The sequence below is a fragment of the Phodopus roborovskii genome, unplaced genomic scaffold (assembly GCF_943737965.1).
Source record: "Phodopus roborovskii unplaced genomic scaffold, PHOROB, whole genome shotgun sequence".
Classification (NCBI taxonomy): Eukaryota; Metazoa; Chordata; class Mammalia; order Rodentia; family Cricetidae; genus Phodopus; species Phodopus roborovskii.
In genome coordinates this window covers 36,316,513-36,368,017 of record NW_026126480.1, presented here as the reverse complement: position 1 = coordinate 36,368,017, position 51,505 = coordinate 36,316,513, and the positions used below count along the sequence as shown (strand labels likewise).

At 48.5% G+C, this 51,505-nt stretch overlaps 5 protein-coding genes across 8 annotated transcripts; 3 read left to right on the top strand and 2 right to left on the bottom strand.

Moving 5' to 3' along the window:
• Nucleotides 1-3,930: 3,930 nt before the first annotated feature.
• On the bottom strand, nucleotides 3,931-9,264 carry Bckdk (branched chain keto acid dehydrogenase kinase). The gene is made up of 11 exons (XM_051193101.1): nucleotides 9,140-9,264; nucleotides 8,191-8,553; nucleotides 8,000-8,068; nucleotides 7,648-7,758; nucleotides 7,336-7,383; nucleotides 7,143-7,262; nucleotides 6,966-7,064; nucleotides 6,719-6,792; nucleotides 5,029-5,247; nucleotides 4,470-4,628; nucleotides 3,931-4,374 (listed from the first exon to the last, which is right to left on the bottom strand). The coding sequence occupies exons 2-11, from the start codon at nucleotides 8,383-8,385 to the stop codon at nucleotides 4,230-4,232; spliced, it is 1,239 nt and encodes a 412-aa protein (XP_051049058.1). The 5' UTR covers nucleotides 8,386-8,553; nucleotides 9,140-9,264; the 3' UTR covers nucleotides 3,931-4,229.
• A 7,624-nt stretch (nucleotides 9,265-16,888) lies between these two features.
• Vkorc1 (vitamin K epoxide reductase complex subunit 1) lies at nucleotides 16,889-19,338 on the top strand. Its single transcript, XM_051193102.1, has 3 exons — nucleotides 16,889-17,111; nucleotides 18,083-18,192; nucleotides 18,902-19,338. The coding sequence occupies exons 1-3, from the start codon at nucleotides 16,939-16,941 to the stop codon at nucleotides 19,102-19,104; spliced, it is 486 nt and encodes a 161-aa protein (XP_051049059.1). The 5' UTR covers nucleotides 16,889-16,938; the 3' UTR covers nucleotides 19,105-19,338.
• A 2,711-nt stretch (nucleotides 19,339-22,049) lies between these two features.
• On the top strand, nucleotides 22,050-27,116 carry Prss53 (serine protease 53). Its single transcript, XM_051193103.1, has 11 exons — nucleotides 22,050-22,122; nucleotides 23,086-23,106; nucleotides 23,226-23,388; nucleotides 23,921-24,186; nucleotides 24,304-24,458; nucleotides 24,576-24,795; nucleotides 25,485-25,635; nucleotides 25,714-25,955; nucleotides 26,039-26,187; nucleotides 26,370-26,586; nucleotides 26,806-27,116. The coding sequence occupies exons 1-11, from the start codon at nucleotides 22,065-22,067 to the stop codon at nucleotides 26,823-26,825; spliced, it is 1,662 nt and encodes a 553-aa protein (XP_051049060.1). The 5' UTR covers nucleotides 22,050-22,064; the 3' UTR covers nucleotides 26,826-27,116.
• Znf646 (zinc finger protein 646) lies at nucleotides 27,111-36,587 on the bottom strand. 4 transcript variants are annotated; one of them, XM_051193098.1, is made up of 3 exons: nucleotides 36,438-36,587; nucleotides 28,906-34,255; nucleotides 27,111-27,622 (listed from the first exon to the last, which is right to left on the bottom strand). In XM_051193098.1, the coding sequence occupies exons 2-3, from the start codon at nucleotides 34,169-34,171 to the stop codon at nucleotides 27,522-27,524; spliced, it is 5,367 nt and encodes a 1,788-aa protein (XP_051049055.1). In that variant the 5' UTR covers nucleotides 34,172-34,255; nucleotides 36,438-36,587; the 3' UTR covers nucleotides 27,111-27,521. The 4 variants fall into 4 exon arrangements, with proteins under 4 accessions (XP_051049055.1, XP_051049057.1, XP_051049054.1 ...); XM_051193100.1 differs by lacking the exon at nucleotides 36,438-36,587 and adding an exon at nucleotides 35,288-36,151 and having other exon boundaries at nucleotides 28,897-34,255; XM_051193097.1 differs by lacking the exon at nucleotides 36,438-36,587 and adding an exon at nucleotides 35,288-36,151.
• Nucleotides 36,588-43,978: 7,391 nt separating this feature from the next.
• On the top strand, nucleotides 43,979-46,556 carry Znf668 (zinc finger protein 668). Its single transcript, XM_051193095.1, has 2 exons — nucleotides 43,979-44,670; nucleotides 45,198-46,556. Exons 1-2 carry the CDS (start codon nucleotides 44,024-44,026, stop codon nucleotides 46,408-46,410), a joined length of 1,860 nt encoding a protein of 619 aa, XP_051049052.1. The 5' UTR covers nucleotides 43,979-44,023; the 3' UTR covers nucleotides 46,411-46,556.
• The last annotated feature ends 4,949 nt before the right edge of the window (nucleotides 46,557-51,505 follow it).

The window sequence follows — 51,505 nt, the reverse complement described above, 5'->3', positions numbered from 1 at the left end:
AAGATCCACCTGCCTCCGCCGGTATTAAAGGCGTGGCCACCGCCTAGCTTTGTTTTGAGTCATACTTGCTGACCTAGCTCCTCTCACCTTAGGTTCCCAAGGGCTGGGACTAAAGACAGCACCACCTTCCGCTTTTCTTAAGAAAGGTTCTTTTCACTGCCTGGCCTCAAACTCATTGAATTAGTGCCAATTACTTGGGGATTACAGTTTTGTTCCATTATAGGGACTTCGGAGGTCTGAAACCCAGGGGCTTCATGCAAGCCACCCACCCCATATTTGCCTGTCTTGATCAGGGTGGGAGTTAAAAACAGTTGAGACAGGGAAAGAACGGGTGTGTCAAATAAGTACCTTCAGAATAAACTTTTTTCTTCTGTTTTGTTTTTTTGAAAAAAGGTTTTCTCTGTAAAACAGCCCTAGCTGTCCTGGAACTAGCTCTGTAAATCAGACTGGCCTCTAACTCACAGGGATCCGCCTGCCTTTGCCTCCGGAGTGCTGGGATTAAAGGTTTAAACCATTTCCAAGCTTTTCTCTCTCTCTTTTTCTCCGTTTTTAAAAGAATCACTTGGAGCCCCAACAGGGCTCAAATCTATAATGTTGCCAGAGGTGACCTTGAGCTCTCATCACCTCCCAAATGTTGAGGTTAGGATGTGTGTAACCACATCAGGTTCATGCACTACTAGGGATTGTACCTATTGGACAATGCTAGACAAACACCTACCAGTGAACTATAGCTCCAGTCAGAATGGCACCTCTTAAGGGTGGGGTGGGGTGTGAGCAGAGATACAATAAAGATCTATTTGGGCAGTGAAGAGTCGAGTAGTGACCCTTTTCTGTGTAGTGTACCAAATTCACTGGGATTCCATAAAGATTAAACCATATGTCCATATGGTCAAGTCATAAAATTAGATAAACCATATAATTCAAATTAAACTTATTTGGTAGATGAAGTGGAGCAACACATCTAATTTGCTTTGTTGTTTCTCCTCCCCCTCCCGCCATGATCAGGTAAGGTGGGGCGCCTAACAATTTTTTAATAGTCTGCCCGATGCATATTTTAGGAACTGTGCCATAGGCAAACTAGTAGGTGAAAAGAATAACCATTTGTTATGTAAGAACTTACTTCCTGAGCTTTGCAGAACGGAGAAATATGTAGCAATTAGGAATGGGTGTGCACCTGTGAGTTATGTTGTCTTCTTTGTCTACCTAAAACAACTGATTGGTCTGAGAAAGAGCTGAATGGCCAACAGCTAGGCAGGAGAAAGGATAGGCAGGGCTGGCATGCAGAGAGAATAAGAGAAATCTAGGGAAGAGAGGATCAGAAAAAGGAGAGAAGGACACCAGGGGCCACCCACACAGAAGGAAAGAAATAGAGAGTAAAGAAAGGTAAAAAGCTTGGAGGCAAAATGTAGTTAAAGAGAAATGGAATAATTTAATTAGAACAGCTGGCTAGAAATAAGCCAAACTGAGGCAAGGAATTCTTAAGTAAGAATAAGACTCCCTGTATTTATTTGGGATCTGGGTGGCAGGCAGATTAAAACAAACCAAAAAAAAAAAAAAAAAACCCAACTACACAACTCAGGATTGTTCTTGCATTTGTTCAGGCTTCTGTTACCTCACTTCATCTTCCCCTGGCATCTTCAGTTACAGATGATGGCCTTCCTAGTTAAGGAATTAGCCTAGGCATAGTAAATGCATTGATCAGATGTGAGCGAGCACACATACCCGTGTTGCCTTCATGCCAACCATGATTCTAACATGTAAATCCAACTATTCTTCCTAGAACTGTGGGGACTGCACTCAGACCACCCCTGTTATTAATATTATCATGTGTATGAGTATGGGCAGGTCAGAGGATTTTTCAAGATTCAGTTTGTCTTCTGCCCTAAGTTCCAAGGGCACACAACTCAGTGGCGAGTGCTTTTACCTGCTAAGCCATCACACCAGGCCCTTTTTACTGCTGCTACTGAGATCTGTGTCATTTCTCTGTGTGCATCACAGCTATGTACTTTCAAAGACTAGAACATGAGACTCTTCTTTGAAACTGCCTAAGGGATTTGGTGAGACAGGGTTTTGCCTAGCAGTCCAGACAGGCCTTGAACTCACAATCCTCCTGTGTTTAAGTACCCCACGGGCCAGAATCTCAGGTGTATATCACATGTGATTCTGCCTAAAAAAGCTAAAGAGTTTTGTTTTTTGAGACACGGTTTCTCTGTGTAATAGCCCTGGCTGTCCTAGAACTCTTTTTGTAGACAAGGCCAGCCTCAAACTACAAAGATCTGACTGCCTCCTGAGTGCTGGAATTAAAGGTGTGTGCCATCACCTCAAGCTAAGAGTTTTCAGTCTAGGAATTTAAATACTTTCCCATCTCTACATCTCAAAACAGGGACTGTCAAGTGAGGGAATCGTTTACCATGGAGCTTAACTCTCTCACGTCTACTTCTGAGGAAGAGTTTATTAGCTCTGGAGTTCTTACTAAGGTCACTACTCAATTAACCTCTCCTGTTTCCTTTCATGCTTCCCCTACTCACTGTTGGAACCCCCTACTCACTGTTGGAAACACACACAAAATCCAACCTGGGGGGGCTGGAGAGATGGCTCAGATGTTAAGAGCATGAGTTCAATTCCCAGCAACCACAATGAGATCTGGTGCCCTCTTCTGGTCTACAGGCAAACACGCAGACAGAACACTATATACATAATGAAATAAATAAATCTTAAAAAATTAAAAAAAAAAAAAATTCCAACCCAAACAATCCTTTTCTATCTTAAAACCCATCTATGGAGCCCTACTGCCTCAGGGTAAGGCCCATGCTCCAAGCATTGCACACTGGCTACTTACTACCTACCCCTCTGGTAAGTTAGCAGGATTTTCAGTGCAGCAAGACATTGTTATGCTTTCCTACCACCTGCCATTTGGCCCCCAGATACAATTTGCTGTTTCCCCTCAATCCAACAGTTCTTTCCAGGAGAGGCAGGAGACAGTATTGACTCACAACCAGCCCCAGGAAGACAACTGACAGGGTCTATCCCTGCACTCTGGTGACAAAGGCAAGAGAGACTACAGCAAATACAAGGCCAGCCTGGTCTATAAATCAAGTTTCAAGCCAGCTAAGGCTACAGAGAAGCAGTCTGAAAGAAGAAAAGTCTGGGATGTAACTCACTTGGAAGAGTGTCTAGCATGCAAGTAGCTCTCTGGGTTCTGTCCCTAGCACAGCATAAAAATAGGTATGGTATTAGATGACTATATTTCCATAGTGAAGATTAGAAATTCAAGGTCACCCTTGACTGATAGCAAGGGCAAAGCCAGCCTGGGCTATAGGATACCCTGACTCAAAACAACAACAAAAAACCCCAGCAAACAAAAAGACCTGATTATTCTATCCACTCCCACCAGGCAAGCCCTTAGGTCCTAAACAAGGGGGAGAGGCAGTTTCAGCTGAAATTCCATCTGAAGTTCTGTTCTACAGAGTTCTGCTTGTGTGCTTTCTGCCCAAGTCCTTAGTCTTCCCTAAGAGAACTTCTTTGTCTGTGTGAGGTGGTCTCTGCATAACCTTAGGCATTTCTTTTTGCAGCCACAGCGGCCACCGTTGACAGGCAATATTTTTAACCTCACTCAAGCTCAAGAATCAGATGGCTTAAAAGGCTGCCCAGTCTAGTGACCTTCACCTCTAAACTCCGTGACTGCCAGGAAGGGGAGAGTTCCATTTGGGCTTCTAATATCATCTGGGGCCCAGAAAGATTTGTTCAATGAGCAGAAGCTGCCAAAGTCACCCCCCACTCCTGCCAAGTCAAACAGGCATGAGCCTTGGGGCCAGTCCTCCCCCTGCCAGGGTTCCAGGATAGCTAGAGGCTGGGACATGACCAGGTTAACTCCCAGGGCCCAGGGAACCCAAAGGGGGCAGAAACAAAAGTTCATCTGCCCTCCCAACATTTGGGGCCCAAGAGGGCATTCAAAATGCAAACTTTAATAAACAGCAGGTCAAAGGATTCCTCGAGAGTGAGAATAGCAGAGCTGGTTTTAGAGGCCTCAGGGGCTCCTGCTTCCTCCCCTCCAAAACTTGGAGTAGGAAGCAGTGAGCCCTGCTGAGGAGGAGTGGTGCCCAGCTCCATGGAAGTCCACCTGTCTGAGGCGCTAAGCCCCACAAAGCAGCAGTGTGTGGAGCATAGTGGCCCCCACCAGGCCCAGAAGGTTCTAGGAGTGTGGCAGGCTAGCAGGCCAAAGTCCGCAGTCAGATCCTGAAGCTCTCCTCCCGGCCATCGATGTGGCGGAGCCGCAGGTAGACATCTGTGCCGATGCCCTGCAGGGACTGCAGCTGCAGGGAGCCACCGAGATACTCCGCATAGGCCCTGGACGTGGGCAACCCGAAGCCAAAGCTGGGGGCAGTGGACAGGACAGGACAGGATGGGGGCTTCAGAAGCTTGAGTGTCCTGGTCTACCCTCCCCCCATCCTGGCCAGGTGGAGCCTCACCCATGCATAGGTCCTGACTGGCCGCCACTGTGCATATCCAGGTGGCCGAAGAGAGGGCTTATTCGGGGGTCCTGGGTGCTGGCCTCAGCTGTGGTGAAGTGGTAGTCCATGACCCGATCCAGGTCTTTGTGAGCAATTCCTCCACCCCGGTCTGAGATCCTGGCAGGGTGGTAATAACAAGGGCTCAGTCAGGTCTGATGAAGTCTCACCAGGCCCCTAAACAGACAGTGCTGAATCTGACTTCCTGTTCCCTCTAAGGGTAGAATGTGGCTTTATTAACTTTATCACTTCTGCCTGGGCCACAGACTACTTATACTTTCTCAGACGATTTGACATTTGCTCTTACTCTTATCAAACACCATTTACCCAACTCCAGGTCCCTCAGCTGGCCCCAAATCCAGTGTCCAGTTCCTGGCTGAGAGTTCTCAGGATCCATGAATATCTTTTCTACCAGGATCCAAGTCCCAGAGGTGGGCAGTTCTGCTTTGAGCTCCAACAGCAAGTTAGAAACAGTGCCTGGAATCTTCATCCACCCCAGCCCAATTCTATTTGAGCAAACCTTATGATGAGATCAATATCATTGTTGGCGATGGTGATGACCACATCTGGAACGTTGTAGGGAGTGTCTAGGTGACTCTCCATGGTGGCTCTCATGGCATTCTTGAGCAGCTCAGGCAGGATATAGTCCAGTGGCATGGGAATGAAGGGGAAACGGGCAGCCACATGCCCATTGATGCGAACTCGAGGGGCATTGCCGTACTTGTGCTCACACAGGCGTCTGTGGATATAAGGTTCAGTAGGGTCCCTAGAGTTGTAGTTCCCAACAAGACAATTCTTCCCAAGGGCCAGTGCATAGTTTTGCTCATCACATTGAAGGGCATTTCTGGTGTCAAACATAAAGCCAAAGGCTGCACTAAGCAGCCTATGTAAAAGGCAAAAGAGCCCTCCATTAGCTTAAGGTGTCAATGGTGGAGCTGGAGGGATGGTTCATTAGTGGTTTAGAGCACTTGTCCTTGCCGAGGACTCAAATTAAGATCTCAGCACCCAAGCCAGGCACGCCTTTAGTCCCAGCACTTGGAAGGCAGAAGCAGGCAGATCTCTGTGAGTTCAAGACCAGCTTGGTCTATAAGAGCAAGTCCCAGGACAGGGTTCAAAACTACAGAGAGACCCTGTCTCGAAAAATTAAAAAAAAAAAAAAAAAAAAGAAAAAGAAAAAAGAAAGAAAGAAAGAAAAAGATCTCAGCACCCATGTTGGGCAGCTCACAACTGCCCATGACTCTGGTCCCAGGGGCCTCTGTGTGCACCAAGCACGAGCATGGCGCACATACATACATGCAAATAAACGCTCATACACATAGAAAACAAGTAAACCTTTGGAAATGTCAACAGTGCCAGTGCTGGGAGCCCCACCTGAACTGCATGTGTTCATACTCATCTCTGAAACCCAGCACTAAGAAGACAGACAAGCTGGGCACGGTCACACACACACACACCTTTAATATGCAAAGGCAGGCAGATCTCTGCATTTGAGGCCAGCCTTTGTTTATACAAAGAGATCCAGGACAGCTAGAGCTACCTAGTGAGACTTAATCTCCAAAAAAAAAAAAAAAAAGAGAGAGAGAGAAGGTGGTGTTGGGGACTTATGGCTTTAATCCTAGTACTTGGGAGACAGGTGGATCTCTGAGTTCAAGGCCAGCCTGGTCTACAGTGAGTTCTGGGACAGCCAGGACTATTTCACAGAGAAATCCTGTCTTGAAAAACCAAAAAAAAAGTGTGGTGGGGGTTGGAGAGAAGGCTCAGCAGTTAAAAGCACTGGCTGCTCTTGCAGAGGACCCAGGTTCAATTCCCAGCATCCATATGGCAGCTCACAACTCTCTAACTCCTGTTCCAGGTGATCTAACACTCTCTCACAGACATACATGCAGGCAAAACACCAATGCACATGAAGTACAATACAAATTCTGACCAAAATGGCATACACTCATCCAAACAAACACACAGACATTACATTATTAAATGCAATAAAAAAAAATTTAAACCAAAACTGGCTGGAGAGAAGGCTCAGTAGTTAAGAGCACTTGCTACTCTTGCAGAGGAGCGGGTTTGGTTCCCCAGCACCCACATGGTACACAGACACACATACACATTGAATAAAAATACTTCTTTTTAAACAGCTCTAGACCATACAAAGACTCAAACAGACACCTCTGTCCCTGAAACATCTACCCCTTGCACCATTTTATTCTCACCTGGCAAAATCCACCCACTTTTCAATAATCTTCTTTGGTGACAGACGAGTGCAGATGATGCCAACAAAATCAGGCTGTCAGGAAAGAAGGTGGGAACTAGCAAAACCCCACCCACCTCAGCTGCCAATGCCCACAATGTCTGGAATGCCAGAGCAGCCCCAGAGCCTCTCCCCAGCCCGGGGGGGGGGGGGGGGGCTTGTGGCTCCCATGCCTATCCCCAGTTAACAGCCTTGCGGCTTGGCTCCACCTTGTCTTCATGCAGTGCCAGGTGGTGAGTAGCCAGCATTCGGATCCCAAGTCTTGAAGTCAGAGTCTTATCCAGGAAGTACCTGACCAGCTTCTCATCCTAGAACGAGTCAGCCCTGAAACCAGTGCCCCTTCTCAGCCTTCCCACTGTGTCAGGCCCACTCTCTGTTGCTCTAACCTCTATGTGTTTCCGGCTCTCACGGAGACCCTCAGCTAACAGGGTCACCACATCCTTGTGGTCGTCCAGCAGCTGTCGCACCAGCTGGCAATACTGGGCCTCATCGGCCTGGTCCTTGATCTGCAGATCAGAGTCATAAGCACAGTGGTCCAACTCTGACCTTGGCCCCTCACCCTACTCAGCCCAGCCTCACCGGAGGGAAGTCTGTCAGCTTCTGGAAGGCCCGGATGTATAGCTCGTGCTGCATGGAATAAGTATGGTGGGAATTCACAGAGCTTCCACTGACACTTGAGTAGAAAACAGTCACCCATAGGGATCACCACCCAACTCAATTAGTGAGGTTCAAGCCCCATAAACCCTTCCAGTCCCTGTTGGTTATGTAGTCTTGGCCTCTGATGTCCTGAGGCTTAGTCCCATCTTGACTTGACATCTTTCAGCAAGCCCGGTATCCCCCACTTCCCTCTTGGGCATTATGCATACTGATAGAGCATCCCCTCTACCTTACCACATGCAGTATGGTGGGATTGCAACCAATGATGAAAGGAAGGCTACGGAAGCCCTTGATGCGGTGAGCAATCCTCACTGGTAGCTCTTGCTGCAAATAACGGCCACTTTTCTAGAAGAAAAAGAGGGGAGGGCCACCAGGCTTTGGTGGTGCATGCCTTTAGTCCCAGCATTCAGGACGCAGAAGCAGGTGGATTTCTGATTTCGAGGCCAGCCTGGTCTACTAAGCAAGTTCCAGGACAGGCTCCAAAGCAATACAGAGAAACCCTGTCTCAAAAAACAAACGAAAAACAACAAAAGCCTAAGCAGCTGGCTACAATCTCTGGAGCAGAGAGGAAAAGAGAGGGCCTTACCAGAAGGTGGCTGCCATCCTGTGAACGACCAGAATAAAGCATCATGGTGGGAGTGAGGCGGACTGAGGGCTAAAAGGGAAGATGGACTTTGATCACCAGATATCCAAGATCCCACCAACTCCTCATTAGCTCAGTCCTTTCCCTTAAGACTTATTCCAACTTGACTTCTGCCAATCACCCAAATATCATACCTTCTCTGCTGCCACGTCAATGGCTGACTGGTTGTAAAAGGAGGTGACAGTCTTGGAGCGTTCCCTGGCCAGCTCTACATGGTGTGTATCGGTGACTGATGTTGAGCGAACCCGGAGTGACAATGAGGACCCCAAGAGGGGCCGAAGTGAAGGCCCGCTCCGAGGGGCACTGCCCAGCACAAAAGTCAGTATCATTGTCCTGCTTCTTTGTTGAACTAGATTACCACTATAGGGCTGAGGACCCGACAGGCAGCGGTGACCCCAAAGAGGGGCAGAGAGAGTGGGCAGGGCTTTTCTCGGATTTCAGGGATGTGGATCCCTCGAGGATGCTGACAAGCTCAGCGCCGGCACAACAGCTTCCATCTATTGAAGTGGCAGAAGACGGTTGTAAAGACCCGAATCCAGATGGTCTGCACTATTTCTCCAAGTGCACACCAGTATCCTCAGACTTGGACAATCTTGCCCAGCCCTAACAACCACCAACTCCCCAGGCATTCAGGCAGAGGTTGGACAACACTCTCCGGGTGTCCTACTCTACTATGTGAAACACAACCTGTAGGCGTGTGTGCGCGCTCGGGGAAGCGGGTGGAGTAATCTCCAGTTCGTTCTAGACATAAAAACATACCCCAGGTCTCTCAGGTACTGGACAACCTCATTCATGGGGTGTATCTGACCCTTAACCAGCATTATGCGACCCGAGCCCTTGAAGACTGGCCTGTGTCCGTGTGACAAGCATAACGTGCCGGAGAACAGGATGCATGCAGCAAAACTGCGGTCCCAGGTTCCCCATCGGAGCTCCCCCTCCGCTGGGTCGCTTAGTCCGGCCAGGGTCCCCCCATATGGTAGCTGCCAGCCCCCGCCCATGCGCACTTCCGCTCAGAGGTAGAGGCTGAGGACCTGTGCTGCCGAGCGTTCGCCGGAGGGGTTCTGCGTGAGTTACTCCACTTACCGCGAGGCCAGACCCTGGGCCCGGGTCCGAGCGGAACCGCCGAAGCAGTTGACCCGCCCGGCTAGCCGAGCCCGCCTGTGCCCTCCTCCGATGTAACATCGCGCGGTTATGTATGCCCAGTGCCTCCTGGGAGTTGTAGTTTGACCACAACGACTCGCATGGGCTCCTGCGGATTGGGCTATTCCCCACCCCTTCAGAAAAGTAATTTGGCTCCCTCCGGTGGTTCCGAATTATCAGTGGCCTGTCATCGACTCTACCTTTTGTTCTATAAAATGAATTCCCTGGGAGCAAAGTGCTAGAGAGCAGGAAAAACCCTTAGATGTCTACAGAATAGATCCTACCTGTTTCTAAGGTCCCATCCTTCAAGCTCCTAACTCATCCATGGTCTGCCTGGTTCAAACTCCAATTTCCTCCCGAGGAAAGTTAGCTAATTTCTCAATGCTCTAATTTTGGTTTAGGCAAAAGTCCTCATATACCTATAAATTCATATACATAAAGCTGTAGATTATATGAATTTATATATCCAATCTTCCTAGGTGTAGAATTAGCACGAGCGTTGCTATTCTTCCTGCCTGCAAATTAACGTGACTGGGTGACTTTTCTGTCCCATAAGGGAGATAGGGTGTTTAAAATAAATAGCCTCTACTCTGAGGAAGAAAACAGGGTGTGGTAGCTATGCTAGTGACTTCAAAGGAGGTTGTGAGAAAGCTAGGTGCAGGATGAGCGAACATGGCCAGGCAAGGACACTTGGACCGAATAAAGAACAGCCTGGATGATCTGAGGGTATGGCTGGAACATATGGAATCCGGGAGAGAGGGGATTCACGGAGTGGCCAACAGCTCCTGAATGTCAAATCTGTGCGCTGGAGAGTTAGGAACCACCAAATGACTTTTGTTTTTATTGTTTTGATTCGTGTTTTGAGGCCAATCACCAAACACTACTGTAGACAGACTGGCCCAGAACACTATCCTCCAGCCTGAAGCCTGTTTACCGGTAAGTGCCACCACACCTGGGTTCACTAAGGGTTTTAATTATCCCCTCCTCTGGCTGTGGTGATGGGAAGATGGACCAGATGGCAAAAAGAACAGAGAAGACAATTACAGAATCTCTGGGTTTCCTGCTTGATTCCTCCCCTACTCCAACCCTCCCCTTCCCCCCCCCCTCTTTTTTTTTTTTTTTTTCCTTTTTTTTTTTTTTTTTTTTTTTTTTACAACTTCCTGGCAACATCCTGGAGCAAAACCAGGAGGCCTTTCAGCTCCGGCAGGAAGGCATAACTTTAGCACGTGGAAGAAGGCAGAAAGAAGGGTGACAGCCTTCATCACAAGCGAAGAACTCTGAGTGCCTGTTGGGCTCCAGGACTTGTGGCTCACGTGGCTGCAGTGTGGATGGGAGACACCCCAAGCAGCAACAGCTGCAGCCAGTAGGCGGAGACGTCTGGCAACCTCTTCACCTCATTTAACCTGGCTCTAGACTATCGCTTTGTCAAACAGTCTGCAGCTGTCAGCTACCTAGGTCGGGCACACATGGCTTTATCTTTGTAACTATTTTATAAGGGGGGTACTGTTATCATCTTCCTATTACAGATGGAAGAATTGGAACGCAGAAAGATTAGAAGACTCGTCTTCTTCTCTTCCCTATCCTTGCCATCTTGCATTCATTCTATTCCAGTCACACTGGTGACCTCTCGGAGGGTCACCAAACATACTAGGCTCATTCCACCTCTCACTGGCTGTTCTCTCCGCATGGAACGCTGTTACCCTAGAGAACCACATAAAGTGTTTCCCATCTCCTCCTGGGTTTTACTCAGCTGGATGAATCTCACATTGTCCCTCCTAATTTAAATTGGTGTTGCCTCTACCTCCTTCACTCTGCTTTTTCTTGTCTGTACCATTATCACCAATTCCTTTGATTCTGTTTTAGTTTTAGTTTTTCAAGACAGGGTTTCCCTGTGTAACCCTGGCTATCCTGAAACTCACTTTGTAGACCAGGCTGGCCTTGAACTACAGAGCTCCGACTGCCTCTGCCTCCCACGTGCTGGGATTAAAGGCGTGTGCCACCACTGGGCTATCACCCATTTTTTGTCTATACCATTCTCACCAATAAGACACACACACATATACATATACATATATATATATATATATATCACATGTATGCATATATGCACAAGTGGGAAACACAGTAAATCAAACCCAGGATCTTATACATACTAGGCAAGAGTTCTACCATTGATCTCCACCTCCAGCCCCCAAATTAATTGCTAATTCCCTATTTTCAACAATATAAGAAGACAGCCTGTAAAATATTTGTTTGACAGGGCTGGAGAGGTGGCTCAGCAGTTAGGAGACCCTGCTTGGAATCCTAGCACCCACATGGCAATTAACAACCATCTACAACTTCAGTTACAGGGGATCTGACACCTTTTTTTCATCTTGGAGGGTACTGTAACTGTATATGCACAGTGCACAGATAGATATACATACAGACAAAACACCCATACACATAAAGTCAAAACATAACAAAACAACAAAAATATGTGTGTGGGCCTTGTTTTATTTCACACCCCTAATCTAATAATCCAACTCTCTCCCTCTCTCAAACTCTCTCTTACATACATACATACACACACACACACACACACACACACACACACACTAAACCTAGGGCTCTCTGCTTGCTAGACAAACACTAGCATAGCTACAGCCCCCAAACGTCTCCTTCTTTTAAATGATTTTATTTTCTTTTTTCTTTGAGGTGCTAGTGGATTGAACCCAGAGCCTTGCAAGGTCCCTACCCCATTTGGTGGAAGAAAAGAACAGGCTCCTGCAGATTGATCTGTCACCTTCATGTGTGTACCATGGTCTGAACAGTGTGTAAATTTGTACAATACAATAAATATTTAAAACTACATATGCACACACACACACACACAGCAGACTTTCTTGAACAGCAAAAAAAAAAAAAAAAAACCCAAATCATGACATGGAAACTTGTTATTAATTATGAACACTTAGCCTTAACGTTAGGCTTGTTTCTAGGTAGCTTTTTTTTAAACTTATAGTAACCCATTCTATTAATCTATGTGCTGCCCTAAGGCTTATATAAGTACAGTCCATCCTGCTTTCCTGCTTCCTCTGTGTCTCTGACTGTCTGGCCCCTGACTGTCTGTCTGGTTCCCCTTTTCTCTGCCTGCCAGCCCCACCTTGCACTCTTCTGCCTAGCTATTTGCTGTTCAGCCTCTTATTAGACCAATCAGGTGCCTTAGGCAGGCAAGGTAAAACAACAACACATTGCTACATAGTTAAACAAATATTCTATCCACAATATATACATGCACGCGCGCACACACACACACACACACACACACACACACAATCTTGTTCAGACAGGATCATACTATATAACTCAGTACTCATGCTGGCCCCAAGCTTACAATCCTCCTGCCTCAGTCCTCCAAACACTGGGATTACAGCAAATGTGTGCCACCAACATGACCTTTTTCTTTTCTTTTCTTTCTTTCTTTTTTTTTTTTTTTTTTTTTTTTTGAGACAGTTTCTTTGTGTAATAGTTCTGGCTGTCCTGGAACTCACTTTGTAGACCAGGTTGGCCTCACACTCACAAAGATCCACCTGCCTCTAGCTCCCGAGTGCTGGGATTAAAGGTGTGTGCCACCACCACCTGGCCCAACATGACTTCTTACTGTTTTAACTTACTATTGCTTAATTGTTATTGCTATTTTGTGGTTATTTACTAGGTATTGATAGGTCCTCAACCTTAACTGTTGTGTAATCTCTTCCTATGATGAACAGGACTGAACTGACCCAATCGGATAAGACAGGAAAGGTGGTACGAGACATATGAGGCTGAATCATAAAGTAACTGTGGCTTCCATCTTCTTTGTTGTTGTTTTGCTAGCTCTGACTAGCCTGATACTTACTGTGTAGACCAGGCTAGATTCAAATTTGCAGTGATCCTCCTGGCTCTGTTTCCCAAGTGCTGGGATTATAGGCATAAACCATCATTCTCAGCTGTGGCTTCTGTCTTTCTCATACTTGTACCACACTCTTTCTAACTTAGGGGGAGTCAGCAGTGGATATCAAGAGCTGAAAATAGGCCTAAATCCTATTTGTCTATATATTTCCTCAGGCTGTTACAACAAATCACAAGTTTGGTGGTTTGCAACATCACAAATTAATTTTCTTTTAATGTGTAGTGTGTATATGTGAGTACAAGTGTGTGCATGCGTGTGGAGGTCAGAGAACAATTTTGTGGGGTCAGTTCTGTCATTCCACCTGTTAGATTTTGGGGTGCAGAGTAAAGAGACAGAAGGGACAAAGAGACCAGAGTTTGACCTCCATATACAGAACTGTTTAGTTCAAACATCAAAGAACAGTTGCTCTCCCTGGGAAAGGAGGTCTGCAAAAGGAGGTTAATTGGGACCCTTAATGGGGGCAGGTGAGAGGCGTGAGAATGCGGAAGATAATGCATCTTCAGGGGGGCTGCATGCAAAGTTTGCAGTCTCTCCACAAAGTCATTTATCTTTAGAAACTAACTCGCCCTCCCTCCCTGTGGAGTGGGTGGGGAATGAGACAGGAGGGGGGTGGGAGGGGGGCATGGAAGGGAGGGAGGGAGAGGGAACTGGGATCGATATGTAAAATAAGAAAAAATAATAAATTAAAAAAAAGGAAAAAAGAAAAGAGACTACGTTGCCCTGGCTATCAGGATTCGGGTGATAGTGGGTAACTGAGTTAGGCTGCAGTGTCAACATGGGCAGGGGATTTTAGCAAGTCTTAATTCATTGGTCATAGTCTTGCAGAGTTTGTTCAAGGTTTATTCTGACCCCACACCACCTTCACAAGGGTTCTGGGGATTAAACTCAGGTCATCAGGTTTGTGCAGCGGGTAAACCTTGGTCTGTTGAGCAATCTCATCTAGCTAAATATTTCTAATTGTTCTTTAGTTCGGAAGTCTGATAGAGTTGTCACTAGACCAAAATAAAAATATCAATAGCTTTTTGGGTCTAGTGATCCAGCTCTGTGACCCTAGTACTAGAGAATTGGAGGCTAGAAAATTGAGGGGTTGCCTGGCATTGGTGGCGCATACCTTTAGTCCCAGCACTCAGGAAACAGAGGCAGGTGGATCTCTGCGAGTTCAAGACCAGCCTGGTCTACAGAGCTAGTTCCAGGACAGCTCCAAAGCAATACAGAGAAGCCCTGCCTCAAAAAAAAAAAAAAAAAAAAAAAAAAAAAAGCGGGGGTGGGGGTGGGGGGTAGGGAGGGAGTCAAAGTATTGAGACTGGTTTGCACAATACCACACATATGCTGGGCTTGATGTGATAGAGTGCACCTTCTATACAAAAACCTCAAACCTCAGAGAGTATATTATGTACGTATGGCAGAGGGTCAGGAGTTAGCTAGTCTCAGTAGGAGGTGTCTATAGGTGAGCAGTGTCAGGCTAAATATCTGGTAGGTGGAAGCTGCAGTTGCTAGTTTTTGCCCACGTTGGTCAATTGTTCTCAAACACTGATACTTGCATGCACTGTCGGCATGTCCACTTGGACCAGAGGAAGACTTTGCCATCTCTCTGAACCTCACTCAGCACTGAGGAAGCTTCACCAAATTCCAGTGGGTCTGGGGCCTTGGTCCTTGAGATGGACATGACCATGCCAACAATACACATTCACTCAGGATTTCCTTAAGACCTTACACACTCATTCAAGGCTTTCTTGGCTCCCCACAGCACAATTAATTCTGGCCAGATGTGATGACACATGTCTTTAACCCCAGCACTCAGGAGGCTGAGGTGGGAGTAGTGTGAAAAGCTTTATGTCAGCCAGGGCTGCATGGAGATACTGTTCTAGAAACTCAAGGAAATGCCATTTCTGTTTCCTTGCCCTTCTCTGCTTCTCAAAGCTACTAACATTCATTATTAGTTTAGGACTTCTTCTGCTCCCCCTGTGACTCTTTCCTGTGAGCTTTCTTTTTTATTTTTCTTTCTTTTTTTAATGGTAATCCAGGGTAATCTGGCTTATTTATTTATTTAGTTTAGAGATTCATGTAATTTGTTTTGAGGATAACTTTGAATTCTTGATCTCCCTGCCTCCCAGGTTTACCATCATGTCTAGCTTATCCTGTATGTTTGTATTTATTTATTTATTATCTGTAACTGGAAATGAGATCTTGAAAAGGAAAAGAAAACATCTTAGCTGGTATAATGGTGCATCCCTTTAATCTCAGCACTCTGGAGGCAGAGGCAGGCTGATCTCTATGAGTTTGAGGCCAGGCTGATCTGTGTAGAGAGTTCTAGGACAGACAGTGCTACATGGACCCCATCTACAAGAGATCTTAAGTAAGAGAGATGGGAAATAGGGAGGGAAACAGAATGCATATAATAGGAAAACAGAAAGGGGGCTGGCTGGGGGAAGATGGGAACTATCTGGGAGACATGAGAGGGGTGGGGGGAAGCAATGGGGGAATAAACAGAATGAAGTATAAGTATGTATAACAGAGATGCCACAATCAACCCATTGCTCTGTATGCTAATCCTAAAACAGTAATAATAATCTTATGACATGAAAAAATAAAATGAATACTTTTTTTTGTTTGTTTTTTGAGACAGGATTTCTCTGTTTAACAGTCCTGACTGTTCTAGAACTCATTTTGCAGATCAGGCTGGCCTCAACACAAATAAAATGAAACACCAGGGTGCCCGCTTTAATTCTATGCAACATTAATTCCCTTTTGCCTTACAGCCTTATGTAGTCACGAGTTTTAAGCATCGTTGGAAACTGATGCTTGTATACACCACATTCTCTGCAATAAAAGTAGTAGATGTGATAAGGAGCAGCCAAGGAGCGCGGGGGCAGCTGTCAAGGAAGAGATAGGGACTTGAAAGCAGCAATCAATACCACTTGGAGGTCAAACCATAAGACTCTAAATGTAACCACTGGGCTTAACGTCCTGGTCCTACTTACCACTAGGTGTCAGGGTAATGTTCTGGGGCACCTAAATTATTATGTGATAAGGAAGACTGGAAATATAGAAACCTTCCCAAAACATACAGTAGGGGAGAAAGGTAGGGGAGCTAGTGAAGGAACTCCATGCAAATGGGAAGGATGGAGAGGTGGACAATATAGAACATATATATGGGTCCTCGATGTCTGGATATCTGTAAAGGTGAAATAATATCAGAGGGATTATTGAGTTGATTCAGGCTCAGGTTTTGCCAAGAGGGCACCACAACAGTACCAAGGTCTGGGAAACTGCCAGCAGTGTGGCCAAGATAACGGAATTTATTGTTAAAGAGCTCAGCCCACAAGGGGAGCTGGTGAGAGACGAGGGATGGCTGGAGGCTACCTGGAAGCTCAGATTATAACCCAATGGCATCTGAAATAATTTCAGGGAAAATGCTTCCTGAATCGCAATACAGTTTGCGCTGGATTCCATTAGTCCGTTAATCTCTAGACATGCTAAATGCATAGAGAGCGGGCTAAGCACCGCCTCATTAATAGAAGCTTTACAACTCTGGAGACTCCATTTCCCTTGATGTCGTTCAGCCTCTCTCTCTCCGACTACGATTCCCATCATGCCTCGCAGCTGCCAGACCAAGAAATTCCCTCCCCCTCCCCCCCCCACCTCCCGGTCCCTTAATCCAGTTTACCAGCCCAGCATTCCTAGCTGTTGAGGACAACCAATTGGATAGAAGAATGCCCACCGGCGGGGCAGAGGGGCGTGTCCAATCAGGCCCCGCCCCCGCCCCGTGGCGCGTTCTTCCCTCCTGCTCCTGGTCTGGACTGCCGACATGGGCACCACCTGGAGGAGCCCGGGACGCAGGCGCCTGGCCCTCTGCCTCGCTGGTTTAGCGCTCTCGCTGTACGCGCTGCACGTGAAGGCGGCGCGCGCCCGCGACGAGGATTACCGCGCGCTCTGCGACGTGGGCACGGCCATCAGCTGTTCACGCGTCTTCACTTCTCGGTGCGTGCAGAAATGGAAAGCATGGGGTCCTTGAAGGCCAGGTGTACCTGACGGCCAGGTTGCCGGATGATTTTGGAGTCTGGGATCGCAGTGTCCGCAGAACAGACACTTTGAGAGCGAACTGCCCCAGGAGTTTTTGGTGGGTAATCGGACGTGCACAGAGGCTGGACCACTCAGATAACCGGTGTTTGAACGCTTTCTAAAGATGCCACTGAATTGGCGCACGCCTTTAATCCCAGCACTCGGGAGGTAGAGGCAGGCGGATCTCTGTGAGTTCGAGACCAGCCTGGTCTACAAGAGCTAGTTCCAGGACAGCCTCCAGAACCACAGAGAAACCCTGTCTCGAAAAACAAAAAACAAAACAAAAAAAAGATGCCAGTAAATAACTGGAAAACTGGAGGAGTTAGGGCAGACCTCAATGGAGATTGAGGATGATTTGGAATGGCACAAAGCAGCGGGAGGAGGTGGTGAAGCATTGCTGTGCTCAGGGACAAAGGTGACTTGCTCACTCTGGTCGAGCTAGAGGACCGGATGTTAGTGGGTGGTGATGGAACTCTAGCTTTGTAGGTCCAAAACAAATAGATTGTGCTCTAGATGTCCCAGTGTGGTCACACAAAGCACGATCAAGATGAAAAAATTAAAAAACAAAAAAACCCCTACATTTGTTTGTTTGTGGGATGGCATGTACATGCCACTATATATGCTTGTGGAAATCGGAGGTAGTTCCCTCCTACTTTGTGGGTCTTGGGGATTCAACCCAATTGACAGGCTTAGCAGCCAGCACTTTTATTTACTGAGTCATCTCATCAGCTCCTGAAGTTACTGATGGTCTGTGATGACAAGCCGGGATAGAGTCAGTGACATGGCCAGAAGGTCACTGACCTTTGAATTCTTGGTGGGTGGAGAGTCTTGCTAATCCCAAGAGGCACTAGGCTGACCGAACTTACATGGATTCTTTTCGCTCCCGCCAGGTGGGGCAAGGGCTTTGGGCTGGTGGAACATATGCTAGGAACTGACAGCATCCTCAACCAATCCAACAGCATATTTGGTTGCATGTTCTACACCATACAGCTGTTGTTAGGTGAGTGGCTTTGTCCCTTCATGACCTGTCTTCCCCAATCCAGATCAGCCCCACCCCATGTCTTGGTGACCCAACAGTTGACAGCCAGCTACTAATCATTGAGCAACCTGGTCACAAGGAGACAAGAAAGGAGGACACTAGCAGAGATATCCTCGTTAGTTTAGGAAGCCAGAGGCTGAATGGCCCTCCAAAAAATGGTATTTTTTTTCTTTTTATTTGGTTTTGTGTTTTGATTTGCTTTGATTCGGTTTTTCAAGACAGGGTTTCTCTGTAGCTTTGGAGCCTGTCCTGAACTCCATCTGTAGACCAGGCTGGCCTTGAACTCACAGAGATTTGCCTGCCTCTGCCTTCCTGAGTACTGGGACTAACGGTGTACTCCACCACATCCAATTGGTTTTTGTTTTGTTTCTGACAAGGTCTCAATGCATTCCAGGTTGACCTTGAACTCCTGAACCTCCTGCCTCCATCTCCCCAGTGCATCCAGTTTTAAAATGCTTTTTGAAGGGACTCCAAAGGTGACTTGTGTTTCATTGAATATAGAGTTTAGCAGGAGTACTTACTGTTTGGGTCCCAAGGATTATTGAACAGATGAGGCCCATTAGATCCTCTCTTAGAGAACTTTCACCAAATACATGTGCCATCCGTCTGTCACTGGGGAAGTATGGCAGAGTTCTAGATGTACCATTGCTGACCCTCTCTTGTTTTACAGGTTGCTTGAGGGGACGTTGGGCTTCTCTCCTACTGGTACTGAGTTCCCTGGTGGCCTTCGCTGGTTCTGTCTACTTGGCCTGGATCCTGTTCTTTGTGCTCTATGATTTCTGCATTGTTTGCATCACCACCTACGCCATCAATGTGGGCTTGATGTTGCTTAGCTTCCAGGAGGCGCCAGAACACAAGGCCAAAAGGCACTGAGGTCCCTCCACTCCACATGCTAGGCTAATGTAACCTGCTTTGCCTTAGCACATGAGCCTTGCCCAAGAGGGTCGTGTGTCAGTCCCTAGAAGGCCCTATTCCTTTCATTCCAATCCCCCTCCGCAACCACACACAGAACAATGACCAGATGCCCCTACAAGTTCTGTTCCCAAGGGCTGCTTTCTGCTCTTGGCTAAAGAGAATGGTTTTGAATAATAAATTTTTCTAAGTTGATCAAGTCTGAAGCATATGTCTACCAGAGACCCTTTGGGGTGTTGGTCTTTCCCTGTTTTGCCTTCTCTGGTACGGGGATGAGTCAAAATGGAGGGCCTGTCTGGGAGGGGGTGGCTGCATCATCCCCAGCATGTGTAGTCAGCAAAATCTGGCACATCAGCCCCCACATCCAGGAAACAAGCTTGTGCCTGCTGCCTATGGATCAGACCTCCTGTTGTAGGAGGGCCTGTCACACACCTGGAGGGCAAGCTTGCTTGGAACTTACTTAAAATTTATTTTTATTTTATGTGCACTGGTGTTTTGCCTGCCTATATGTCTTTGTGAGGACACCGGCTCCCCTGGGACTGTAGTTCCAGGCAACTGTGAGCTGCTATGTGGATGCTGGGAATTAAACCCAGGTTCTCTGGGAAGAGCAGCCAGTACTCTTAACCACTGAGCCATCTCTCCAGCCCTGCCTGGAACTTCTATAGTTCAACTTGAACCCCTGCAACTACCTTACCTATCATCCCAAGCAGTCTTAACACCTGCACAGGGTCAGGCTAAGATTGTTCTGTTTTTCCTAATGTATACTAAGGACTTGATATCCCAAGCACTAAGAACCTGTGATAGTTAATTTAATCCTCAAGTGTAGGAAATAGTCACTACCATTGTTTGTATATTAGCGAGGCACCTTAGGTCGAGAAGTTCTGTGCTTGGGGCAACATGTCTAGTACTGGGAAAGAGTTGGGGAGGGAAATCTCAGACTAACACACATCCCGAAATTGACATTGCAGGGTTTTGCACATGCTAGCCAAGTGCTCTACTACTGAGCTGTGCTCTAGCCTGTCTCCTATCTGGGCTGCTTGGCTCTATCTGCTCTAAAGTCTGCTTACAGTTGCCTCTGTATTGGAGTCAGGGTTCCTGAATGGTGGAGCTAGCCTAAGTGAGGCGTGGGACGGTCCTAACCTCCATTTGCAAGAAAAGAGAGCAATGCTTTGCTGGCAAGGCTGCAGGCCCAGAGAGAGGTTGGCATGAGACCCACCCACCCCTTAACACACAGCCCTGCCCTGTACATGTTCTCTGAAGCAAACCTATGGAAGTGTATGAATCCTGCCTAGCCTTGGCCTGAGAGAGTCAGGGAAGCTGAAAGGGAGGATCTAAGGAGTCTGCCACTGCTCCACAGGTTATGTTTTCATGCAAGAAGTAACTGGACTAGCAGTCAGAAGTCAACACTTTGAGATTGGTTGGTTCGTCTTGCTCTATAGTCCAGGCTGGCCCAGAATTTGGAAGGTAGATCAGGCTAGCCTTAAACTCAAAATTCTGCTCAGCCTCCAGGTACTAGGATTACAGATGTATACTACTATACTGGGCTTTTAAGAATTAAAAAAAAAAAAAAAAAAAAAAAAAAAAAGCTGGACCTTTAATCCCAGCATTCAGGAAATGGAGACAGGTAGATCTCTGTGAGTTCGAGGCCAGCCTGGTTACAGAGCAAGTTCCAGGACAGGCTCCAAAGCTACACAGAGAAACCTTGTCTCAAAAAACAAAGAATTGAAAAAATGATTTTCTGTGCATGAGTATTTGCCTGCATGTGGGTCTGTGTACCACATATGTGCCTAGCGCATGGAGAACGGAGAAGAGTGTTGGAGCCCCTGGAACTGGAGTTACAGGTGGTTGTCAGCTGCTGTGTGGATTTGGAAATCAAATCTGGATTCTCCAGAAAGAGCAGCCAGTGAAAAAAACCAAAGAGCCAACTCTCCAGGCCCCTAAGCACTTTTTGTTGTTGTTTGTTTTGTTTTATTTTTGTTTTGTCGAGACACGTTTTCTCTGCATTGTTTTGGATGCTTTTCTGGAACTAGCTTTGTAGATCAGGATGGCCTCAAACTCCCAGAGATCCACCTGCTTTTGCCTCCCGAGTGCTGGGACTAAAAGCATGAGCCACTAATGCCCGGCTGCCTCTAAGATTATTATTATTATTATTATTAATAAAGATTATTATTTGTTTAGAGAGAGAGAGATTGTGTGTGGAAGCGTATGTTGAATACCATGATGTGTGTGTGTGTAGAGTTCAGCTTGCAGGAATCCTTTCTCTACCATGTGGGTCCCAGGAGTCAAACTCAGGTCATTAGGCTTGGTGGCAAGTGTCTTTGTGCTGGCCCCCTATTTTGTTTATGGGCCTGGTGAAATGGCTCAGAGATTCACCAGCCTCTGCCTCCCAAGTTCTGGGATTAAAGACCTGCACCACCACCACCTGGCTAAAATTCTTTACTTTTATTCTGTGCCTATGAGTGTTTTACCTGCACATATGTCTGTGCACCACATATGTGCCTGGTGACTTAGGAGGGCAGAAGAGGATGTCAGATCCCCTGGAACTGGAGTTATAGATGGTGTGAACTGCCTTATAGAGTCTGGGAATCCAGCTGTTAACTGTTGAGCTACTTCTTCAGCCCCCACTCCCCAAAGCTCTTGAGTTTTTCAGGCAAGGTGCAAGCAACTTCTTTGTTCAAAGTCACTAGTGCAGTAAATTTGAACTGGGGAGAACTAGGATTTGAACTGGGTGAGTGTGGCTGGTGACAGATGCCCAGAGAGGAGTAAGGACCACACAACCACAGCCCCTGGCTGTTGGTTCCCTTCTAGCCCAGGAAAAGTAACACCTGACTCTTAGATGACTGGGGGCGGAGCGGGGGGCGGAGCCAGGGAGACCCAGGTAGCCTCTCTGAGAACAAGAACACTGAGTAGCCTGAAGCAGCATGAGGCAGAGCTGGGGACCAGGGCTGCTTATTGTGGGAGCTGTAGTCCTAACAGAGGGTAAGTCACTCAAATAGACTGAAGTTTGGTATGTAAGGGATCCTGAGGGGCTATAATCTCCCTGTGGATGTCCTTGGCTAGGTGTCTATGTGTGTGTGAGGGGGGTTGTGGGAGTGAGAGGAAGTAACATACAGCCTGCTGTTACAGCACTTTAGAAGAACTTGTGTCTATCAATACATTTAATCCTTATACAACAGTTCTTTGAGGTGAGGAGACTGAAGTACAGAGAAGCTAAGTGATGTGCCTGAGACCACAGCCTGTGCCTGGGTTGGGAAGGGAGGAGCTGATCTCATCTGTGTGTAGGTGGCGATCTCATCTGTGTGTATTTTGCCCCATCTGATCCTCTACTTGCAGAGTGACCTCAGGCATGCTCTGGCCCCACTGGCTTGGAGCTGTCCATGCTAACTTTGCTTCAGAGGTACAGTGGGCCTATTTGTGTGAGTCTGTGATGGGTTACAGGCAGGGCAGGGACCCTCTGGAAAGGTCAGCTCTGGAAATGCAGTTTGATTCATGAGCACAGGGGTGGAGTGAGTCTCACTTGGGGCCTCCTCCATTTTGGACATGACACAGGCCTCTAATCTACCCTCTTAGGCTTCCACAGCTGAAGGGACAATTAAGCTAAAGTCTTTCACATACACAGGCCACCTCCCTGACTCAGTGGTGGGGGCAGGAGTTAGGGGTTCATAAGCCTGGAGGGTTGGCCTGCTCCCAAGGTAAATCTCAGGTCTTGCTTCTTGGGCCCAGGAGTGCTGAGCACAGCTCAGAATTAATGGCTGCGTAATCTGAATGAGCTCTAATAAAAGCTGCTTTTCAACCTCATATAAATATTTTCATTCTGGGAGGGGCTGGTAAGGTAGCCAGTCATAAATAAAGACCCAGGGCCTGTCCTTCAACTCATCCCCTCCATCAAGCCTGGACCTGGCAGTTAAGTCTCCTCCACATCTTGTGTCTTTTCCTTTCTAGGTCTTCAAGCAGCTCAGCGTGGTAAGTGGTGGGGACATGGGGCCTGGGCTGTACTCACGGATGATGGAGGGGGAATGGTAATATGTGGTCCTGAGGTCAGGACAGTGTCTGCAGTTAGTAGGACTCACCCTTCTCTACAGCATGTGGGCAGCGTGGCCCTGGCCCTCCGGAGCCTCTGGAAGGCAACACGTTACTTGGTGAATGGCCTTGGCAGGCCAGTGTGAGGCGGCATGGGGTACATATCTGCAGTGGCTCCTTGGTGGCAGATACCTGGGTCCTCACAGCTGCTCACTGCTTTGAAAAGTGAGTCACACTTTGGTTCAGTCTTTCAGTTTGAGGGTGGGTTTGTCCCTGTACCTCCCCCACAAGACTGTTTTTTTTTTTTTTTTTTTGCCTCTAGAATAATGAAGTATCATTTGTGGAGAATGCTGTGTAGCTGACATGCTACCAGTTTAACTTTAGCAATCTCTCATGGTAGAAGCTTTCTTTACAAAGGAGTAAATTGGCCAGGCAGTGGTGCCGCACGCCTGTAGTCCAAGCACTCCGGAGGCAGAGGCAGGAGGGTCTCTGTGAGTTCGAGAACAGCCTGGTCTACAAAGTGAGTTCTAGGACATCCAGGAGGACACAGAGAAACCCTGTCTCAAAAAAAAAAAAAAAAAAAAAAAAAAAAAAAAAGAAAGAAAGAAAGAAAAGAAAAGAAAAAAGAAACTGAGAGGAGGGAACTGTGTTGAAAGCCACATGCTGTATCTGCTCATCTCCCCTGCCTGTGCTGTTCACCAAGTTGTTATATTTCCATTGGCACTCAGCTGTCTGGGCCTTGCCCTTCTCCTTTCAGGGTGGCCACAGCAGAACTGAGCTCCTGGTCTGTGGTCCTGGGTTCTCTGAAGCAAGAGGGGCTGAGCCCTGGGGCTGAGGTGGTGGGAGTTGCTGCGCTGCAGGTGCCCAAGGCCTATAATCACTATAGCCAGGGATCAGACCTGGCCCTGCTCCAGCTCACCCATCCCACAGCCCATACAACCCTCTGCTTGCCCCAATCCACCCATCACTTCCCCTTTGGAGCTTCTTGCTGGGCCACTGGCTGGGACCAGAACACCAGTGATGGTAAGTACTGTCCCAGATAGAAGCCGACAGAGGCGCTCTTCTTGCCCAGGCCCAGCTATCTGGGCCCCAGGTCCCATTGCTTCCCAGAGCTAGACTCAGATTTCTCTCCTTTGGCAGTGTCCAGGACCCTACGCAATCTGCGCCTTCGTCTCATCAGCCGCCCCACCTGTAACTGCCTCTACAATCGGCTGCACCAGCGGCTGTTGGCCAGCCCAGCGAGAGCTGGAATGTTGTGTGGGGGTGCACAGCCTGGGATACAGGGACCATGCCAGGTCTGATAAGTACAGGGAAAAAGGGAGGGCCTAATTTTGGGCTAAGGGCTCACAAAGGGTGACCACAAGGCATCTGGTCAGTGTTGGGTCTCAGGTGACTCCTTTGCCTGGCTTCAGGGAGATTCTGGGGGACCTGTGATGTGCCGTGAGCCTGATGGACACTGGGTCCAGGTTGGGATTGTTAGCTTCACATCAAGATGTGCCCAAGAGGACACTCCAGTGCTGCTTACTGACATGACTACTCACAGCTCATGGCTGCAGGACCACGTTCATGGGGCAGCTTTCTTGGTACAGGGCCCTGGGATTTCGGAAAGCAGTGATGAGAACAGCTGTGTAGGTAGGTCTTTGCATGGGCATAGGAAGTGGGGTGTATGGGGACACCCAGCACACATGAGGGCTTCCTGGGCAGTGGGTAGAAGCCACAAGAAAGCAAACCAGCTCAGACACAGAGTCTGGACACTGCCAACAGAGAACCAGGTTTGTTAAGGCACCTTTTAGTTCCTGGGATAGTAACAGCTCTCTTGGTCCAGGAAGCTTTACGGACTTGGGTATGTGTTTCTGAAATCTGGCTGGTTTCAGGGGGAAAGCTGCAAGTTTCCAGGCAGAAATCCAGGGAGGTGAGACAGAGCAGTGACTGCAACGCAAATTGCATGCAAAGTCATTCCAGGGAAGGAAGCTGGGTTCTGATGCTTAGAACAGCACTAGCAAGCGAGGAATTTTAGGGCTGATCCAGGCTTGGGGAAATACAGGTGGGTGGGGGAGTGGGGCAGAGACCTTCCATGTAGGGCTGGCATGGATTACTATCAGACATCAGCATGCACATTGGCTCTGAATCCAAGTAGGCTACCTGATTTTGGTTATAGAGCTTGGTTAATCTATTGTTAGCTTGGTTACCTTTGGTAAGGAGGCTGAGTCAAGTGAGAAGAGGGTACTGGGAAGACCTGCTGACATACAGAAGCACTCAGCACAGGCCCTAGCACTAAGTGACCATTTAACAAACTGGATGATGTAATTCACCTATTTCAGCATGTGGCTCCTTGAAGGGTGGAGGCCCCCAGGCAGGAGCCCTCTCTCAGTGGCCCTGGGATGCCAGGCTGAAGCACCATGGGAAGCTGGCTTGTGGTGGAGCCCTGGTATCAGAAGTGGTGGTGCTGACTGCTGCTCACTGCTTTATTGGGTGAGCCTTATGTCTCTCTCTTTTGTGCCTCTTGCCCAAGCTCTGTCACTCAGTGCTATCAACTCTGCCTCTCAACAGGCGCCAAACCCTAGAGGAATGGAGTGTAGATCTGGGGGCTGGACCAGAGGAACGGGGCCTGAAACAACTCATTCTGCATGGAGCCTACACCCACCCAGAGGGTGGCTATGATGTGGCCCTCGTGCTGCTGGCTCAGCCTGTGACATTAGGCCCTGATCTGAGACCCCTTTGCTTGCCCTATGCTGATCACCACCTGCCTGATGGTGAACATGGCTGGGTTCTTGGGCTGACACAAGGAGCAGGTACATAGTAATGGGGACTCTGGCAGTTGTCCATTGTACTTGCAGGCAACTGAGGCATCTAGCCTCGTCCTTTGCTTTTATAGGCAACAACTACTACACTCAGACAGTACCTGTGACAGTCCTGGGGCCAATGGCCTGTAGGCAACAGCATGCAGCCCCTGGCAGCACAGGCATTCCCATTCTGCCAGGGATGATATGCACCACTGTTGTGGGTGAGCTGCCTCAATGTGAGGTGAGTTCAAATTCCCAATCACCCAGCAGACCCCTGGCTTTCTACCTAGCTTGGCTGCTAGCCCTGCTTTCCCTCCTAAAACTAAACCCTGGGGCCAGCTGCCCCCAAACATCCCGCCTGCAGCCCCCAAGCTCCTCCTACCTACTGCAGAAAGTTACCAAGTGTAACCTACTCTCTAACAGGGCCTATCTGGGGCACCACTCATCCACGAGGTTAGGGGCACGTGGTTCCTGGCTGGACTGCACAGCTTTGGAGACGCCTGCCAAGGCCCTGCGAGGCCTGCGGTCTTTGCAGCACTCTCTGCCTATGAGGACTGGGTCAGCAATCTAGACTGGCAGGTCTACTTTGCTGAGGAGCCAGAGCCTGAAGCTGAGCCTGGAAGCTGCCTGGTCAACTCAAGTATGTGTCGCTATTCACGCTTCCTCTTCAGCCCAGCTGCCCCTGGTGTGGAGTACAGCAAACAGACAGAACCACATGGACTTTAGGCAGCACGGGTTCAGCTTCTTGGTCTTCAGGTCTCCCATACACCACAGGGGCCAAGATGGATCCTGCTTCTTCAAAGGAACGAAGAAAGCTATAGGGATGGGGCCAAATTAACTTCCCTCCTCTCCTTGACAGGCCAGCCAGTCAGTTGTTGACTGGTGACTCTAGTTTACTCACAAGACGCCAGAAAAGCCAGGCAACTCCCACGTCCGTCCGACACCCAATTCGAAGCTCCTGCCCTTCCCTGTCTGGTCCTGTGGTTCCCAGCCCTGAGGCAGCTCCAACAGCTGTCTGGCTGGGAATGTGCCTGCCCAGGGAAGCTTTGCATGAGAGGCCATGACCCCACCCCCAAGCTCTGCTTTTCAAGAGATGTCTCCAGTATTCCCTAACAATCCTTCAGACACAACCACACCAGCAACTGTTGTGGAAAAAAAAGTGGTTATTTTTTTTTTTGGGGGGTGGGGAGGGGGTGGGGAGCAATTTTCCTTTTTTAAAACTTAAATAAATTGTTACAAAATAGATTTCAGAAAATAAGTTACAAACTATAGTAAAAGACCCCCTCCACAGGCACCCTTCCCATCTGTGGTGAGCTCTGAATATACGCCTCTCCCTGGGTCAGGGCCTGGCCCTGGAAGAACGGTGACAAAAGCTTGGGAAGGAGATTCTTCACAGATACAGACACGAAGACTACCTCACGCCCTTCTTGAGAAAGAAACCAGATCAGGGTCCTCTGCATGGGAAGAGATGAGGATGCCCAAGCAGCTCCTGAGCAGAATGTGGAGATGAAGCCCCCCTCCCACAGCCTGCCTGCATCCCCAGCTTCAGTGAACTGTTCTTTGGAGACCTGAAGTTCAGAGGGAGAAGTTGAGGTCTGCAGGCCACTGGGGTGAGGGGTTCAGGGGTGAGGCTGCAGATGAGTCCCCTCTGCTTGTTGCTGGTGCCACTGAAGCTCCTAGGAAGAGAAGGAAAAGCGGTCAGTCCTAACCCACCTTTCCAGGCCTACGGGTCCTTCCCTGACATGGCCCTGAGAGAGAGGAGTGCAAGTGGCCAGGATCAAAGCTCACTGTTAATGCGTTCACCTACTGTGTATACACGGCTTTTAGGTACCAGGCCCAACATCTCCCCTCAGCAAAAAGACAAAGCCCAGGAATCCTAGAACCCCTAATTATTTTTACACCCTTGGCTAATAGGCTCCTCACTCATTTTACTTGAAGTCACAAGAAACCCCTTGTCCTCAGAGCCATTTCTTCAGTTCTCAGGGACCATCACCACTATTTTGTCCTCAGCCAAGTTCTGGTCAAGGGCACACCATTTCAGGGACACCCTCCCTCGGTGGGTATAGATGGAATGGATTTCCCTCTCTAGATGTGGAAAATGAGCTTAAGGCTTGCTGAGAACACAGACTGACTGCCCTGAGCCTCCACAGCCTGTCCTTCAATAGGCTGGGTGGAGACCAGTTTACCCCAAGATTCACTGTGATAGAGGGTGAGAGATAGACTAATGAGTGCTGCTGCTCCACTGGGCCTGTCTTCAAAGAAACAATTATCCATGAGTCAGTCCTTCAGTTAAAGGATGTGCTGGGGGAAGGTGCAGGCAGAGGGCAGTGTCATGAGTTCCGTAAGATCTGTAGCAGCGCAGCACTCAGACGGCCCAAAGGCCCCAGTCCCAAGAAAAAAGGCAGAGGCAAACACACACAGGGGAAGAGTCAGAAGAGTGAGCACTGACCAGTAGCCCAGCAAACTGGCCAAGTCAGCAGTAACGCAGCCAGTTAGAGTCACCAGCCGAGCAGGCAGACCCCTTTGCCTTAGCCCTGCAGGTTATTCCCTCATGACAACCTAGGAATCTGCAACCGTCCACCACCCCCTTACTCATTCCCTGGCTTCTTTCTCTAGGAAAGACCAGAACCCAACTAAGCCCATTTCGTCCTTTTCCTCTGGAAGTCATTACTGGCTAAACCAGGATTCCCGGATGTGGAAGTTCCCAGGTATCTCTGCCCACTGGAAGAAAAAACACTGCCCCACCTACCTAGTGTCCATCTTCCTGACCCAGGATTTATACTTCAGTGGCCCCAAACCATTTCAAACTAGTTAGTCCATGTCCAGGCCTCTGGCCACTTAGAAATCCACTTGATTCTCTATTCCCCTTGCTTACCTTACCTACTCAGGAGCATGGTTTCTTTCTACAATGTGTCTGCCTCTTTCTGAGTCCTCTACCCAACCCACTCACCTCACATACCTGAGCTAGAAACTGTCCACTCCTCCTGGTGCTGCTGCTGGTGCTGCAGGAAGCTGCTTTGGTGGCGAAAGTGGCGGGAACAATGAGAACAGGTGAATGGTCCCTCCTGGGGGGCATGGACCCTTCCATGGCCCTGTAGCCGGGCGGCTGTTCGAAAAGCCTTACCACAGATGTTGCAGCTGTAGCGCTTGGGGTCTGTGTGGGTCCTGCTGTGGTTTTTGAGAGATAGTAGGTTGGGCAGAAGCTTAGGGCACAGGGAGCAGGGGTAGAGTCCAGTGGTATGAGCCTTCTGATGGTTCAGCAGGCTACCAGCATGGCGGTAAGAACGCCCACACTGAGCACAGCAAAAGGGACGTCCCTTGTCTTCAGCTGCTGTCAAATTTGTTCCTTGTCCTCCATCAGCTGGCTCTCCATTCTCTTCTGGGTCCCTGGGAGGTTCGGAAGGGGTCTCCTGAGCTTTCCCTGGACCAGGCGGATCCACCGCTACCATCCCAGTTTGTGGGTCTCTGGTCTCTGTCTGACTGTGGTCAACAGCATGAGTCTGCATGTGTGTGGCCAGCTCACTGTGGGACTCAAACACTTTGCTACAGTTACTACAAGCAAAGGTCTGGGCAGCAGTGTGGTTGTGGATAGTAGTGGCCACAGTACTCAATAGCTCTTTGGAACAGTGCAAACAACTGTGACAGTCTTTCTTGTTGATGTCGGGATTAAAGAGGCCATCAGGTTGGCAGTAGGTCTTTCCACACTGGCTACAGCAATAGGAGCGGCTCTCTGGTTGGAGCTGAGAGCTGCTATCTCCACCATCCCAGCTACCCATATAACTTGCAGCAGGACCATTGGACTGGCTCTCAGAGAGGTGACAAGGATTCCTAGAGACAATGTCTTCCAACTTGCCTTCTGGCATGGTTAACTGATCCTGAAGACCCCAGGCACCATTGTGATTCATTTGTCCCCTGTCTCCCTGACACCCATCTACCTTCCCCACTTCCCAAGATAAAGATTCTGTGACTTCTGAACCTGCTGGCCTGCTGGGACTCTGAATGTGTTCCCCAGGCCTCTTGGTTTGGTGCTCCAGCTGCAGGACTGACTGAATACCTTCTGACCTGCCCTCCAGTCCCCAGTCATCAGCAAGGTTCTCCTTACTGCCTTCAATACCTTGTGGGCCTCCCTGGCTACTGGCCAGCTCTAGCTTGCTCTCCTCATGCTCCTGCAGATGCCGCTCCAGAGATCCCTGGCCAGGAAAGCTACAGCTGCAAAGGGTACAACGTACAGCTGCTGCCCTCCGGGGTGCCCGCCGCCGGCGGCTATCAGAATGCAGCCTCTGGTGGTCTTTCAGGGCTGTGCGGTTGGAATAGGTCTTAAAACAGAAGGGGCAGCTATGTTGGCCTGTCTCATGGGTGCACTGGTGGTTCAGGAGGCTGCCAGCATGGCGGTAGTTTCGGCCACATTGCCCACACCTGAAAGGCCTATCCTCACGAATAAATTTCTGGGTGGCCCTACCCTTCCGTCTCTCAGTATGGACCCGCTGGTGGTTGGCCAGCTGCTTCCGCAGGCGAAAGGCTTTCCCACATTCACTGCATCGGAAACGTCGAGGGTCTGCATGGATGCGCCGGTGGTTCTTAAGGGACATGAGGTTTGAAAATCCTTTGGAGCAGGCCTGACAGCCAAAGTGGCCAGTCTGGTGGCTCTGCCGGTGATTGATGAGGCTACCGGCATGCTTGTAGGTACGGCCACATACTTCACAGCTAAAGGGCCGCTCAGAGCTGACTTCAGTTTGACAGCCTTTCTCTGCTGTCTCCAACCTCTGCTCCAGTTCCTCCTCCTTTACAGTGGTCTCCTCCCACACTTCTTCTTTCACTCTTGCCGGCTCCTCCAAGGGTTCCACTTTAAGTTCTTCCTGGAGCTGCCCTATGACTGCCTGTTCCTGCCCTGCCTCATTCTGAGGTTCGTTGCTACTTCCTGCCTCTGAGAGAGGACCCACTTGGGGCTCTGAACCTTTGCAGCGAGGATGGTTCCGCAGATGATTCCGGTAGGCAGCCAGGTTGGGGTAGCATCGAGAACAGACAGGGCAGATGAAGTCACCTGTCTGATGGATCTTCCGGTGGTTAACCAGGCTGCCTCCATGACGATAGGTCTTGCCACACTGGTTACATCGGAAAGGGCGGGGATGGGACTCCAGAAAGCTTTCATCAGCCTGCATGCAAAGGCTGTCTGCAACTGTGCCATCTACTCCCTCCTCAGACTTTGTGTCCCTACCTTCTTCTGAGACAGAGGTCACTGTGCCCTCAAAGACATGATCTGTAACAATTTCTATCGAATCATCTGATCCTTCCAAGTGGCTAGGACCAGTCTCTGTTGTATTGCTGGAACTTTGACTTTGGTGATGACGCTCCAGGCTCCCCAGGTCATCATAGGTCTGACCACAGCAGCCACAAATGTGCCCATAACCTGCTCCATCTAGAGCTTCCACCTCCCGCTGTAGCTGATTCAGCAGTTCTGCTTCTGAGAGCTGTAGGGGAGGACTGTGGACAGAGGCTGCTTCTGCTGTGCCTTCCTCATCCTCTTCTGAACCCTCCGGTATACCTGAAGTGCCATGAACCTGGCGCAGGTGATGTCTGTATCCAGTCCTCCCAGGAAAGATCATACCACACAGACAACAGAGGAAGGGCTGTGCTGTGGCTACCTCCCCTGGCCTGTGGTTCTGGAAGTGACTACGCAGGGCAGGCAGAGAATCAAACTCCTTTGGACAGAGAGAGCATTGATAGATGCCTGGAGGGTGGCAGGACCTATGGCTCAGCAGGTCGGCAGCTTGGGGGAAAGTGTCCCCACAATCAGAACATGTGTGAGTGACTTCAGCCTTCCAGACAGTGTCAGTGTCAGCAGGGTGGGAGGGGTCCAACTGGCAAATGTCTGGCTTCTGGTCACTATCCAGCCCAGGGATGCTATCACAGAAGCCAACTTTACTACTTTCCTCATCACCTGGGGTGTCCACGTGATCAAGGAAACAGGCCTCTTTCTTTTCCAGTCCTTCCTCAATGCCAGTGTCTTCTTTATCAACCAGGAAACAGGCTCCATCCTTTCCAAGCCCATACTCGCTGCCTTTAGATCCCACCTGCAAAGAGTCCTCATCTCTTTCCTGGTTGTCTTCGGCCCCACAAGAACTTTCTCCCAAAGGCTCTTGGGAAGAATCCAGGTCTTCATCATCTTCCAACTTCTGGGCCCAGGTGCCTGAAGGTGCGAGCTTGGACTCTTCACCAGTACTATCTTGTTTCTGATGTCTCCTGTTCCACTGCCGACTGTGACGTCGTAAATGGCTCTTCATGGCAGCCATGGTATGGAAATGCTTAGCACAGGTCCCACAGCTGAAATCTCCTGTCTGGTGGGTCTGCCTGTGGTTGATAAGGCTTCCTGAGTGGCGATAACTCTTTCCACAGTCCCGACAAGCAAATGCTCTAGGTGGTGACACGGTGCTGTCTGTCCTGCTCTTTTCTCCTTGCCCTGCCTTGTGTGTCATGCTATGATGCTCAAGACTCTTGAGATCTTCAAAGAACATCCCACAAATGTTACATATCTGTTGTGTTGCTCTATCTGCTGTGGTCTCCTCTTCATGTTTGTATGCATGTCCCTGATCTGTGTGGGATGCTGCTTCTGTTCCCAGTGGGTCAGGTTGTTCCTTCTTGACAGGGCTAGGTGAACCCTCAGTCCCTGGGTCTGTACTTCGGCGTGTAGCCTTGCAATGTACACGCACATGGTTGCGCAGAGCCATGAGGTTGGGATATTTTCGAGGACAGAGTGAACACTGGTATTCTCCTGTCCGATGGCTGTGGCGGTGGTTCACCAGGCTCCCCCTGTGGCGGTAAGCCCGACCACACTCATTGCACTTATAGGGACGATGGTCCAGGTTGCTTGTAGAGACCTCTTCCTCTTTTTGGGCAGTCTCAGCCAACATAAGGGCAGTTGAGGACACTTCTTCACCAGCTCCTTGCCGGGGCCTATGATGGGCACGAACATGGTTTTTCAGAGCAGCCGCATTGAATAGCTGCTTGGAACAAACTGAACAGGGATAGATACCTGTTTGGTGGCTCTTTCGATGGTTGATAAGACTACCTGCATGTCGGTAAGTACGGCCACAGTCCCCACAACAGAAAGGTCGATACTCCTCTGGGCCACCATCCTCTAGCTGCCCAGAAGTGCTGAGCTCCCTAGAACCATTCAGCACCTGTGCTGTAGGTAGCTGATTCCAGCTCCTCTCATCTGTATGTCCATTCGTGGTAGGCACCACTTCTTCTTCCCATGGCTGTCCCTGCTTTCCCCCCTCATGGGACTGCTGATGTTCCAGCAGATCCCGAGGGAGCCGGAAGGCACGAGGGCAGTGGGGACAGTGGTAAGGCCGGTACTGAGCATGGAGTCGTGAGTGGTTCTTCAGAGCCATGAGGTTAGAAAACTCCTTAAAACAGATGGCACAAGGGTAGACCCCTAGAGTGTGGCTCTGGCGGTGGTTGGTGAGGCTCCCAGCATGCTTATAGGTCTTTCCACATTGGTTGCACTTGTATTTCCGCTCCTCCTCAGCAGGAAGTGGTTCGGTGGATTCCTGGCCCCCTGTGAAGTTCACTACTGATTCAGCCAAATACTGCTCCAAATTGCTAAGAAGGTTGCTAGCTGGAGTGGGGAGTGGGGGCGCTCCATCAGAATTGGTGGTAGGGACCCAGTCCTCTGCACTCTCATTAGGGTCTGGCTGGATTGCTAAGCCTTCTCTTGGTTTGGTTGGTGGGTCTTCCCAAGTACCTGGAGCTGCCCTGGGATCAGCTCCAGAGTCACATTCACGTGTCTCTTGTACATCATTTGTCGGACTGTCCCAGCCTTCCCTAGAAGGCAGCCTCTGACCCCAGGATTCAGTCGACATTGTCTTGCTCTGACGGTATGAAGTGGTTCCCTTGACATGTGGGGTCCTGTGCCTTTGGTGGCCCTCAGGAACATGAGTCCTCATGTGGCTCTGGAGGGCCAGGGGATTAATAAAATCCTTGCCACAGGTGATACAGGGGAAAAGACAAGTTTCGAGGTTCTGCTGGTGGTTGACAGAGGTCTCTGGGTAACGGTAGCCACGCCCACACTGCTGACTTTGAGAGGGGTGAGGGAAACTGTCAGCCTCCTCACTGTCCTGGTTAGCAGATGGATGGAGAAGTTCTCGATGCCGTGACAGTTCTGGGAGGTTAGGAAAGTGGCGCTGACAGTCAGAGCAACTGAATGAAAGGGGCATGTCCTCCATGAGGCAATGTGGTAGAAAAACCTAGATGTTCAGGAGGAACAGACAGGTGGCAGCAGCATTTTTCTCTGCAGAAGGGGCCAAGGCCTAGAAAGAGGGGGCAGTAGTCAGAAGGACTGAATCAGTTTTGCTTCTTGGCTACATGAACACCACATTCAATAGAAGTCACTGAGAGGGTTCCCCCACCATCCATGCCAAGTGACCTGCTTTTTACCAGGTCTACAGGGGCCATCATGTAAAGCTTTACTATGCACACACTTCTAGGAAAGTTCCCCTAGGAACAAGTCATCTCTAGAGCCAGAGATAAGGAAACTAAAGTCTAGAGTCTAGGCTCTAGACAGATCTAACTGATTTTGTTTAGACAGTACATAATAGATCTTACTGTTCCTAAGACTCAGCTCTCTATAATTCTGGGGCAAACTAGCAACAACTTATGAGATTTTAAAATAAACCAGAACTACTTCTGGTTCTGTTGGTGGTGTTGTTTTGAGATAAGGTCTTAGCTCACTCTGTAGCTCAGGCTAGCTTCAAATTCATTAAGTTTCCTACCTCAGTCTCCGGAGAGCTCAGATTACAGGGCAGACCCACAACAGCTGGCCAGGCCTTACAATAAGAGAAGTCCACTTCTTTCTTCACCCTTCCACTAAACTGAATGGTCTGAACGCACTGACAAAGCAGCTGCTTCCTTCAGCTGCCACCTAAGACTTCCTAGATGTTGGTGCTCAGTTTTTCAGCATCACATTTCTCCCTAATGTTATTAAGTATTTGTTTTATTTACTCCCTGTAAATACATGTAATCCCATCCCATCTCAGGTTGCAATTTCATTTTATCCTCTGCTTTTTTTCTCTATGCCCTGCCTGCCTTACCCTGCTGTCACCATTGTTTTTTATTTTCTCTTCTACTTCCTCTCTACAGTCTTAGGATGATAGCAACTCATGCGGTACAGTACCATGTGCTTTTTAATTTGGGGAGGGAGGCATTTCAGACATGGTCTCACTGTATATCTCTACCTTCCCAAGTGGTGGGATTAAAGTCGTGGGCCACCATGCCCGCCTTATAAGTGTATTTATGCCACTAAATCCAATGTCTGTGTTCCCCCAGTTTTCACACAAACTCACTGCACGAGGCAATCTTCATTCCAAAGCTCTCACTTCTCCAGTAGCTGCCACTCATTTCCGCAACATCATCTTGCCTTTCTCCGAGGCTGACTCCAGTCTCCTGGGGTCCTAAAATAACTATTTCTAATCTCACCAGCGGAGTCTGTTCCCGGAATTCTCTTTTCTCAAAACTTCTTCACTTAAAGAGTCCCTTTCCCTAATCAACCACCATCACGATTCTCTAGAGTCATTCGTCTTTTCTGGCAATTTCCTCTCTACATCCCTACCTCGCACCAGGAGTGCCTTCTGGTTCCCGCCGCCGGCGCGTCCGTTGGAGGTCGTGAACGGGAGCGCGCCTGCGCACTGGGACCCTTACTCTAACTGCAGCCGCGAGCCCTAAGTGGTTGCTGGTGCGAGGGTTCTCGAGCTCGCATACACAGGCACACTCAGCCAGGGTTCCCGGGAGTGGTAGATGAGGGAAGGAAGGGGATAAAAGAAGGAGACAGAGGTAACAGGGCACGGCAGGTATGAGCCAAGAGTCTACCCCAGTTCCGCGGACACTTCCTATTGTTGTAGGAATCAGGAAGTGTCCTTGGAGCTAAAGCTTCCCCCCAGAAACTTCCGCCTAGGAACACTTCCTGTCTCTCCGAACAGTGTTTCTACACGGACACGCTTCCGGCGCTATGTTCCGGGTGTGCCCAACTCTGGTTTTTGTTGTTTTTGAGACTGTGTCTAGCTATGCAGCCCAGGCTGCCCTCGAACTTGCAGCAATCCTCCTGCCTCAACCCCTGGAATGTTGGAATTACAGGAGGCGTGAGATATCACGCTCGACTGTGGGAGCAACTCTGGCTCCGCCTACGCAGGTCAGCGCGGCGTTCTGATGGACTTAAGCCACACTTCCGTCCAAAGCTGCTAAAATCGTTGCAGTGCTCGTTCAGTAAGCACAGCAGTAAAAAAATTAACAATAATAATAATAATATACTCTGCAGCCCTGGCTACAGTACTTTGGTGACACTTTCCACGAGGTTCCATAAAAGACTCTTCCCAAAACAGGCGTGTGTGTGTGTGGGGGGGGGGAATCCTAAATTCACTTCTCACTGTTAGAGAAAATGTGGAATACAAATGGATTCAGGCACTGCATAACCTCGGTGCCCTCTCCATATCGTCCCACCTAGCTCTTGGAGACACCTCCGGCGACCTGGAAGTTGTACACCGTTAATCGGCCTGGCGTCCCATCCCCTTAGCACCCAGAGACCCTTCGCGAGATACTTCTCTGCTACTGGAGGCTCGGGGTTGCTTCCGTAAGTTTTTCCTTCCTCTTGAGCAAGGAAGGCGCCCTTCCACTTCCGCTGTCTGGCCGCCGGCCCCGCCCCTAACCTCCCTCTTGCTGGGTCCTAGCGCCGGGCCCTCGCCGAGTATCCCTGGCTCTGCCGGTGCTAGGCACCACCGCCGAAGCTGCGGAGCCTGTGGAAGTCGAACCAGGTAGGACACGTCTGCGGGACGTCTCAAGGGCCTCAGGCAGCGGGCATCAACGCGGTTTGAGCTGCCTTCAGTTTCCTCGCTGATGCCGAGCGGACGGATTTGACCAGGCGCGAGCATCGCGGGCGGGGCGAGCGGTGAGCGGCCTCGGGCGGGCTGCGGGCCCAGCAGGTCCTAGAACCCGCCCGGTGCCCGCCGGTCAGCGCTGTGGATACCTAGGCTCAGCGGACGCGAATGCCGGTCTTGCTCCGCGCGGGCCCGGGGGTCCTAGAGTCCGCCATGTTATTGGCTTTTGTCTGTGCGGCGACGGCCACCTAGCCAAGTCCTCCGCGTCTGCGCGCCCCCCTCCCAGTCCGAGGTCCTGCCCGCCCCTCCCGCGGTCCTAAAGATCGCCATTTTGCAGGTCTTTGTCCTGCTCTCAATCCTCTGTCCATTCATTTGTTCATTCCTTCCTTCTTCATTCATTTTGTTTAGCTACGCTCGCCGAAGCCACGTTATTCTAGGGTTTAGTTCCACATGAGTCAGCATACAGCCCCTCTCTGCGGGGGCTGCCTGTCTGGCGAGGAGACCCGCACAAACACGGTTGCAGAGAGCGAGGAGCGCTGGGTTTCTGCAGCTCTTGTCCCTCCTCAGAGAGTCTGGTAGGCCCTACCGCCCTGCAAACTCCCATTTGCTTCAGGGGCCCCATTAATCTGAAGAAATCAAGGCTAAGAGCATCCCTCATCTTTACTGCTTATTAAATATTTTTGAGGGCACGGAGAATTGGGGAATGGAGTATTGAAAGCATGCAAGGATCTTCCTGTGGGAGAAGGAAAACGAGGGCTCCTGGGCAAAGAGAAATTGCATATGGAAATGGTAAAGTCTGTGAACTGTGATGGAGCTTAGGTTGCTTACCAGTGGGGACACCGCCACAGAAACTGAGGCTGGAAAAATGGGGTCATTTTTGAGCTAACTGGTTGTTAGGCCAAGGATATACTTAAGCATTCACCTCCAACACAGTCCTATCAACTCACCAAAAGGCTCAAGGTCTGTTAGGCTTTTTTGTCGTCTTGAGGAGATTGGGGAATGTAGGTAGGTACCTGTTTTATTTTTTAACCACACCTGCGGCTGGAGTCTGCATTTAACTTGAGAGGCAGCAAATGTCATTCCTCTCACAGGCCAGTAATTACACTGTTCCATCACAACAGCCGCTAATTTAAGTATTGGTGTGATAACTTGCACCCGAGGGCCTTGTAAAGATGGGAGTTTTGGCTAATAAATAGTGACTGAATCTTACAAACTCCTACAATGGAGGAGGCAGAGGCTGTGGACCTGGGTTTGAATTCTACCTGAAGTTTGCTTTCAGTCACCAAACACTTGGGAACATAAAGAACACTTCGAATGGAAGTTCCCTGAACCCCAGTGCTGGAGGCAGAAAATTAACAACCAAATAACAAAGTGCTAATAAAGCAATAATCAAGGGCACAGATGGCAGAAATCTGGGTATATGACTACCTGGCTTCAAAAACCAAATCAATCATGACTAATTATTTGGCATTTCTGTGTTGTCTCTTATTTTAAGAACTTGTTTAATTAAATTTTTATTTATCTTGTACATGTATAAGTGTGCTTGCAGCACGTGTGGAGGTCAGCGGAGAACTTACTGGAGTCTACTCTCTTTCCACCATGTGAGTCCTGAGGATACAACTCAGGTAGTCAGGCTTGGTGAAATGCCTTTTTACCTACTGGGCCCTCTTCTAGCCCCAAGAATATTAATATTACAGGACTACCCTTATGACTTTATTTAGGCTTAAATACTGCTGAAAATACCTTGCTTCCAAACACAGAATTTTAGAAGAACACAAATTTTCAGCTTATAACAGAGTTCTAGGAATTGTGAGATGAGCTTGGGCAGTTGGATCAGTGAGCATAAAATGCTAATGATACCCAGTCCATAACAGTAAGCCTGCAGGTAGTATTTAATTCAGATGGCACCATAAAAAGTTATTTGAAAGGAGAATTTAAACAGTAGTTAGCCAGGATAAAGATATCATTACGTAAAAGAAGTTTATGAGGTGTGGCAGCATACACCTTTAAATCCCAGCAGGCAGTCAGCTCTCTGTGAGTTCCAGGCCAGCCAAGGCTATCTAGTGAAGCCTCATGTCAGTGGTAAAGTGGTAAAGTGCTTGCTTACCAAGCATGCATGAGATTCTAATTTGATTCCAAGCACTGCCAGAAAGAAACGAAGGTAGGTGATCAAAACCAAAGTACATGATCCACACTTGTAATCCCAACACTGAGCAGGCTGAGGCAGGAAGAATTAGGGCCAGCCTGGGCTACATAGTAAGACTCAGCACCCTGCCCCCAAAAGGTAGTCAAGAAAACTTATTTTTTATGTGTACGAGTGTTTTGCTTATGTGTATGCACCAAGTGTATGCCTGTAACTGGAGTTATAGGTGGTTGTGAGCTACCATGTGCATGATGGGAACCAGACCTGGGTCCTCTGGAAGAACAGTCATTGCTCTTACTGCTGTGTTATTTCTCCATTGCCCAGAAAAGCCTTCTTAGGCAGAAGGAGATGTCCAAGCTTGAGACCTGAGTTCAGCCTCCTACACCTGTATGGTAACAGGAGGGACTTGACTCCTGCAAGTTGTGCTCTGGCCACCACAATACACCCTTGTGAGTGTACATACACAGAGACAGTAAATAAATTTTTTAAAGGAAGAAGAAGAAAAAGGAAGGAAGCCTCAGTAAAGGAAGTGTTTGGGAGCTAAAACCCAACAGTAACCAAAGAGATGAGACACAAAGATGCTCGGGAGACTTCGAAATAATGGTTCTGCCCAAGAGAAGGGCTGGTATAAATACTCTGAGGTGGGAAGAAATTGGAGTTGAAAATGAGGACAAGAGGTGTGAGTGGGTGTCGCCTAGTGATGGAAACAGGAATTGAACAGAGCGAAGCAGGAGTGAGATGGATTAGTGATCTGCTGATCATAGGGAAATACTGGTATTTGTCCTAGGAAATGTCAGGATTTGACTAAAGATTTCAAGTGAATAGTGATGAAAGAGTCTAACTCAGGGTTTGAAGTTTAAGTTTTGACTCTGGGCATCTCTGTGCACTTTTTGCTTTGTGAGGATTTAAAGTAGAGTTGTAGTAAAAACACACTTTAAAGCAGAGTTGTAGTAAAAATGTGTCCCTCCTAGAATCACTTGAAGACCTAGGAGATGAGTCTGTCTGTTTATCTATTTTTATTTTATTTTATTTGTTTGTGGTACTAAGGATAGAACCCAGTGCTCGACATGTGTCAGACAAATATCCTGTCTCATTATCTGAGTCTTAATGATTCACAGGGTTTGTTTAAAGTACAGATTGCAGGGCTGGAGTGGGTTAAAACACTAGCCATACAAGCCTGACAATCTTGAGCTTAAGCCCCCAGCACCCATGCAAAAAGCTGGATTTGGTGGCAAACATCTGTACTCCAGCACTGCTATAGGAGTTGGGGTGCAGACAGGAGAGTGGTCAGGGACCGGGCCAGCTAGCTTGTCTGCAGTACACAGGGTAGCAACAGACACAATGAGAGACCCCAGTCAACAAAGTGAAAGGCAGGGACTGACTCGCGCACGCGCACAGCTGAGAGTGATGGCACATACTTTTACTCCCAGTACTCAGAAGGCTACAGCTGGTATATCTCTGAGTTCAAGGATAACCAAAGTTACAGAGAAACCCTGTCTTGAAGAAGAAGAAAAAAAAAGAACTCTGAATGTGTGTGTGTGTTGGTATGTGCAGACAGAGGACAGAGGAAAATGTCAAATCGGCTGGAACCTGGAATGGCAGGCCGTTTTGTGAGCTAACATTGGTGTTGGGAACTGAATTCATATCCTAGAGCAGTGGTTCTCTGCGGTGACCCCCCAACCATAATATTATTTTCATTGCTACTTTGTAACTGTAATTGTTATGAATTGTAATGTGAATGTGTGTTTTCAATGGTCTTAGGCAACCCCTGTAGAAGGGTTGTTCCACCCACAAAGAGTTGAGACCCAGGGGTTGAGAACTACTGCTCTACAAGATCAATGAGTGCTCGTAACTGCCTAGCAGCCTAACTGCCTGTGACTTTTCTTTTTAATCTCAAAGAATAAGAATACAAGTTATAGTGTTCCACATCATCTTCCTTAGATGATGGTTCTCTTTGTTCTCCCCCACCCCCTTTCTTTTGAAACAGGGTTTTTCTGTGTGGCCTTGGCTGTCCTGGAACTCTGTAGCCCAGGCTGGCCTCCAAACTCACAGAGATCTGCCTGCCTCTGCTAGTGCTGGGATTAAAGGTGTGTGCCACCAGTGTGCAGCCTTTGTGTGTGTGTGCATGTATTAGGACATGTCTGTAGGTGACCAAGGAGGCCAGAAAAGGGTATCAGATCCCTTGGACCTGAAGTTACAAGTGTTTGTGAGCCTCTCATTGTGGTACTAGGAACTGGACTCAGGTCCTGTAAGAACAGCAGGGCTCTTAACCACAGGGCCATCTCTCCAGCCCTTTGTTTTTGTTATTTAAGTCAGGATCTTGCTTTGTAGCTCAGACTGATCTTGAATTAATGATCCTCTAGCCTCAGCCTCACAAGTATTAGGATTGTAGGTGTGCTTCCTAGATGAGGATTTTGGTGCAGGGGTTTGTCAAACTCACATGGAAAAATACCACTCTTTGCAAGGGTGGGTTCGATGAGGCATAACCTGGCTCTCCATTCTTCATGGAGCTAGGTGCCTGCTAGTACCCACTAGACACTTCGCTACCATTTCTCCTCTTATGTGCCTTAGGAGGGATTTACCTCTCCATCAGAATGGAAGACTGAAGCACATACCTGGCATGGGCCAGGATAGGGGCCAGAGCTCAAGATTAGCAAATCTGAGTTAGACAACGCTGGCTCCTGGCTCTTGTCTCAGGGCAGTGTTAGCAAGACGAAAGAAAGTATAGGTGCAACATGAGCTTGGACTCCTGCACAGTAGATCTGGTCTTAGACTTCTGAGCAAGGGTTCAAACATTTTAAACACCCAGAGTCAAGTCTCAGCTATGGGAAATTTATAACTATGACTTGATAAGTCTCTTTACTCTTAGAAATTAATTCAATCTCTATAAAATGGAGTCAGTGATTCCTGTTTCAGGCAGTATAAGAAGTACATAAGGCGCCACACCCAGCTGCCTGGCTCTGAGATGACTCCATAACTGAGGGGAGCAATCTGGTTCTGGTCAGTCCATGAGTTAGTTATTTTTACCTCCATTTTTCAGTCGAGAAAACTGAGGTTCTAAGATACACAACAGTAAGTTGTACAAAAAGTCACATCAGCTGGGATGTGGTGGTGGCTAGATTTGAAGCTGGGCATTCTGCCTTCAGAGTGTATTTAGTTACGCTGAAGTACTGTTTCTCTGGATCTTGCTTTCTTGTTTCTTGTGGTGCTGATGGAAGGATGAGTTGATATATGCAAAAAGGTTGGGTTGCTGTGGAATTTGGCAAGTACTTAGTAGATGTGAGCTTTTTTTATTTAAAGCAGTTCTAGGGATCAAGACCAGCTAAGCCTCATATACCCTCACCCTGGTTTTTGTTTTGTCTTTTTCCTTTAGGAGAAATTTAAGAGGCTAAGGATGTGTCTCAGTGGTACAGCACTTGTCTTGCCTGCACCAGGCCCTGGGTTCAAGTGTCAAAAACGTCCCTCCTCCCCCCCAAAAATGCTTCCTGGTAGTGGGACTGACCCTAAGGAGCGTCTCACTCAGGCTCCCTCAGTCAGCCAGGTAAACTCCTTCTGTGGACCTTTTCTGGAATAGGTCCCGAACACCCCCCACACACACTCCCAGGCTTAGTTCAGGTCCATCTCCTTGTCCACCCCAGCTGCTCTTGTGGTGTGCAGATAAGGACACAGGTTTATAAACATATCCTAGTAAATGATCCACAAGCCTGAATGTAGATCTCTGGCATGCCACCCTCTGGGCACACCTGGTTCTCCCTGCCCCAGCCCCATATCTAAGATCCTTTTAAGAGGATCTGCCCTAATCCTCTTCCCTTCATCCCTCCGGAGGATGAGCGGGTGTTAAAAACCAATGCAGCTGTTAATCCTATTTTTTCCCAACTATGATCCTAGGAGCAGCTGTGTGGATGTTGTCTGGGCTCTTGGCCAGAAAGTAGGGACTCAGCAAGAGCTAGTATCCCAGGAGGCCTCGATAGCTCAGACACGTCAGTTGTGACTGAGAAAGGCTCTGACTGCCAGCAGTAAGTCATACTGCTTTGACAGTGAGTGAGCTCCTCATTTCCAGAGTTTTGGAGCAGGGACTAAAAGGGATTCCAGCTCAGATGAACCAAAATTCCTGTCTGGGGTGGAGTCCCTATGGCCATGCATGGTCAGACCAGCTGAGGGAGGGTGTGCACATATCAAGACCTGTTACCTCCAAACATGTCCAGCCAGCCTGTCTAAATATTGACTCCTGTCTCTACCCAAGGCTGTCTTCCCTTAGTGCTGGGAGACCTTCAAGCCTTGGCTGTAACTGAGAAAGAAGATTGTGAGAGTAATGAAACCTAGGCATTCCGGGGATGCCAGAGTTAGAAAACAGGGTAAGGACTAGAATATAACTGGTGCTTTTGTGGTTCTGGCCCCTTATTGGTTTCCACCCCTAATAAGAAGATCACGGGGGAGACTTGAACACAGTATCAACTTGGGGACCATTAGCATAAAGGTTTGGGCTGAGGAGCCCCAGGTTTGGAAGTTCTGGTATGATCCAGTTCTCTTTGAGACTAGAGAACTGGCTTAGGGTAAGAGCACTTACGGTTCTTGTAGAACATTCAGGTTTGATTCCTAGCACCCATGTGGTAGCTCACAGACTGTAATTCAAGTTCCAAGAACAGCTTTCCTGGGCACTAGGCATGGACGTGGTGCCAGCAAATCTTCATATGTGTGAAATAAAAGTATTTTTTTTTTCTTTTTTTGGTTTTTCTTTGTTGTTGGTTGGTTGGTTGGTTTTTCTTTCTCATAAAGATAGGGTTACCCCAGAGCCAGGATATGGTGGTACACACCTTTAATCCCAGCACTCGGGAGGCAGAGGCAGTCAAGATCTCTGTGAGTTTGAGGCCAGCCTGGTCTACAAATCAAGTTCCAGGTCAGCCAGGACTGTTATACAGAGAAACCCTGTCTTGAAAAACCAAAAAGAAAAAGATAGTGTTACGTCAGATCTTGAGAAGGTTAGTGAAGAGGGAAACCCTAAAGAATGCAGAGGGATGGCCTTGGTTTAATTTTGCTTCTCTTGCAGGGAAGGCCCACCCCCCAAAGCCATGGAAGTGGAGGCTGCAGAGGCCAAGTCCCCAGGCCCCTGCTACAAGCGCTCTGGACGCCGTTTTAAGTGCCTGTTCTGTACGAAGACATTTCCAAATGCTCCCAGGGCAGCACGCCATGCTGCTACACACACACCTACAGACTGCTCAGAGGAGGTAAATGAGGTCCAGCCAAATGTGGATACAGAGCCCAAGGCCGAGGAAGCCAGTGGAGACAAGGTGTCTGGTCCAGTACCCAAGCCCCGGCCCTACGCCTGCCCACTGTGCCCCAAGGCCTATAAGACGGCTCCCGAGCTACGCAGCCATGGGCGCAGCCACACTGGTGAGAAGCCCTTCCCATGCCCAGAGTGCGGCCGCCGTTTCATGCAGCCAGTGTGCCTACGCGTGCACCTGGCCTCGCATGCTGGTGAGCTCCCCTTCAGATGTACACACTGCCCCAAGGCTTATGGTACACTCTCCAAACTCAAGATCCACCAGCGTGGGCACACAGGTGAGCGGCCCTATGCCTGTACTGACTGCGGCAAGAGCTTCGCTGATCCTTCAGTGTTCCGAAAGCATCGGCGCACCCATGCAGGTCTGCGACCCTACAGCTGCGAGCGCTGTGGCAAGGCCTACGCCGAGCTCAAGGACTTACGGAACCACGAACGGTGAGACCCCTGGATATAGCTGGGAAATATAAGTGGGAACTAGCATCTTGATAGAGTATGCCAATTGGGAAGGGAGCAGATGGATACTTACCTAAAGATGGGAGCACCTGGTCGGACAGGTCAGGCAAGGTGGCAAAGCAAAGTGCTTAGACATGGGGCCCTCAGTGCAGGTGGGTTCCAGTAAAGCTGGAATCTGTCACTCACAGCGGGAGGGGCATATGTGGGTAGGTCCTAGAAAAGATAGCGCTTTAGATTTTTTGTTTTGGTTTGGTTTGGTTTTTTAAAACAGAGTTCTTTAGTTGCCATGGCTGTCTGGCGTGAGATCAGGCTGGCCTTGAACTCACAGAGAACCACCTGCCTCTGCCTCAGTAGTGCTGGGGTTAAAGGCGTGCGCCACCACTGCCCAGCTAGATTTCCTCACTCTAGGGTACAGCCATGAAGCCCTTAGGGAATTGCAGCCCAGACAGGCTATAGGGCCGTCCCACGTCAACCTGTTGCTATCTAACCAGTCCTCCATTACTCCACAGGTCCCACACGGGTGAGCGCCCTTTCCTGTGCTCTGAGTGTGGTAAAAGCTTCTCCCGATCATCTTCCCTCACATGCCACCAGCGGATCCACGCTGCCCAGAAACCCTATCGCTGTCCGGCTTGTGGTAAAGGCTTTACGCAGCTCAGCTCCTACCAAAGCCATGAGCGCACACATTCGGGCGAGAAGCCCTTCCTGTGCCCTCGCTGTGGCCGCATGTTCTCGGATCCCTCGAGCTTCCGCCGCCACCAGCGGGCCCATGAGGGCGTGAAGCCTTACCGTTGTGAGAAGTGCGGCAAGGACTTCCGGCAGCCAGCCGACCTGGCCATGCATCGGCGAGTGCACACCGGTGACCGGCCCTTCAAGTGCCTGCAGTGTGACAAGACTTTCGTGGCTTCCTGGGACCTCAAGCGGCATGCATTGGTGCACTCAGGACAGCGGCCGTTCCGCTGTGAGGAGTGTGGGCGAGCCTTCGCTGAACGAGCTAGCCTCACCAAGCACAGCCGCATGCACTCCGGCGAGCGTCCTTTCCACTGTAATGCCTGCGGGAAATCCTTTGTGGTGTTATCCAGCCTCAGAAAGCATGAGCGTACCCATAGAAGCAATGAGGCAACAGGAGCTGCCCCCCAGCAAGAGCTGGTACTGGGACTGGCATTGCCTGTAGGCGTCGTGGGTGAGGGCTCAGCTGCCCCCGTGGCAGGCACAGGGCTAGGGGACCCTCCAGCTGGTCTGCTAGGCTTACCCCCAGAGTCCGGTGGTGTAGTGGCCACACAATGGCAAGTGGTGGGCATGACTGTGGAGCATGTGGAGTGTCAGGATGCTGGCGTTGGGGAAGCTCCTGGTACCCTGGGAGATGCAGGAGAGGTGGGGGGTGAAGAGGCTGATGAGAAGCCCCCACAGTTCGTGTGTCGTGAATGTAAAGAAACTTTCTCCACACTGACGTTGCTACGCAGGCACGAGCGCTCACACCCGGAGCTCCGGCCCTTTCCCTGCACCCAGTGTGGTAAGAGTTTCTCAGACAGGGCTGGGCTTCGTAAACATAGCCGCACCCACAGCTCAGTGCGCCCCTACTCCTGTCCCCAGTGCCCTAAAGCTTTCTTGAGTGCCAGTGACCTGCGAAAACATGAACGCACCCACCCTGTGCCCATCGGGACCCCCATACCCCTGGAGCCTCTTGTGGCTTTACTAGGAATGCCAGAAGAAGGGTCAGCTTGAAGCTCAGAGCTCTCTACTACATTCTCAGTCTCCAGATCCCTGCCCCTGGGCAACTAGCTCAGCTCTCAAGTCACCGAGAACTGGGGACAATGGAGGCTGGCAGCACTTGTGAGAGGCACTCATTAAAGTGTTGGCTTTGACACCAAGCTGTCTTTTGTATTCTGGTTGAGTTAAATTTAAGTGGAGATCCCGGATTAACACAAGTTATAAGGGTCTTGGGGTTTTGTTTTATGACAGGATCTCACAGCTTAGCCTGATCCAGAATTCGCTGTATAGCCCAGGCTCACTTTGAACTCAACCAATCCCCCTGTCTTCACTTCCCAAGTACTAGAATTATAGGTGTTTACCACTACATGTGGCTCCTAGAAGAGTCTTGCAATTCATTGTTTGCCAAAGTATGTCTTGGGTTTCTTGTGAAGAGCTTTCAGTGGCCAAGTCTGGACAGAAGGAGTCTCTGGTTTTGAGAGTCTGGGGTTAAAAGGTGTGTTGAAGCATTAGTCCTGCAGTGAGCAAACCTACCGAGCTTTGTTTAGCCTACACTCAGGATCATGAGACCTTTACTGAGTATTTCTGTCTTTTTATAGATAGGTAGCTGGGGTTAAATGATTACCTTTTCTCAGGACTGGAGAAATGACTCCACTGTTAAAGGCTAAGGCTCAAAAAGTACCCACCTTGTCTCTCCAGCTACCTTTAAAAAATTCTGCCCTCTCAGGTGTGAGACAACTATAAAAAGATTCTTTTTCTGTAACAGTAACAGATTAGGAGAACACAGTAACAGATTGGAGGAACAGAGATCCCTCTTCACATTGAAGCCCATCAGCCACAAAGGAATAACCCTCATCTTAAAAGTGCTGTCTGGGCCATGGTGGTGCACATCTGTAATCCCAGCACTCTGTAGACAAAGGCAGACAGGTCTCTGAGGCCAGCCTGGTCTGCATAGTGTGTTTCAGGACAGCCAGGACTACATAGAAAGACCCTGACTAACAAAAAAAAAAAAAAGAAAGAAAGAAAAGAAAAGAAAAAAAACCCCAAAAAACCTAAACCTAAGACTATATGAAAATATAATATACATGGCCTAAGCAGTGGGGACATACTATGTACCTGAATGGACAGGGTTGTTATTAAAAGATGTTGACAGGCTCTACCACTCAGAGGCAAAGGCAAAGGGATCTGTGAGTTCAAGGCCAACTTGATTTACACCAGGAGTTCCAGGCAGGCAGGGCGACATGGTCACACACACACAGTAGGGACTTAGCTTGGTGGTGGAGCATTTAACCTACTATGTGTGAGGTCCTGAGTTCTATGTACAGCATTAGGAGGAAAGAGTTGACTTCCCAGTTTAATCTTTAAGTCTTTGCATTTGCAGCTTCGGCTAGCATTAAATTCACAATGCAGCCCAGGCTGACCTCACACAGGTGCGTCTGCTGTGGCTACCCAAAGCATGTGCCATCACACCTGACTTTCATTTGTAGGAGAAACAACAGAGCAGGGTTTCCCTCTCCTGGGCACTTGGTACCCTTTGTATTTCATGATGCCAGCTGGCTGTCAGTGCAGTGAGGCCGAACTTGAAAGCAGATTACCCTGCCATTCCCCCCAGAGTTATGAGATTGGTATCAAGCCTGGGACTGGTCACTGTACATACTCTGTAAGCAGCTTGTGGAGTTCCCACCCAGTGCTGTGATCATCAGGGTTTTCAATATGGCCATCACAATAGAAAATGGACGATGGCTTGGCCTGTGTTTTGCTCCTGGCCTGATGTTTGCCCGTGTTTGGCGTTATTGATGGTTTTGAGAACATCCAGCAGCACATTAATTGTGCCAGTATGGTGAATAGAAAGAGCCCAAAGGATTTTTTAATCCAGCCTGTAAATCCAAAGCTCATAAGAAACATAATAAGCACTTGCTCTGCTACTGAGGTACACCTCCAGCCCATAATACTTTAAAAACAAAAGGTGATGTGTTTGATGCTAAAAACCAAAGCATTAGGATAAAAAAATACATGATTGGTACAGACATAAAAGTCAACCAGTAGAGTGAGAGAGGATCCAGAGACAGCCATGAGAGTGTCTTTGAACTTACTAATATTTATTTTTTAAGTTTTGCAGTGCTGATGAATGAACCAGAGTCACAAGCAGGCTGGGCAAACACTAGACCGTTACTGTTTTTATTTTGAAATTATGTTGACTAGACTTCAGCCTGCTATGCAGCTGCAACAGACTTGTACTACCAAGCCCAACATGTTTTATCATTTGATCCCTTATTGTTTTTGCTGTTGTCTTGGATTTTTGTTTGTTTTGGCTTTTTTTTTTTTTTTTTTTTTTTTTTTTTTTTTTTTTGAGACAGGGTTTCTCTGTGTAGTTTTGGAGCCTGCCCTGTAACTCACTCTGTAGACCAGGCTGGTCTTGAACTCACAGAGATCTACCTGCTTCTGCCTCCTGAGTGCTGGGACTAAAGGTGTGCACCACCAATGCTGGGCTTGTTGTTTTGTTTTGTTATGCTTTGCTTTTTTGAGACAGTCTTGCTGTGTGGCCCAGAGTGGCCCTTAATCTTAGGATGTTTTCATTCAGCATTTAACATGCTGGGATTACCACCAGTTTTTGTGATTTTTTTTAATGGCAAATGTGATTGTTCATATCACTGGGGAAAAAGAAAGGCTAGTACATAGCTTTCCTTGAAAAATGTCTAGATGACACCAAGAATTTTATCTTCATCACCACATGGGCATAAATACATGCCTGAACACACACACAGAAAGATACCCAGAAAATGAGTTATCCAGGTGTAGCCCCTATGCCTATAATCCCAGAACTTGGAAAGTAGAAGTTGGAGATCAAGATTTGAGGGTCTGCCTTAGCTACATGGCAGATTTAAAGGGCTCTAAAGTGAAATGAGAATATCTCAAAGGCAAAACAACAGCAACAACAAAGACCCCACCTATTACACAGAGAAACTGCAGGGATGGGAAGGGGAGGGAAAAAAAAAAAACAAGGCGAGGATAAGATTTGCAGACAGAATTTGGAATGTGTCAGTGTAGAAGCCATTAGTATACTCCCCTTTAGTGTTACACAAGTCCTCAAGTTTTCATGGAATACTTCTTTAAAAAATTTTTTTATTTTAAATTTAGCTGGGTAGTGGTGATGGTGGCTCACACCTTTAATCCCAGCACTCCAGAGCAGAGGCAGGCAGATCTCTGAGTTTGAGCCTAGCCTGGTCTACAGATAGAGTTCCAGGACAGCTAGGGCTCTACAGAGAAACCCTGTCTCTACCCATCCCCCAATTACATGTATACTTATTTTGTGTATGCGCACATTTATGTGTGTGGGTACTATGTACCAGGGTACACGTATGGCAGTCAGGACAGCCTAGGGGAATCAGGTGCCTTGCACCATTTGGGACCTAGGGATAGGACCTAGGTTGTCAGGCTTGATTGACAGTAAGCACCTTTGCCTGCTGAGCTACCTGGCCTGCCTAAGATTCTAGGTCATACATTATAGCCACTAGGATCTCCCTTCCCAAGTGTAGCTATAGCAAAGCTAAAGGCCAACGTGAGCCAGAACTCCCTTCCTAAGCTTATTTTCTTTTCCTCCTTTTTTGAGACTCTTGCTATAGGAACTCTTTATTTTTCCCTTTTATTTATTTATTTTTTTAAAGACAATGTCTCCCAGTGACTCCCCTTGAACTTGAGGCGAGCCTCATGCTTCAGCCTCCCAAGTGCTGAGATTACAACCATGCACCACCACACTGGGATTCTGTGCCTTTGTAAGAGTTGAGGGAAGGAATCAGGATGCAGTTCACATCCACACCAATATGCTAGTCATGGGGACGCTGAACCGTAAACCAGATAGTGAGCCCCAGCAGAAACAGCAGAGTCTCAATGGCAGAGAGAGCAGTCATGCCCAGGTTCTCAGACATTAGTATTGAGAGGGAAATCTTTTAGGTTCTTGTGATGGCTCGACCAGTAAAATGTATTTGCCTCCAAGCTTGACAACTCAAGTTCCATAGCCAAGACCTGCATAATGGGAGGACAGAACTGACTCTTACCCGTTGTCCTCTGACCTCCAGCAGTGAAGTGGCACACACACACACCCCTAAATGTCTAAAATGGATGGCAGGGATCTTTAGAGTTAAGAGTGTGTGTTGCTCAGTGCTTAATGAGGACTTTGGTATCATCAAAGTAAGTGACATGGTCACTTCGGGGAGAGGGCATGGGTCTGTAATGCAGTACTTGGGAGGCAGAAGCAGGTGGACACTGAGGTGGCTTATGGAGTAAAGGCACTTGCCAATCACTGGAACCTTCATTGTTGAAGCAGAGAATTCATTACAGAAAGTCACTTTCTTGACCTCCCATGCACTCTGGCACAAATGCACACAAATACACACACAATTAAAACAGTCATAAAGTTCATAATTTATTTGCAAACTTTCTGTTTTTGTTTTTAATTATATGTCTGTATGTGGGTTATATGCATGTCAGCACAGGTGTTCACAGAGGGTGTGGGATCCCCTGGAGCTGGAATGACAAGCAATTGTGAGCCACCTGAGGTGGCAGCAAGTTCTGAAGAGCAAAGCCATTCCTCCAGCCACCACAGATGTATATTTACAAGCTATGTATGTTTCTTATAGCTAGAAACCCTTAGACTTAAGATACTTGGCCCATTTTGAGTTAACTTCTGTAAATGGTTTGGGGCAGGCAGTTCAACTTCATTCTTTTGCTTGTGGATTTTCAGTTGTTTCAGAAGCAACTGTTGAAAAGACCATTCTTTGTCTATTGAATTAATTGTCTTGGCCTTCTTTAAAAAAATAAACTAATTGTAAATATGAGGGGTTTTGTTTGGTTTTTAGCTGGGGATCAAATCCAAGGCTTGACACATGCTAGGCAAATGCCAAGTCACACTTTTAACTTCATGTCTGCCATTCTGCCAAAACCACACTATTGGAATTATTGTAGGATTTTAAAAGGATATTTATTTATTTCTAAGTATTTTGGCTGTATATATGTTTGTATATCCAGAAGAGGGTGTTGGGTCTCCTAGAACTGGCATTATGGATGGCTGTGAATAATTCTGTGGATCTGGGAACTGAACCCTAGACCTTTG

What these genes read in the sequence shown, in the direction of transcription:
- Prss53 (XM_051193103.1), top strand. Translation starts at nt 22,065, where the DNA reads ATGAGGCAGAGCTGGGGACCAGGGCTGCTTATTGTGGGAGCTGTAGTC. An exon ending in TCTTCAAGCAGCTCAGCGTG is followed by an intron (nt 23,107 to 23,225) that starts GTAAGTGGTGGG and finishes CCTTCTCTACAG; the next exon opens with CATGTGGGCAGCGTGGCCCT. An exon ending in AAGCTGCCTGGTCAACTCAA is followed by an intron (nt 26,587 to 26,805) that starts GTATGTGTCGCT and finishes TCTCCTTGACAG; the next exon opens with GCCAGCCAGTCAGTTGTTGA.
- Znf646 (XM_051193098.1), bottom strand. Translation starts at nt 34,171, where the DNA reads ATGGAGGACATGCCCCTTTCATTCAGTTGCTCTGACTGTCAGCGCCAC. An exon ending in GTGGACAGTTTCTAGCTCAG is followed by an intron (nt 27,623 to 28,905) that starts GTATGTGAGGTG and finishes TTCTCTTCCTAG; the next exon opens with GAGCTTCAGTGGCACCAGCA.
- Znf668 (XM_051193095.1), top strand. Translation starts at nt 44,024, where the DNA reads ATGGAAGTGGAGGCTGCAGAGGCCAAGTCCCCAGGCCCCTGCTACAAG. An exon ending in GACTTACGGAACCACGAACG is followed by an intron (nt 44,671 to 45,197) that starts GTGAGACCCCTG and finishes ATTACTCCACAG; the next exon opens with GTCCCACACGGGTGAGCGCC.
- Vkorc1 (XM_051193102.1), top strand. Translation starts at nt 16,939, where the DNA reads ATGGGCACCACCTGGAGGAGCCCGGGACGCAGGCGCCTGGCCCTCTGC. An exon ending in TCACGCGTCTTCACTTCTCG is followed by an intron (nt 17,112 to 18,082) that starts GTGCGTGCAGAA and finishes CGCTCCCGCCAG; the next exon opens with GTGGGGCAAGGGCTTTGGGC. An exon ending in CACCATACAGCTGTTGTTAG is followed by an intron (nt 18,193 to 18,901) that starts GTGAGTGGCTTT and finishes CTTGTTTTACAG; the next exon opens with GTTGCTTGAGGGGACGTTGG.
- Bckdk (XM_051193101.1), bottom strand. Translation starts at nt 8,385, where the DNA reads ATGATACTGACTTTTGTGCTGGGCAGTGCCCCTCGGAGCGGGCCTTCA. An exon ending in AGGATGGCAGCCACCTTCTG is followed by an intron (nt 7,759 to 7,999) that starts GTAAGGCCCTCT and finishes TTTTTCTTCTAG; the next exon opens with AAAAGTGGCCGTTATTTGCA. An exon ending in AGAGCCGGAAACACATAGAG is followed by an intron (nt 7,065 to 7,142) that starts GTTAGAGCAACA and finishes GACTCGTTCTAG; the next exon opens with GATGAGAAGCTGGTCAGGTA.